General features: G+C 52.6%; 1 protein-coding gene across 3 annotated transcripts; it reads left to right on the top strand.

Moving 5' to 3' along the window:
* The first annotated feature begins 30,362 nt into the window (after positions 1-30,362).
* Positions 30,363-67,041, top strand: LOC115660754 (proline dehydrogenase 1, mitochondrial-like). Of its 3 annotated transcripts, XM_030582407.1 has the most exons (16): positions 34,516-34,599; positions 35,296-35,504; positions 47,145-47,179; positions 47,744-47,893; positions 48,208-48,272; positions 48,991-49,107; positions 50,218-50,297; positions 50,877-50,958; positions 59,223-59,315; positions 59,693-59,839; positions 60,154-60,329; positions 60,412-60,510; positions 62,303-62,391; positions 63,837-63,899; positions 64,509-64,513; positions 65,449-65,528. In XM_030582407.1, exons 2-14 carry the CDS (start codon positions 35,299-35,301, stop codon positions 63,857-63,859), a joined length of 1,362 nt encoding a protein of 453 aa, XP_030438267.1. In that variant the 5' UTR covers positions 34,516-34,599; positions 35,296-35,298; the 3' UTR covers positions 63,860-63,899; positions 64,509-64,513; positions 65,449-65,528. The 3 variants fall into 3 exon arrangements, with proteins under 3 accessions (XP_030438266.1, XP_030438268.1, XP_030438267.1); XM_030582406.1 differs by lacking the exons at positions 34,516-34,599; positions 63,837-63,899; positions 64,509-64,513 and adding an exon at positions 30,363-30,678 and having other exon boundaries at positions 65,449-67,041; XM_030582408.1 differs by lacking the exons at positions 63,837-63,899; positions 64,509-64,513 and having other exon boundaries at positions 34,469-34,599; positions 65,449-67,041.
* The last annotated feature ends 3,249 nt before the right edge of the window (positions 67,042-70,290 follow it).

Below are 70,290 nucleotides of genomic sequence, written 5' to 3'. Positions count from 1 at the left end.
CTAGTCACAGAGTGTTGGGGTTCATAGGGATTGGCTTGTTTTGGCCTTGTTTTGAAATGGGATTAGCTTGATTTTTGGCTTACTGTGAAAGTTGGGGGGCTTATTTACCGCATGAAAGTTGGCAACTGTGCTTCAGAGGGTATTAAATATATCAGTGGACGGTTAAAGCTCAGAAGCAGATTAACACTTGTTTTGTGTTTTACATGATCACAAATGTGCTTTATGATCAGCTGGGGCTTCACTCGATCGTTACCCAAGCAAAGCCTCACTGATTTAAACTAGAACATCGCCTAAATCACAGCAGAATAAGAACTGAGTGAGACTGGATGCAGCCAATGTGTGCTCAAACACCGACCACCTCCTCTGTGACACTGAAGTCTTTGGGGGTGAGGAAGGGGTGTGTCTTCACTGCAGAGTAAACATGGCTGATTGGTATCAAGGTCTGAGCTCCGGTTATCCTGGCCCAGATGTGGGCAGCCACCCAGCAAAGCCACAGTAGCGTTACTGTGTCCTCATTGGTGCTGCACTCCCCTGTGTATGAAACCAGGACTTCTAGGGGCATTGCCCATGGTTCTTAAGCTGCAGTAAACTGAGCGGCTGTACAATGCTTTCCCACGGAATTGTGTGAAGGCATTGAAGAACTACCAGCATTCAGGTGATTTGGCCTGCATCCTCCCTGCAAATTGGGCAGGTTACCGGCCCATATGAAAGCGGCTCCTGGGCTTTAGCCCAGACAGGCCAGATAGCCTCAACTGAAAGCCCTGCCACACTCAGGTGAGATGGTTTGGGAGGGGATTTAGGAGCAATGGTTTGGGGGGTGGGGGATTTAGGAGCAACACTGCCTTTTGTTGTCAAGCTGATTGTGCACGACTTTACACTGAATACACCAAAGTGTGTCTGTTCCCCTTCTAGCAACTGTTCCACGTAGAGGATAACAGCCTACTACTGTTAGCAGTAAATGAGTTAGCTCAGGTATCAGAAGTCCATGCTGAAATCTGAAGGTTCTAACCTTGCTGACATCCCACATAGGGGTCAAAATGTTTCCCATAATGGGATTTCTGCTGTTTAAAATTGCTCTCATGGAGCACCCTCTTGTCCGGGTCTGTGTCTGCACCTCTTTCAGTCTGTGCAGCTAGATGGCTACTTTTGGGCAATTTGTAGTGACAGCCCTCCGGCCAGGTCACACACAGTCTGTGCAAAACACAACTCAAGCAGATCCTTCCAGGATATTAGTCCAACAAAGTCTTTAAGTGCTTCTGGCCTAGATAGGGGCATGTACCCAGGGCTGCCTCCCTGGAGATTCTTCACCCACCCTGGTCTGTTATGGGCCTAGTTCTGCAGCTGGGCCTCTTAACTGTTCAGATCCTTTTCTGGCAGTGTATCACTGTCCAGTTGTAGGCCATTTCCCCAGTGGCTTATTGGGGGGTGGGGAGGGGAAAGACCCAGGCCAGCCCACTACTTCAGGTCGCAGCACAGGAACCCTAAGAATAGCAGTCACACACTACCATGTCCCTTTAACAAAACTGCTTTCAGTTCCCTAGGACAATTCCCCTCAGCCCCAGTCTTCACCAATGCTTCACCCTTACCTCAGGGATCTCCTGTATTCAGGCCCAGCAGCCAGTGACGAGCTCTTTCTGTCTCCCCCAGTCCTTGCCAGCACTGTGCTGTCCATGGTGTTGCAGTTCTCTTTGGTCAGCCAGGAGCACCAGCTTCCCTCCTTAGGTTTCAAGCAGCAACTAACTCAGTGCTGCACTGCAACTCCTTTTATATTAGCCTGCAATGCTTTGATTGGCTAGCCCCTTGCAACTTCCCCCGATTGACCACAGCCTCTCTAGGTTGTTTGGAGGACTACTCTACTGCTCCTTTCCTGGGATGAGCATAGCAAGATCCTGACACCCCATATAGTAAGGTAATATTTGAGCATTTGCATTGTAAGCCTCCATAACTATGTAACTCACCAGACGGGAAAGGAACATTAACTAGTGTGAAGTGCTGATCTCTAAATTTAGCCATTATGTCCTTCCCAACAGGGAAGGCCCATCAACACCGGATGGACCTGAGTGGAACATTAAAGAGGACAAAAGACTTCACTGTGTTAGACCCCCAAGTGGGGCCCCAGGGCCAGACTACGGGTGCTCCGGCCTCCATCCCCCAACGGAATTTTCCCCCACCCCTCAGAACTGCCACTAGTCACGTAGCCGCTTGGAAAGCAGAGCTTGCAACAGGAAAAGCAGCCTTGTGGTCGGCCAGCCTGGAGGGACAAAGTTCCCCTCACGACGGTTGCTTCCTGGGTAGGGATGTTGGGGCCCGACTGCCTCCCTTGTATGGGCATTTGCCACTCGCAACCCCCCAGTTGGCTTATCACTAATTATGACGACAAATTCGCTATTTATTGCCGGTCCCCTCCCGGGGACGGGCGGAGAGACCCCGAATTCCTGTCGAAACCGTATCCAGGCCTGATCAACCTGAAGACTCTCTCTCGGCTCACGCGTTTCCTGAAGCCTAACCGCTTGCCGGCCGTAATGAAACTTTTGTGGTTTGTATATGTAAGTATACTGTGCTGCTAGATAAGAGGCAAAGACTGATTCCAGCCGCCCCAAGACTCCTGCTAGGGGAAACCCGTTGACCAGGAGATCTTGAAAGCAAGGGGGATCAGTCAAGCCTCACAATTTATTTAGGGAAATTAGTTGCTGCATTTATGATTACTAATAGCACCAATATCACTTCTACTAACCCCTGGAACGACCTGAATAACTATTGGGACTTGGAAAAATACCAGGGCCAGCTTTTATTTGTAATTGCAGTATTTGTATTATTTGCTTTGGTAGTGTATTGTAAGCCCCAGCTGTAACTAATCGTGTTATCCCTTATCCTTATCCGTGATTCATTTAATAAACCCTTATTCTCTTAAACACTAAGAGTGATTGCTTGCGTGTTCTCCGTCACTGCCCTTGGGCACTTGACACCCCCCCCAGGGCATCCAGTGATCGAACCTCCGCCCTACCCCAACGCTCATTACCCGGTAGATAACGGGCACCTGGTGGCCATATCGGTGGAGCAAGGGGCAAGAGTAATCTGTGATCAACATGGCGTCACGAACAGGATGCCTTCAGGAGGGTCAGTGCCCGTGGTGTAGTGGGGACCGTGAACAATCTGAGCTCGAGCAATTTCAACACTTACAATTTCACCAAGTGGCCAGCAGACAGTCTGCGAGGCCCACCCTAGATTGGGTTTGTACTATAGAGTCAGGGTCAGGGTCGAAAAGCTATACTACCTCATTAACCCTGCCTGCCGTAGGATGCCTCCTCCACTGCCATCCCACCTTTAAGTGTCAGCCGGCCGATGGTTCCCTGCAACCCCAGTGCACGGGGGTTGCGGAAACTAGTCGGACTGAGACACCATCAGGCATCTGGAAGGAGTGTAGCCGTATCATCAAAAAATCCGGGGCCACCGTTTCTAAACTCATACCCCCGCCCCGGGTACAGCCAGGTGATCCTGCCCACAGGTTGCTAGCCCAGTTACTGCAGGAATTAGAGCAGACCAGGCGGACAAAGAAACTTAGACCAGACGAGTTTAAGTCGGAGGACGTGTCCACGGTCTTGTTCAGTGCACTTAACAAAGCGCTGGACCTCTGTGCGGTCCTTCATGGAAGCACTATGTTTGCTGCTAAACAAGCCGCTGCGAGCGGTACCGACAGTGCAGAAAGTGAGATAAGTGGCAAGGAGCAGGAGGACGGGAGTCAGGCTGGTAAAAGCCCACCCCCCTATGAAGCTCCCCCTTCGATCTACCCTGCTCTCCCCCCTGCTCTCCCCTCAGCCCCACCTGCGCCTGAGCGGGAGAGGCAGATGGAAGCAATGCCCGTTTCTATCACTAAAACTAAGGTGGATTATGGGGCAGGTCAGACAGTTTCGACTACCGAGTATCAAACTCGCACTAAGGCAGAGATGAAGGAATTTCTGGCAGACACGAGGCGCAGGGAGGGCGAGGCACCCCTAGTGTGGCTGGGTCGTCTGGCCCTTGATCACGGGGCAGAGATGGTGGACAGGGAGGAAGCCGCTGTTCTGGCAAAAACGTCCAATTGGGCGTCGGGGTTCCCGGGTCATCATCTCTTGGAAAATCAGGTATGGCCGATTACCACCCCGGCCGCGGCCGTCTTGGCCATGAAGGGCAGTTTTAGGGGGCTGTATGTGCCTCCCGGCAGCGTAAATACACCCCATGAGATCATCTGGGCTATTGCCGGAGCATCCATCGTAGTGTGGGATCCACGAGCGGTACCGTTAAATTTAGACGAGGGACGGGTTCAGTCAGCTGTCCCCTTTGTTTATGTCACAGACCCCAGTCAAATTCCGGTCCACCGGGACGCGGTGGACTCGGCCGTAGAGGGTGCCCCACCGATTGACACAGGGGGACTCCTGCTGTTGCAAGGTTGGATTGGGCAACCCCTTATCACCTTATATGAGGCCGTGTCTCGGCTCCGAATGCCACCAGCCCCGAAGAATCCCATTTCAGCCCTTCCAGCTGAGAGCCCCGTTAATAAGGGTCAACCTAAGCACCCTGAACGTACTAAAGCTGAAAGGGCACTTTTTGGGTTCCTATTACATAAGGGGATCCCCAAGGAGGCACTGCGGAAGATGTCTGATACCCAACAGCAAGATTTGGGAAAACAGTTAGGATGGAAGGATTGGGATGACTATTTGAGGACAAAAAACGAGTAGAGGCCGGGTGCGCCCCGGCCTCCACAGAGACTTGGGATGACCGACCATATCACACCCTGTTAGTAGCCGGTCCCAAACCCCCTTACACCCCTGTATCTTTTCTGTTGGACACCGGAGCTCAAATCTCCGTTATAAAATCCGATGTGCCCCACGTACCCACTAGTTCTACTATGTTTGTTCAGGGTCTTAACAGTATTGAAGAAAAGCCTGTAGTCAGCTTTACTTTAATTCATAAGGGGTATAAGCGAAAAGTAAAGGCTTTGTTGGGAGGGACAAATTTGTTGGGGGTTGGGGATATAAAACGACTGCGATTACAAAAACAGGTCTGTCAGGCCCTGCCTGTCACCCTGTCGCCCGATGCCTCCCCCCCTTATAGCCCCGAGCTTGTTAATAACAGTTCATGGAAATTTTCCCCTATTCCCACGAAGCCTGAAGGCATCCCCCTCATTAAGCAGCTGCTCGACCAGTTGTTAAAGGAGGGACGGATAGCACAGGCGACCGCGTCCAACTATCTATCTCCCGGCTGGGGTATCCCCAAGCCCGGCAACCCCTCTGAATTTCGATTGGTAATTGATTATAGGCAGGCAAATAGCCGAGTTCGACACCTCCCGTTTGCAGGCCCAGCCACCATCCCAGAAATACGGCAGCAGCTAAGCGATGCCGGTGGGAGGTGGGCCTGCACCCTAGATCTAAAGGATATGTTCTATCAAATCCCTTTGGAGGACAAACCCCAAATCTTAAATTTCGCTTTCCAGGGCGCGCAGTACCAGTGGAAGGTGTGCCCTCAGGGGTTCTGTAATTCCCCAGCCTTGGCAACGGCCGCTCTTGCGAAGACCTTAAAAGGGGTAGAAGCCACTGGGGGCACCACCATTTTAGCCTATGTGGACGACATAATTGTAATTGGGCCCAACGAACACATAGTTCAGCACGTAACTAACACCGTGGTAGCCGAACTAAAGGCCAATGGGTGGCGAATTAATGAGGCAAAAAGCCACCTCGTGCCCTCTCAAAGCTTTTCCTTCTTAGGCCAACATTATGACCCCTACGACTGTGGCCAACCCACCTCGGGGATTCTAGATCCTTGGGTAACAGACCCGCCCGAGAATAAAAAGCAACTGCAAAGACTCTTAGGCCTAATTAATTATCACAGACACTTCATCCCAGATAAACACCTTGTAGACCTGGAGGTGATCCAGGAACCCCTCTCGTCTAAACGGAAACGGGAAATATGGAGTCCTGAAGCCCAAAAAAGCCTGGAACGAATAGCCACTTGGTTTGCCTCTAACCCACGGCTGGCCCGATATAAAAGGGACTCACCTTTCACCATCACCCTTTTCTTTACACAACATCACTATGGGTACTCAGTATCACAGGACGGGCAACCGGTCTATAACTGGGCCCGACGGCTCAAGGGCCCTCAGTATCGATACGGGCCCATAGGACTCATGTTACTAGCCGCAGGTGAGGCACGCATTTGGGCCCCGCTATCTAGTAAGGGAACCCTGATTGGCCCTGAGGTACACCTCATTCCATGGCTCACACGGTTGCCCCCTCCCAGTTTTCATGGAACCAGCCTAACGTGGCAACAGCTGTGTTATGTGGGGGAGATCACGTGGCGGGAATGGACGCTTAAATCGCTGCCAAACGATGTCCGATTCCCAATAGCCTCGGAGCCCCTGTGTATAGAAACAAAATATGACCCCTGGATTGTATCTGATGGGGGCACTTCCCCGACCCCCCGGGCAGGTGTCCTCTGTGCTAAATGCGACCACTTCCAGGTTGACCTCCTTCCCCCGGGTTCATCGGCCCAGCATAGCGAAGTTCATGGGGTCCTTCTCGCTGCCCAGCACGTTACCCAGGCCCATTCCGTTTCTGCTCAGGTCGTGCTAGGCATAGACTCACAATTTTGTCTCAGCATCCTCACGGGAGAGGCTAACCCCACAGCATTTACGCCTCTGTGGGAGACTATTTTCGACCTCGTACGTAAGTTTCCATGGCCCTGGTTTATAACTCATTGCCCGTCACATCGTCCTGACTCTAACCCCCTCCACTCTGAATTGGATCACAGAATGAGGGAAATTCAGGCACCACCCCAAGTGTGCCTGGGGCAGCAGCCCCAGCTTAACACCGACCCATTCCTCCAATGGCTTCATGAGGATTGGGGGCATTTGCCTAGCGGCCGCCTATACAATCAGTTAGCCCTAGGTGCTCAGGGAAAGCCTGAGGTGCGGCGGCAGGACTGCGAAAGAGTCGTGCAGGCCTGCCTTAAGTGTGCACAAATCAAGTCCCAAAACCGCCCGCGCTACGAGCGGTGGGCGTACGCTGCAGAGTACTTCCCTCCTGGCGCGGTGTGGCAAATAGATTTAATGGGACCCCTACCCGGAGCCCGTCACCACCCTAAGGCTCTGGTAGTGGTAGATTTGGGCTCCCGTCAAACTCACTGTATTCCCCTGAATACCACCACGGCTGCGGCCGTGGCTGGGGCGCTGCAACAGGTAGCTGCAGCATGGGGTGTGCCCTCCGAGGTTCAAGCAGATGGAGGACCCCCGTTTACCAGCAAACGCTTCGAAGCATTAGTGCTGGGATGGGGGGCTTCCCTCCATATTCACTTGAAGTATCACCCCGAAAGTAACGGTGTTGTAGAGCGGAAAATCGGGGTTCTGAAAACCATGATACGTTCAGTTAATCCCAACGATGACTATAAGGGCTGGAGTGCGCTATTACCCCAGGTTCTTATCTCCCTCAATGCAAACTATTCTCGTTGGCCGGAAATCAGCCCCAGACCTAGAGGTCCCTGGACTCCCGTATATCACCCTGACCAACTAGTCTGGGTGGCTGAGCCACAGGCCTGAGGTCGCCGGGAACCCTACGCCGCACAAATTGTAAGTGCAGGTAAATATCCCAATACCTATACGGTTGTGGATGCCCAGGGCACCCATACCTTGGTCCACCACAACTGGATAAGCAAACGTTCTGAGTCAGGAGCGAACTAACGGGGGCCAATAAGGCCGCCTTCTGTTCTGTCTTACAGTTCGCCATAGCGGCAGGAAGCCAGAACGACGATCGGAGGGGCCCACCTCTGCTGAACCTGAGACAGTATCCTGTGGGCGAAAATGCCCATCAGCTTCTGTTTGCAGCCTATTGGATCCAGGAAGCCCTGGGAGGAAACATCGACTTATCTTCGCTGACCTCTGATAACTGCCTTGCATGTTCTAACAAGCTGTCTGTAAATAGGCCTTTGTTTGATTTATTACCGTTAGTGTTTAACTTTAGTAGTGTTAATGGTCCCCTTAATTGCTCTTCCCCCTCAGCTCAGTGGCTCCCTACCGCGCAGTGGACAGGTTGCACAAAAGACCTTTTTAACCCCATTTCCCCTCTTGTCTTCCCTATTTTTAATAGAACTAGCGCACGCTGCAGGGACCCCCTCCCCTTGTCACCCGCAAAGAGACCCATGGCGTCCCATTGTTGGGCATTTTACGGCAAGGAGGGACATAAAAACCGGTCAGACTCACCCTATTGGGTCGGCACGTATCCGAATTGTTCTCAAACCTTTGTCTATGGCAACGTGTCTTACGGTGACGTTGTTATGGATCGGGACACCCCCTTGCCAATTATCAATAAAACTGTCGTGGAAATAGATGTCTGGGCCCCACCCTTTAGCACCTTCTTTAACCCTCTTAGGCACACCTATTTTTATTCTAATTGGGTTTTAAACAGATTACGACCCGGTCATTTTTGGCTATGTGGCGAAGTTGCCTTTGCGGCACTCCCCCCCAACCCCAAAGGCATATGTACCATTGGCTCTATCCTGATAAAAGGGGGCGGTGTTTATGTTAAGACCTGGCAGCCCAGTTCAGCCGGGAGGGTTCGACGTTCTTGGGGATGGTGGGAGAGGGCGAAGGGGGCGTTGTCCTCTATGGTTTCTTCAGCGGTCTCGTTTAACCCCGTGGGGTACATGTTATTGCGTGAGCAAGTATTATTCCAATCACTGGCTATTGAAACGCTAGCCAATACTACTGCAAAAGGCTTTAGTTTAGTTAATCAGCGGCTAGGTGAATTAGCAGATTATTCTTTTCAGAATCGCTTAATGATACAATTTTTGTTACAATCACGGGATTTTTGTGAAACCCTTGTATCCATGTATCCACAGTTTAAAGATAAGTGCTGTATCTCTCTTTCTTCTATTTCTGGAAACTTAACTGAAGTAATTGATGATCTTAAGGCCTTAGGAACCGCTGTGCGTGAGTCCAGAGAGACCTTCCGCTTCTGGTCATGGCTGGAGTGGTTGGGCCTTGGAGCCTATAAGGCTTACTTTCAATCCCTTTTTGTGTCGCTTGTGGTGGGCCTCTGCCTCCTCTGCCTCAGGTGCGCTTTTGTTAAGGCCTGTGTTCGGCGGATGGTGGGAAGTGCCCTTATTGCCTCGGCTACTGAGAAACGTCCGCTCGTAGGGGCGGATGCTGACTCAGACACTGAGGTTTAGGTACGTGGGGCGTTGTCGGCCGGAGCATGGGGGCATGTTAGACCCCCAAGTGGGGCCCCAGGGCCAGACTACGGGTGCTCCGGCCTCCATCCCCCAACGGAATTTTCCCCCACCCCTCAGAACTGCCACTAGTCACGTAGCCGCTTGGAAAGCAGAACTTGCAACAGGAAAAGCAGCCTTGTGGTCGGCCAGCCTGGAGGGACAAAGTTCCCCTCACGACGGTTGCTTCCTGGGTAGGGATGTTGGGGCCCGACTGCCTCCCTTGTATGGGCATTTGCCACTCGCGACCCCCCAGTTGGCTTATCACTAATTATGACGACAAATTCGCTATTTATTGCCGGTCCCCTCCCGGGGACGGGCGGAGAGACCCCGAATTCCTGTCGAAACCGTATCCAGGCCTGATCAACCTGAAGACTCTCTCTCGGCTCACGCGTTTCCTGAAGCCTAACCGCTTGCCGGCCGTAATGAAACTTTTGTGGTTTGTATATGTAAGTATACTGTGCTGCTAGATAAGAGGCAAAGACTGATTCCAGCCGCCCCAAGACTCCTGCTAGGGGAAACCCGTTGACCAGGAGATCTTGAAAGCAAGGGGGATCAGTCAAGCCTCACAATTTATTTAGGGAAATTAGTTGCTGCATTTATGATTACTAATAGCACCAATATCACTTCTACTAACCCCTGGAACGACCTGAATAACTATTGGGACTTGGAAAAATACCAGGGCCAGCTTTTATTTGTAATTGCAGTATTTGTATTATTTGCTTTGGTAGTGTATTGTAAGCCCCAGCTGTAACTAATCGTGTTATCCCTTATCCTTATCCGTGATTCATTTAATAAACCCTTATTCTCTTAAACACTAAGAGTGATTGCTTGCGTGTTCTCCGTCACTGCCCTTGGGCACTTGACACCCCCCCCAGGGCATCCAGTGATCGAACCTCCGCCCTACCCCAACGCTCATTACCCGGTAGATAACGGGCACCTGGTGGCCATATCGGTGGAGCAAGGGGCGAGAGTAATCTGTGATCAACACACTGTTTGCTCTTCCCCCTACTATGAAGATGAGTCTTGCAACTGAATTCCTTCCATTAGCTGAGTTTGCAGCCCAAAGCACAAGGGGAGAATGGAATAAAAAGTCCTAACAAGCAGGAACTGTATCTTTATGCTGCTTGGATTCTGGGGGGAAAAGATTACTAAGCATAAGCAAAAGATCCCCAGTGCTTAGTTTGGGTTAGCCCTAAAAGATGTATAGAGCTTGATTATTATGGAAGCTTCTATTACCATTTCAAACTTAAGATTGTAACTCATTTCTGTATGTATCTTTACCTGCTTTAACCTTGTAAATAACTCCCTTATATCCTTTTCCTATTAATAAATCTATAGTTTATTATAGGATTGGCTACAAGTGTTGTTTTTTGTGTGAGCGCCAAAGTGCAATTAACGTGGGGGAAGTGACTAGTCTTTTGGACAGGAAGTAGCCTGAATTTTGCTATGACCAGCCCTCACACAGGCAGGCTTACCTGAGTGGCAAGTCAGATCAGAGTAACCAAGGAGGACTGTCTGTGACTCCATGTTAAGGCTGTTATATCGCCTAAGGAGTTTACACTTGATAATTGGTCAGTGAAATTTAAATATAGAATTCACAACAAATTTGGGTTTGTCACCTGGTTCTCAGTGATCTGCCTTGAGGTTGGTACTCACGCTCTTGAGTCACTGCAGGAGAGCTTGACACTGAGCACTCAGCTGAAGTCAATGGAAGCTGTGCTTTCAACATAGAAAGTGCTATAAAAATGCTAAATACGATGCAAAATCAGACCCTCAATCTGGGTAACCAAAGTTAGAAAACATTTGACTATTTTGGCCTTAATCTTTCATATGTCTCAGTTCTCCGTCGTAAAATGGGGATAATGGCATCCCCTCCCCTCACTGGGGTGTTGAGAAAATAAGTTAATTAATGTTAATGGCTATTAGCCAGGATGGGCAGGGATGGTGTCCCTAACCGCTGTTTGCCAGGAACTGGGAATGGGTGACAGGGGATGGATCACTCAATGATTCCCTGTTCTTTTCATTCCCTCTGAAGCATCTGGCCTTGGTCACCGTCGGAAGACAGGACACTGGGTTAGATGGACCCGGTATGGCCGTTCTTATGTTCTATGTTCTAATGTCTGTGAAGTACTCAGATACTACCATGAAATGCCCATGAGCAATTAGCAATTCTGTATTCAGTGCTGAGTTTGGATGATGTGCAGTCAACCAGGTCTAGGGCCACACGTTGCATGTGGAGGATAAAATGAAATATTGAATAGCTGCCCATTTAGTGAGCAATGTCCATCCTGTGCATTGAATGAGGCAGAGTCCTGTGGAAAAAATAGCATGTTCTCAGGTAACCAAAGATTGTGCCATAACGCAGATGCAGATGAGCTGAATTAAGGTTGCTCAGGCAACCTTAGCTCTGACATTGCCTAACTTTTGACTGTTTGTCTTTTCAACTTTAATGTTTCTTTACTGCGGGGTTTTTTGGATGCAATAATAATGCTACAGACTGCAGAAGAAAAATGAGAGCTCGGGGCTGCAGATAGAAGAGATCTGGAGACAGAGTACATGGAGCATGGGCAGAGGCAGATGGAGATATAAAACCGTGCCAGGCTCATCTGTCAGATGATTGATAGCTTGCACACTGCCCTTGGAAATGCTTGCTAGGAGCAAAGCCAGGCACAGCAGCCTCTCAGGCTGCCATAGGTTTCCAGCAGCCACAGTCACTTTTCATTCAAGCCACTGTTTCTTTATGGCATTTACCCACCCGAGGCAACATTTGTCCTACCCTCCGTCATCCTTTCCTTGTCTGAATGTGAGGTCAGTGTGGGAAAGAGAAGCTGAAGCAGGGTGATGTGACATGAGAACCTCATGCGTGCTCTGTTGTGAGTTCCAAGCCAGGGCACAGCTTCTGGGAGACCTCTGCCACCCCCCACCACCCCAGGCCTCACCCTTGTGTCTCACAATCCCATTCCTCCAGTGGTACTCAGCTGTCCATGGCCAAGGTCATGGAGGGTGCAGTGATCCCATAGGTAGCTTGGGCTGTTTTCACAGAGGGCTTTGACAACCAGATGAGCCTTGAACTTGGCTCCGTATTCACTTTGACGCCAGTGTAGGAAGCAGAGCATCACTGTGTTGTGTGCTCAGCAGCAACTGTTGCTAAGTAGGCAGGCTGCAGCGTTGTGAATGACTGGAGCCATTTTAAGGTTGGCAATTTCATCCTCAGCTGCACATATCTCACCAGTCAGGTCAGGAAGTCACGAATGCATCAATTACGGTGTTGTTTGCTATGTTTGTCCCAGGAGATTACATCTAAAGAAGAGCTCTGTGGAAACTCGAAAGCTTGTCTCTTTCGCCAATGAGAGTTGGTCCAATAAAAGATATTACATCGCCTCCATGGTCTCTGGATTACTGTGGCCAGGTCTGAGTCCAACAGGGTGGGGCTAAGTCTGCCACTCAAGTAAAGCCTTTCTCTAGCTGCAAACTCTTGGGTGTCCTGCATCAGTCAGGAGTATGGGACGACCCCCGAGCCAGTGGGCAGACAGGAGGCTCTGTGGGCAGAAGCCCTCGACACAGGGTGATATGGCTGTGATGGGAAGTCATTCTAAGTGCTCCCCCTCCCCACCAACATCCCCTCAGACTTACCTGGGATTTCTTTCAACTAGCAGCTTCCCAGGCAGGGGCTTCTGCGTCTCGGGCAGCCACCTGGGAGATAACACTTCATGACTGTGATGAGATGGAGACTCAGTATTGCCAGCCTTAAGAGATCAAAAATCATGAGATTTGGCCAAAAATATCATGAGATTTTTAAAGAAATCAAATCAGGCTTTTGTCGGGCTTTTGACTTGTTAACTCCCCTCTAGCCTTCGCCAGTGTGTGAGTGAGAATGTCAGGTTGAAAAGTCAACTTGTAATACACACAGATATGCCCGTGCTCTTCTTGGCTGCTCTGACGGAGACTCCATTCACTCAAGGTGGGGGAACTGCCTTCCGCTTCCTGGATCTGTTCTGACCCCAAGGCAACCATGTCTCTGCCTCCTTCTGCCCTGGGACTTCTCCCCCTGGCACTGGACAGCACCACCCCCTACAAAGGGCTTTTCTTCTTCCCTGGTCCCAACAACACCCCTTTCCCAGCTAGCCCCTCCTGCTGCCCCCGGACCCTCTCTCTGCTCCAGGGTCATACTTGAAGGCAGGGCTCAGTGGCAGGGCAGGTCTGTGCCCTCAGCCCTGCGTCCATAGCACACAGCTTTGCCCATGTGCCCAGCCCTGACAATCACGGGATTGGAGGACCTACCTGCATCATCGTGACAGCACATCCTGCAGGTGCCAACATCCTGTGACTCACTATCAGCTCATGAGAGCTGGCAACATGGCCACATGGCCTTCCCCTGGCTGCATGGAGGGGGCTCCCCTTCCCCACCATTGCCACCTGGCTGGGGGAGCTGCCAACCGTCCTGCTATTTCCTGCCCCATCAGTGTCCTCTGCACCCCACAGCCTACCTCCTGCACCCCACCGCTGCCTTCCTGCCCCTACATTCTACTGCCCCCTCGGCTTCCCCCCTGCTCCCACATCCCCTGCACCCATTCCACAGCAGCCCCTAAATCTTCCTCCTGCCCCTGCCAGTGCCTGGTCCCTGTCATTTTCTATCTCTGCTGCCCCTCCCAGTCCCTGTGTCCTGCCCAGCCCCTGACCCATAAACTGGCAGCCATGTTGTCTCTAGGCCTGGCTTCAATCTCACTGAAAACAGGGGGAGGTGGCAGTCAACTTTATTCAGGGCAGCCTCCCTTCCCCCTGCCAGCGGACTCTAGGGGAAAGGCAGCATCTTGTTCACTCAGCCCCATTGACAGGAACAGGAGCTGGCAGCCATTTTATAAGGGAGAATTTGTGAGTTGGCGCCTTCCATCATGTTTTCAGGAGATCAGAAATACCCCCCCCACACACACACACACACACATCATAAAGTTGCAACAGAACCGCAAGGGCTGGCCTCACTGCTGGCTGCACATACGTGGAGATCAAGGAGGACCAGTTCCTGCGGCATTTCACAGAAGAGGGCTCTGGGGATGGAAGAAGAATGGCCCATCACATCCCTTTGGTTTGGCCAGCTTGGCGTGACCCTGCTAACCCCAGCTTCTGCTTCTTCAGCTGGGCAAAACGGCTCATCTTTTCCACGAACGTGGGCACACATGAAAAGAGCGTGGTGTCATTTACAAGGATTTGGCAAAACGTCTGTTGGTCACAAAATATTGAGCTGATTTTTTTTCATTTGGAAATGATTCAGAGAGCCTTAGATTGTAAAGCCAGAAGGGCCCTTCTGTGCAACAGGCCAGTTTTCAAACTCCTTTCATTTTCGTAGGGACAATCCCACTTTCTCGTGCTGTTTCATTTTTCCTGCCCTTTTTTTCCCACTGGGGGGAAAAGAGTAAAAAAGTGAGACAAAGTGGGGAGAAAACAACAGATTTTCACTTCCCCCTTCCTTCCAGTGGAAAAAGGTGTGATAATTTTAAAAAGAGAAGGAGAAAAAGTACTTTCTCTGACTTTTTAATTTGTTTGCAATTGGGAAAATGTTGCAGGGTTCCTCGGTGTTACTTCCTCTCCAGTAAATAGAAAGAAGTGAAAGTGAGACTTGGACATGAGAAAGTGTTGCAGTCCCGCTGCCAGTCTTGGCCTGCCAAACCCTCCATCGACTCCCTTCAACCTGTAAGGTCAGGGGTCCAGCTGCTGTGAAAGGAGCTGGCTCTGAACCGGACATCAAGCTGCTCTGTAACAAGGGGCTTTACTGCATCTGCAGCAGGCTGAGGAATCGATGGGTTGCACGGGGAGTTGTCTTATCTTCCTGAGGCTCAGTAATTAAGAATATTTTTAGATGCATCAGACACTAACTACAGTGATCAATACGTAACAGCCGAGTTCTCAAGGGTAAAGCCGGCTTTCAGTGAATAGACCTCCACCTTGCAATCGCTAATTGACTAATGCTGCACCAACTTCTGGCTGCACCAGGCCTGGCCCAGTATTTATAACACACACAGAGTCAGACAGTGTTGCATGGTCACCTGGCAGGGCCCATCTGATACGCCATGTCAGAGCGTTACACGCTGACCGCACGGGTCCCCTCCCCGTTATTCCAGCAAGAAGCTCTACCAAGGCGTATGTTCCTCCTCAATGCACCTAGAGGCCTTTAAACACCCAAGCAGTGTCCAGAGAACACCACTGCCCATGCCCAGCTCATTGTTACTGAACTATAGAGGGCCCCTGGGAGCGAGCTTCTTCTCCCTTTGAAAACAGACAGCTTGGCCTCCTGGGCACAGCAAAGGTGGAAGAAAGGTAAGAGCTGGCCCAGCTTCTCGGAGATTGGGATTTGAGTATGCTGGCTTTTATGTTCACTTGTACCCTGTTTAGTTTTTTACAAGAGTCCTGGGTGCTGGATGTTGGAAGTAAGGGAAGAGATGGAAACAGCCATGCCTGGGTTGCTATAAAGGCTTTTCATCTGGGGAAAGGAACATTGTTACGGAGACCAGCAGGAGTGTCTGGGGCTTTCCTCTGCCCTCAGGTCTCACCACAGAGCCTTAGGTGGGAAGCTGTCCATGGGGGAGAAGTGCCCTCCAATCCAGCAGAAGAAAAGGATCACAGGGAAAGGGCGGTAGCTCTCCCTCCACCAGGCAGCTTGAGTTTTGCTATCTTGAGTCCTCCTTCCCGTGGCCATATCCTCACAAACAGTTTTTAAGAGGGTTGCCAGCACCTTCCCTTTTCTCCCTTTCTTACTCACTTACATAAAAATAATTGTTCCCAGCCCTTATGATCATTGAGATAACCTTGTGAAGGAAATTTGTTTAACTGATACCTGCCTGAATCTGCAAGAGCCTGAAACAATAGCTCTAAAGGGGAAATTGGCCCATTCATCTCCATCGGAACCTTGTGGATACTGCCATTCTGGGGCCATCGAATTTGCCATTTTTCTGTAGCCAGGCATCCAGCATTTGGTTTTCTGTCTCCCTGCCCTGCTGGGACCTATTTGTGGCTGCCTCTTGCTTTCCATCTCCCCCAGCAGAGTTCATTGGATTTTAGTGCCTGCTCCTGCTCTGTTAAATGGAGCCAAGCAGCAGGCCGGTCACAACCAGACTAGCTTTTTTACTCTATATTCCTTCTTCTTTGGATTCACTGTTTGCAGTTCCTCTACCAGATTCAGACCAAAACACATCCTGGAGTGCTTGTCAGTTCTGCAGTATATCAAAGAGGTTCCTCGTAACGGCAAAGGATTCTGGGTGTGTATGTGGCCATTTAAAAAAGGAGCACTGAGCTATTTGGAGACCAAATGTCTGTCTTGACAAAGGAATATTGAATTCTTCAAACCTGGGGGATTACAAAATAAGAAGACTGATTAACAGGGCTTTGGGGTACAGCCTTTCCTTACGTATCAAGGGTTCTGTGTTTGAATAGTAGGGGTGGCCTAACCGCAAAGAATAAATCTCTGCAACTGCTAAAAGTTAAATATTTTTAAATCTGCAGGACTGTTAACTTGCAGCCAAGAGTTTTAAGAGAATTGGACAAGAAGCTTTCTGAACCATTTATGTTAATATTGAACAACGCTCGGAATAGTGGGGAAGGCCCAGAGGAGTGTAAGAAAAGCTAGAGTTCTGCTAATATTTTAAAAGGGTATAAGGGATGATCCAGGTGCCTATAGCTGCATTGTTTGACATTGATCGCAAGGACAATCAAGGAAAGGCTGATGCTGGACGCAAGCAGTAAAAAAGAAGGATGGCAGACTAAGTATCAGCATGATTGGGTGTTGTTTTGAGTTTTTTTGGTATTGGGTTTTTTTGGTTTTTTTTTTTTTTTTGGTTTTTGTCCAAAAACTTGATATCGTTTTTTGATAAAATCACAAGTTTGCCTGATAAAGAGATGTTAGGATGACAGATTTGGACTTCTGAAAAGCATTTGACTAAGTCCCACATGATATTCTAATAAAAATATCACAATACAAATCAATGTAATTAATATTAAAAACTGGATTAGGACCCTACCTGACAAATCTCAAAAAGTAATTGTTTGCGGGGAATCATCTCTCAATGGGGGGTGTTCTAGTGGGGTTTCAAAGGGATCTGGTTTTGGCTTTACACTATTCAATATTTTTATCACTCATCTGGAAGAAAACTAACACTAGTAGGACTGTCAAACTATTAAAAAAATTATCACGATTAATCACGTGATTAAAAAAATTAATTGTGATTAATTGTGTGATTAATCGCACTGTTAAACAAAATAGAATGTCATTTATTTAAATATTTTGGATGTTTTCTAATATTGATTTGATTTCAATTACAGCACCGAATACAAAGTGCACAATGCTCACTTTATATTTATTGTTTTTACAAATATTTGCACTGTAAAAAAGAGAAATTGTATTTTTCAATTCATCTAATACAAGTACTGTAATGCAATCTCTTTGTCATGAAAGTTGAACTTTAAAATGTAGAATTAGGTACAAAAAATAACTGCACTCAAAAATTAAAAAATGTAAAACTTGAGAGCCTAGAAGTCCACTCAGTCCTATTTCTTGTTCAAGCAATCGCTCAGACAAACAAGTTTGTTTTCATTTGAAGGAGATAATGCTGCCTGCTTCTTGTTTACAATGTCACCTGAAAGTGAGAACAAATGTTCACATAGCACTGTTGCAGCCGATGTCGCAGGATATTTACATGCCAGATGCACTAAAGATTCATATGTCTCTTCATGCTTAATCCACCATTCCAGAGGACATGTGTCCAGGCTGATGACAGATTCTGCTTGATAACAATCCAAAGTGGTGCAGACCGACACATGTTCATTTTTATAATCTGAGTCAGATGTCACCTGCAGAAGGTTGGTTTTGTTTTTTGGTGGTTCGGGTTCTTTAGTTTCTGCATTGGAGTGTTGCTCTTTATAGACTTCTGAAAGCATGCTCCACACCTCATCACTCTCAGATTTTGGAAGTCACTTCAGATTCTTAAATCTTGGGTTAAGTGCTGTAGCTATCCTTAGAAATCTCACATTGGTACCTTCTGTGTTTGTCAAATATGCAGCAAACGTGTTCTTAAAACGAACAACATGTGCTGAGACATCATCCGAGACTGCTATAACATGATATATATGGCAGAATGCAAGTAAAACAGACCAGGAGACATACAATTCTCCCACAAGGAGTTCAGTCGCAAATTTTATTAACGCATTAATTTTTTAACGAGCGTCATTAACATGGAAGCGTGTCCTCTGGAATGGCAGCTGAAACATGAAGGGGCATACAAATGTTTAGCATATCTGGCATGTTTTCTTACATTGTTTTCTTTTTGAGTGCAGTTATGTAACAAAAAAATCTACATTTGTAAGTTACATTTTCATGATAAAGAGGTTGCACTTCAGTACTTGTATGAGGTGAACTGAAAAATCCTATTTCTTTTGTTTAGCATTTTTACCGTGCAAATATTTGTAATAAAAATAATATAAATGAGCAGTGCACACTTTCAATACATTTGAAAGTGTAGAAAAACATCCAAAATATTTAATAAATTTCAATTGATATTCAATTGTTTAACAGTGTGATTAAAACTGCGATTAATCATGATTATTTTTGAGTTAATCACGTAAGTTAACTGTGATTAATTGACAGCCCTAAAAATTCTGCTCGTAAAATATGCTAATGACACAAAAATTGGTAGCATGGTAATGATTCAGGCAGGTCAAATACAGAGCAGTTTGGAACACTCGGTAAATTGTTCTCACTTGAACACGTGTGTATTAGTACACCCAGACACAAGGTCACATATCTAGGAATGAAGGAGGCAGGTCACACTGGGGTGTGTGGGACAGGATGGGGGCTGACTGTATTCTGGAAAGCAGGGATTCAGAAAAGGATTAGGGGTGATGATGCAAACCTATATACATGAGATCCCAGTGCCATGATTTGGCTAAGAGGCTAACACAATCCATATACCTACTAGCAGGGGACTATCCAGGACCAGTAGGGAGGTGAGATTGCCTTGTATAAGGCCCTGGGAGGGCATTACTGGATACTGCGTCCAGGTCTTGCGTCCACACTTCAGAAAGGACATTGACAAATTGGGAATAGTTCAGAAATCAGTCTGGAGAACGGGCCTCAGAGGGAGAGATAAAGGAGCCCACAGAAGATTCCGGGTGATGATCTGTAAGCACCAACATGGGAAGAGGGGGTGGGAAGAGAGGAGGAGCTGGGCAAAAGGGAACAGGAAGGAAAGCGGAGCTGGGCAAAGGAGGAAAGGCAGAACTGGATGATGGGGAAACAGGAAGGAGGTGGGGCAGGAGATGAGGAATGGGAGTGGCAAGGAGCCTGGGTGGTAGCAAGGGGTGAGGAGCTGCCATTATTAGTCTCTATCCATGTGTGCTTCATGTGGGAAACTGTCCCCTTCAGAGACTCTGGCAAGAGTTACTTGGAAGCAGTTGCAGAGACTCATGTTAGGCAATGCTGATGAATCAGAGCTGAACACAGATGATCAGTCTATGTTTATGCAGGGAGGTGGGATTCCCAGCTCGCGCGGACAGACCCAGAAGCACCTACGAATAGCTGTGTATTCTGGGCGGCGTGGGAGGCTGCTTAGGCGAGGCACCTGAGCAGGGCAGGCTCTAGTTTTTTGCCGGTCCAAGCAAAAAAAATTTTGGCTGTCCCCCACCCCAGCCCTGAGTTCTCACCCCCCCACACCAGTGCCCTCTCTCACCTGCCCCCGCTGCTGCCCCAGCCCTGGGCTCCCCCCCACCAGTGCTGACTCTGCCCGCTCCAGTGCTGGCAGGGTCGGGATAGGCAGCGGGGCTCCCAGGCCGCGCCTCAGCCCAGGGTCCCTCCAGTCGGGGCTCCCACCTCCAGGACCAGACGGGACCCGGGAGGGCAGAGCCGGGGGACTGCCCCAGCAGAGGTCTGAGGAGCCGGGGCAGGGCATCCCCAGAGGGAGCGGATCCCCGGAGAGCGGAACGCAGGCCCTGCACAGCAGCGCCCCACCCTCTATGGCCCTGCAGCTGCTGCTGCTTCTGGCAGGCCTGCCACAGTCCCTGGCCAGCTCAGGCCGCTTCGCTCAGTCCTGGCTGCAGTGCTGAAGGGTGACCACCCTGTGACACCTGCAGGCGGCTCCGTGTGCCCTGTGGGGCAGCCCCCAGCCTGAGTGTCCCCCGCTCAGAGCCTGCCCAGCCCAGCCACAAGATGCGGGCACTGCTCCCCCACAGCGCGAACCACAGTGGCCCCAGGGTGCCCCCCGCACATGACGCGCTGCTGCTGCCAGGGCCGGCTATGTCTGCGTGAGCTGGCAATCCAACCTCCCAGCTCAAATGTAGATGTACCCTCAGTGGTACAGACTGTGAGCGATCACCGGCTGCAGAAACCAGCCTGTCTTAAGTTGCAGACTCTATCTACTGTGACTGGGCCAACTTCTCCCCCCACCTAGGAATTGTCCCCAACTCACACACACACACACCCCACTTCCCCTGTGGCTCGAATCATTTCCTCCCTCCGTCATTCCACTTGTCCCCTTGCCTTCAACAGCCTCTGCCCCTGCCCCCCATGGCTCAGACGGCCCTGCCCAGCTGCTGGGGGCGTTCAGGTGGCTTCCTGCAGTTTGCTTCCTCTGTCTCAGTCCCCCAGGTGCTCTGCGAGTTTCCCTGTGCTGGGGACTCTAAGCACCATACTTGAGACTTTTCCTCCTTTGATTTTTTTCCCTCTGTTTTCCTGGGAATTGTCTTCAGCATGAGGCATTGAAATCATTTGCGTGGGTCTGAAATAGAACTGATTCTCTTCCAGGCATTTTGAAATCCAGACTCTGTAAACAACCTACCAGCCCAGGGAACCAGCCTGGAAAAAGACTTTTTACATCTATTCCTCAGGTATCATCCCAGCCTTGCTCCTGTAGAAACCTTTACACTTGTTCTTCTCTAGTCTCTCACTGCTTCGGAATTCTTGCAGGTGCTCGCTGACCTTCCCTCTTCCCGCAGCCATGCACAGCCAGCACAGGCGTCCTGCTTTTTACCCAGGATGCCCCAGCTCAGAGCTCCGCCTGACAGATTCTAAGAATTGATGGAATGCCACAAGGGCCCCTCCAATAAAAACAACCTGGGAAAATCTGATGTTCACTTCCTCGCTCTGAAATATTTCCCAGATGCCCTTTAAGATGCAACCTCCTTTTTGCAGAGGTTTGACCTTTCTGGAGATGGGAATTCACCAAGGTATTTCCAGCTGGCTGCTCAGCAATATTAGACCTGCAGCAACTCACAGCAAGACTCAGAAAGAGTCTGACTCAGTTTTATTTCTTGCACTGAAAGTAAGTCACTGAATGTCTGTTTTAATCCATTAGAAAATACACGGGAATTCGGAGCAGTCCCACAACCAGATACTGGTCTTATCTACACTAGAGTAAATCAGGAGTTAGTCCTCTGAAGTCCATGGAATTAGAACAGCGTAAAGCAGCGGAAGATTAGAGAGATAGTCACAGTCTCCAGGGAGATTTCCACCCGAGAACATCAATAGCTGGCTGGTAGGCGTTCGCATTATCCATGGGAGTCTGTGATTGGCAGATTATGGACACACTTCAGCTTCTCTGATATCTGCAAATGAAAAAATCAACAGCAATGTCCAGTGAGAGGAAGGGTGGGTTAGCAGTTATGGAACTGGCCCAGGACTGCTTCTGTGACCTCAGACAAGTCATTTCATTTCTGTGTGGCTCAGTTGCCCACCGGTACGATGGGATAATAATCCTTCCTTTCTTCCATCCTCTGTAGGTCTCATCTAGAACTCTGGTGCTCTGAACTCGGGGAACACCTCTCAGCACTCCCACGATACAAAGATGAAACTGAAGAAATGCATTTCTCAAAACCAAACCCTTGCCAGCAGCTCTCTGATCTGCAGAGCTGCAGGGAGGGGGGGGGGCAAGTGGGACAATTTGCCTCAGGCCCTGGGCCCTCCACGAGACTATAGTATTCTATAGTATTGCAACTTTTTTTTTATGGAAGGGACCCCCGAAATTGCTTTGCCCCAGGCCCCCTGAATCCTCTGGGCGGCCCTGCTGCTATGTCGGCTCCTCTCACAGGTTCCCCCAGATCTCTGGCTCGGCCACTCCTTCCACAGCTTACAGCAAAGGAGCTTACCGGGCATCGATTCTCCTGCGGGTCTGGTTGTCATTCTGTACTCAGTACTATCATCAGCCCCTTGCTCCAGGGTGGGATCTGCTGGGTGGTGTTCCAGCAGCATTGATCTGCCTGCGTCTGCCAGAGTAGATGACACTGGGGTCTCCTCTGGGTATTTCTGGAGATCATCATGGCAGGAAACTGGAATGTTCCACAAAGAGAAGCTACTTTTCTGATGGACGGTCAGGTGATTATTTTTATTAACAGTCCTCGAACAGTCATTCCAACCCATTAGCATCTATGCGAGCCCTGGGGCCTCAGGCTCCTGGCACTGGGGGCTCTTGGCCACACTCCCCATTCCTAGCGGCACACCAAAGGGCACCCTGCATGCTGGGGGGAAGGGCAGCACTGCGACTGGTTGCAGTTCGCAGCTCGCTCATGTTGCAGGGTTATGGGACATTTAAATCAAAATAACGTGCCTGCTAACACCAGCTCCTTGTGCCTGGATAGGAAGGGCATATACAACTCTCCATGCCCAGCACCTTTGCGCATCTCCCGCTCAGCTCCACAGGTTCTAACCCACTCCTCTGCAATAGGGCAAGCTGTGGACTCGAAACCCCAACCACATTGCAAATGCAGATGACTGGCAACCACAACATCAACTCTAGCAGCAGCATTTGGGCAACAAACTTTCCTGTGTCCCCTCCAAGTGTCATTCAGTGGAAACCCAGGAGGCTGCTGGACTCTGGCTAGCCCACGGCAGCAGCCCTCTCAGTACTGATAGGGCCTGAGGGAGACTCTGCACCCTGATTCTCTCTAGCAGCGAGCAGAGCATGTTCAGGGTCTGTCACTAGCAGATTCAGCCAGCGGAGTGTGGGTTGATTTTAAATGCCATCGTTGTATGTGAACGAGGGTTTACTCAGCTTCCCATGCCCTTGGGCTGTTTTCCATTTGTTTATACCTAGCACATTTCTCCCTCCGGTGTATTTTGTCGCCATCTCTAGCATCTCCATTTTCACCACAGCATTAGCACCGGATTGCCAGTTTTCACAGGCTGCATAAGTGTCTTTTTGTCAGGGCAGCCTGGAATCAGCACACAGAAGAGATGCCAGGGGCAAGAGAAGTGTGCTGAGCCACCGCTAATGTCCAGGGAAAGCTGTCTGCTAGGAATTTGGAGGGATTAAGGGCTTCCATCCAGTTAGTCACATCAGCAGCACTGGCTGTAACTATATCCATAGATATGTCTCTCCTGATACCACAAGTCTTTGGACAGGAAATCTGGCAAGACTGCGTTTCTCATGTCATGTACTGAATGAGTGCCACTGACTGGCGGGAGGGTGCGGGGGGTAGCAGATTGCTGCTAGCGTTCTGATCCAGCGCTCTTCCCTGGGGAATGCCTGGCAAAGCTCTGGCTATGCAGGCCAGACAGAGTGCGGGCGATTGATTCTCAGGGAAAGCATGCAGCCAGCTGGACTTACACAGAGTCCCAGGGCAACAGATCATGTGCCAACATATTCAAGGGCTAGTACGGTACTTCCCAACCTGAGGGAAAGGCCCTCCCTGGGGGGCATGAGACTACTCCGGCGGGGAGAGGAGAGGAGCAGTGGGGTGAGGGACTGTGGAGCGTATCCATAAAGTGGGACCCTCCCATCCCTGCTACAGTGGTCATTCCTGTTCTGTGGCCTAGCCTAGGCCTCCCAGCGCTGCTGGAGAGAAGGTTAATGTGACGAGCATGGGATGCTGAAAGGCTCTTGGAAGAGGGGCAATGGCCTTACCATGCAGGACCGGGGCTGAGCAGCTGGTCTCGGAGTGTCTAAATCTGATGGAAGCAGGGAGTTTGTTAGATTGTCCTGCCTCCAGCTGCTTTAACAGCTGCACAACAGCAAGGGAAACAACACGTGTCCTGCGTGAAACACCCCAATGCTTCTAGGAGTGAATGAGAAAGGCCCCCTGGCAGTACAACCTCCAGCTGGGTAGAGCGCTTCTCTACCCCAGGGCCTGTTGGCAATGCGCTGAGACCCCCACCTCTGGCTAAAGTCTGGCTTCAGCAACTCACCCACCTGCCTTGGCCTGCTGCTGTCCGGTGCATGGTGCAGAATGCACGGACTGGGAGAGCATTCCAGGAGCTGGCTACTCGGCCTCCTCACATGGGACACAGAGCACCATGATGGCCACTGAATGCAGAACCATGGCGTGCCCCCAGGCACTGGTTGGCCCCCAGCTGTCAGGCTGCTGTGCATGGAGACAGCAGACCCACGCTTGCCTTCCAGCTGCCCCTGCAGCCACATGGGGATGCGCTCTCTGAGGGTCCCTTGGTGCTTCTGTGCTTTGCCCTGAGCACTCATGGTGCCGGGACATGATGCCAACTGGGACTGTCCAGGAGGCTTCATAACTCTGCAGAGGACGGGGGAGGGTGGGGGCTATTGTTTGCCGTTATGGTTTGTTATTGGTCTGCAGAGCAGCCCTCTGGCCTAGGCCTCGGGAGCAAGTGGGAAAAGCTGCCCCAAGTCCCAGCCCAGCAACTTCTGGCTCCCCCCGAGCCAGTCCGGGTGCTCACATGCCCTCTCCTTCAATCCCCGACCCGTCCTCCTCCTCCAGCTCTCTCTGCCTGGATCAGGGCAGATGCCTGGCTGGCTGTGTGCTTTCTGGATCTGAGGGCCATGGACAAGCCCGTATGCACAGCCTGCACCAAGACCTTGCTCTGTGTGGTCCGGCAGAAATATGCAGGCTGAGAATCCCACTGGGGGTTCAGTGGAAAGGTCGCAGGCAGCAGAGCACTCACCCTCAGGCCGTCCCCCAGTGTGAAGCCCTCACCACCCGCGGCCCATTGCTGAGGCACCCGTGGCTGGCTCAGATAGGGAATCCATTAGCATACGCTGCACCAGAGCCATTTGCAGGGAAATCACCTGGAAGGCTTGCTTGACATTTTTACTAAAATGCAGAAGGCAAAATTTTCACCTCATAAATTTCCCTCTCAGGTGCTGTGAGTCTTTGCCATAACTTGTTGCCATCTGTTGTTTTTGCTGTGTCAAAAAGCCCCTCTGCTGAGCACTAGCCTATGAAATATGCATGAAGTGCCTTCCTTCCTTTCCAAACTGTCATCTCCTCCAGCACTAAATCCGCTTCCCACCTATTTATCTTGCATTCATTTTTGTTTCCTTAAATTTTATGAATTCTCAGGCCATCAATAATAGATTCTTCCCTGGTGTGGCATGATCAGCAAGGTGTGGCTGAGCAGCCCAGGAAGATGGGGAGAGATTCATGCTCAGTTGTATCCCCAGAGGAGCGAGGGCCCTTGTCCTCCAGGATTCTATCCTGTGCCAGATACCTGCAGCATCTGGAAAAGCAAGTGCCATTGTATCCACGGGGTAAGTGGAGATGAAAGAGCGGGGATGGTGCTTATCTGTAGCTCCATGGCTGGCTCTGTTCAAAGAGACAGGAAATGAAGGGCTTCCAGACATGTGATTTCAAGCCCAAGGAGACATCGCCACACTGCCTCTGATTGAGCCAGCATGCTGCAATGGAGAGTAGCCACTGTGGTGCGAGTGGCAGGAAGGACTAGCTGCCTGAGTATGAACCCCGGGTTTCAGATGGGTCTGTACTCGGTGCTGCTGGCAACCACACTGCTGTGGCTACGCTGCTATTTTCAATGTGCTAGCTACTATGGGTCTATCTCATGGAAATCATGCCCCTGGCTAGACGCGTTGATGTGCCCTTAGAGCTTGGCTAAGCAGAAGGCCCTGCTCATTTTGGTGGTGGCGAGGGGGATGGTCCTTCACTGAGCAGGGGTGGAGGGAACAGCAGCTGACAGAGGAGTCAGCGCTTGTCAACAAAGAGAGATGGGAGAGAAGAGTAATGTCCAGGGGTGCGCGGTGGAGCCTCTCCCCACCCCCAGCTCTGTTCTGGTCCCATCACCAGCTGCATCCCTGGCTCCCCTCAGTGTGGCTCCCCACTCCTGCCCCCACCTCCAACCTTGGCCCCTGGTCCCAACCCCGCTCCCAGCCCCTGACCCAACCCCAGCACTAGCCCCAGCCTAAGCGCCCTTACCCCTGTCCATGCCCCGCGTATCCACAACCCACTCCTGGCCTCCTTTAGAGGGGGGCAGGAGGGTGAGGACAGGGGAAAGGGGGGTGACCCTTAAAAGTTTAAGGACCACTGACTTAGTGGTCTCACACCCTGAGCCTTGTGCAAGGGCCGCTGTTTTGAAAGGCTCTGGATTGGAACCTAGTGGAATAGGTTGGGCCCAAGTTCTTCTGTCTCCCCACTCTCGTCAGCAGGGGACACTACCCCAAACTATTGCTGCCAGGCAAAGTGGCCTTTGGGCTCTTGCCAGTGGGCAACACTACCCTGAACTGAAATTGCCAGAAGCTAGGAATAGTCGACAGGGGATGGATCACTTGATGATTAATTGTTCTATTCATTCCTTCTGGGACACCTGGCATTGGCACTGTCAGCAGATGGTATACTGGGCTAGATGGCCATTCTTATGTTCTTATGTAAAGTGACCCTTAGACTCTCACAGTTAAGCATTTCACCCTCGAGTATCACCATTAGGCAGTACTGCCAGCCCAGAACACACAGCCAACTGCCGACACGCTCACTGCCAAAACTGTACACATTATTTCTAGTCTCGGTTTGTCTAGCTTCAGCTTCCAGCCACTGGGTCACGTTAAACCTTGCTCTGCTAGACTGAAGAGCCCATTATTAAATATTTGTTCCCCGTTTAGGTACTTCTAGACTGTGATCAAGTCAGCCCTTCACCTTCTCTTATTTAGGCTAAATAGACTGATCTTCTTGAGTCTTTCACTCTAAGAGGCACGTTTTCCCAAGACATGTTAAGGACATCAGATTCCTCCCACTGGGATATGTGGGGATGTGAGCGCTCGAAGGGCACTCATTGCAATATGGAGGGAAGCAGAAGAGTTTGGTCATGCTGGTGATGTTTTTCGTCTGTCCAGTTATAGGCGTAAGCCAGGTCTGAATGAGCTCTACCATGACAGCTAATGATGAGCTGAGGTGAAAGGCTTCAGGACCAGCCTATGTTTACACGAACACACACTCTCTGCCTAGGTATCCAGCTGACAGAACTGTGTTGCCTAAGTGATCAATTTTGGCTGTTGTTACAGATCACTTTAATAGAATGCAGGGGAATGAAATGTTGTTACCCTGATTGTACAAGTGAAGGGCAGCAGAACTGTGCTTGGCCTGTCCTGATTGAATAGGTCACCCTCAGCTGAACTGCACTTGCTAAGCTAGGGGTTCAGCTGCCAGAGCCCAGTGCAGTGGTGGTGGTGGTGGTGGGGTGAGAGGGGAGGTTGAGAGGAAGACCACAGAACAGAACAGAACAGAACAGAACAGAACGATGAGATGAGATGAGATGAGATGTTTTTGCTTGGTGGGACTGACACACTGCATATGTTAAGTCCATGACATTAGCCTCATTGCAGTCATGGATGTTAGGGTCTGACACGGCACTAATCACAATATAGAAGGAAGTACTAGAGTTCTGCTTGTTTCTTCCAGGTACAAAACGAAACCATGTGTTTCCTAGAATGCACAGGAATGTGAGGACTGGGGGTAGGGTTAGGGCTAGTGTTAGGTGTGGAGCAATGTTAGGGTCAGATTCTGACTTTTTTTTTAAATCTATCGGAGGGGTAGCATGCATCCGATGAAGTGGGTATTCACCCACGAAAGCTCATGCTCCAATACATTTGTTAGTCTGTAAGGTGCCACAGAACTCTTTGCCACTTTTTTAATCCAGTTTATTTTAAAACATCAAATAAAATGTTGGGTTTGAGGTTTTTATTTTTAACCTCGGCTTTCTGGATTTATCACAAACCACAATGTTTTTAATCTTTTGTACCCTCAAGTTCAACCCACTATGCAGGACTTGGTGTGTTTAACCCCTTGCAGTAATGATGTTCAAAGGAGTTATTTCCATAAAGCAATTAAAAGCCTGCTCTGTAGCTCGCTTCTAGGGACACATCGTGGGAATGCATTGAAAGGGTGTTTACAGAGGGAAACGCTGGGTTATGTCTACACTGAAAGAATTATTCCATTAACCTAGCTGTATCTCCAGTGATGCTCAGGGTATGAAATTTTTCACAGTCCTGAGCAATGTAGCTAAGTGGATCTAATTTTCAAGGGTAGACCAGGCTCCAGTTTTCTACAATATGAATTTAACAAAATATTTCCATGAAACCTCAACAATTAGGTATAACTATTAATTCTTAAATTATTTGTGAAAATGATGGCTATATTTCTGCTTTGTTTTGAAGGAAAAATTGCTTATTTTAAAAATTGCTCATTTATTGCAAGCTCCCTCTGGTGACCAAACTTGGACATTCCAGGCAAAAAATATATTTAAAATTGGAAGACTTTGAATTTTTTTTTTAAATAAACTAAGTGTAAAAACTTCACAACTCCATACAAAAATTCGGGGAGGGGGGAGGTAGTAGTTAAAAATACTGCAAACCATTTCTATCACAACCACAGTCTAATCAAAATGTGCTTTCAAACAAATACTTGCAGGTAGTTTCTGCTACTGCTTCATCGGTTCTGCCTAAGAGAAGGGTCCTTCTAAGGCCATGTCGATACGTCCAGTGCTGCAGCGGCACATCTGTATCCGTACAGCTGAGGCACTGTGCACGTCTGGTGATGGGAGAGAGCTCTTCCATTGGCATAATAAAACCACCTCCGTGAGCAGCATAAGCTATGTCGGGGGGAGAAGCTCTCCTGCCCACATAACACTGTGCACATGTGCTGGTGTAACTTATGTTGCTCAGAGGCGTGGAATATTCACACCCCTGAGCAAGGTAAGTTTTGCCAATGTAGGCTGCAGCGTAGACATGATCTCATACACATACGTGATTAACATAACTAGCCACTAGATGTCACTGGGGCTCCCAGAATCTCTCTGCGTTTGCAGTTTTCCACAACACATTTCTCTGGGGAGCCAGGAGCATGGTTCAAAGCCAGTCCAGGGTTCCTGTGGAAACGAGCCCAGTAGGTTTGAAAATAATCATATAGAATCATAACTCTAGAGCAACTTCCATTCCAGGATCTCAGAGTGGCTTACATACACTGGAGAACTAACACCACCTCGTCCGCCAGTGAGCACCGGCCCATAGAAAGTGTCACCCCACAGGGGACCCCAGGAGAGTTTTTCGGGGCTCTTGGAGCGGGGTCCTTCACTCGCTCCAGGGGCCCCGGAAAACTTTCGCGGGGCCCGGGCCCCTGGAGCTTCTTCTGCTCCCGGTCTTCGCCGGCGGGGGGGTCCTTCCGCTCCGGGACCCGCTGCCGAAATGCCCAGAAGACCCGCAGTGGGGGCTCCCTGCTGCCGAATTACCGCCGAAGACCCAGCTGCACTTCGGCACTGGGTCCTACTTCCATGGTAATTCGGCAGCTGGGAACCCCTGCCGCGGGTTTTCGGGACACTTCCGTGGCGGATCCCGGAGCGAAAGGACCCCCCACCACCGACTTACCATCGAATCAGGGGCCCCCTGCCGCTGAAGACCCCAGGCCCCCAGAATCCTCTGGGAGGCCCTGGTGACACAGCAAAGCCAGGACTTGATCACAGCTCTGGCTCCCAGTCCACTGCTTTAACCAATAGGCCACTCTCCTTGTGAATGCAGGGGAGCTCAGATAACTGAAAGGACATTCACTGGTACTAGCGTTGCCTAGAGTCTCCAGGAATTAAAGATTAATATTTAATGTCATGTGATGAAACCTCCAGGAATATGTTCAACCAAAACTGGCAACCCTAACTGGTATCTTTCTGTCTAAGATGGTCTCTGTGCTGAGCAGCAGCCTGGTCGCTAGGAGCAGGAGTGGGCTGTTCATGGGGGTCCGTGAAATAGACGGTGCAATGCTGCCCTCTTGTCCCCCAGGGCCTGTAGCCCCCTCCCCTCCTCCTCCCTTCCTCTTGCCTGTGCTGTGTGGATAAGGTGAGTGTCCAGCCCAGCACAGAGGGAGATGGTGATAAAGCTCCTGTTTGATGACTCAGCATTAAGCAGTTAGGGGCACCCTCTGTTTGCTGGGCCTTTGTTGTTGCCTTGTCAGTGTCCGATCCTATTTCCTCTAAGATGAAACAAGACAAGCATGTCCAGAGGGAGGAAGCCCAGAGGGAAAGCGGCTTGTGCTCCTGGTGCTGGCTGTCGCTGGCAGCTGAGCTGAACCAGCACCTGCTCTGACCAGCCACCTCAAGCCCTGCAAGCTGTACTCACTGCCCGGCTGGCTGCAGCACTGCCATGGCTGTCTCTCTGCTCACAGCGCTGGTACAAGGTGGAGCCGTCCTGGGGAGGAAGCCAGACTCCCCTCAGAGGCAAAAGGAGAAATAAGGTGGGAGAGAAAAATGAGCCATGAGAGTGGGGGGACAGCAGGGACCTGGACTCTCAGGCCAGGGGCTGCACGAGGCTCCGCTGGAGCTGCTAGAGGTGGGCAGGGCATCGGTTCCCTCTCTGGCCTGATGTGGTTAGAACAGGGGCAGGCAAACTTTTTGGCCTGAGGGCCACATCAGGTTTTAGCAATTGTATGGAGGGCTGGTTAGGGCCAGGGGAGGGAGGCATGGCCCAGACCCCCCCAAATCCGCTCCCCCCCCCCGGGATTCCTGCCCCATCCAACCCCCTTGTTCCCTGATGGCCCACAGAAACCCTTCCCTTGATTGCCCCCAGCTGCCCCATCCAAACCCCCTCCTTCCTAACTGCCCCCCCGGGACCCCTGCCCCATTCAACTGCCCATTCCCTGCCCTCTGACCACCTCGACCACTATCCACACCCCCACTCCATGACCACCACCTCAAACTCCCCTGCCCTCTATCCAACCCCTCCCCACTCCCTGCCCCCTTACCACGCTGCCTGGAGCACTGGTGGCACTACAGCCCCGCCACCCAGAGCACCAGGACAGGAAACAGTGCTGCTCGGCTGGAGCCAGCCACGCCACCGCACAGCACAGAGCACCAGGTCAGGCAGCCGCCCCGCCAGGCTGGAGCCAGCCCTGCCACCGTGCAGCACAGAGCACCGGGTCAGGCAGCCGTCCCGCCAGGCTGGAGCCGGCCAAGCCACCGTGCAGCACAGAGACCAGGTTAGGCAGCCGCCACGCCCGGCTGGAGCAGGCCAAGCCACCGCGCAGCACAGAGCACCGGGTCAGGCCGGGCTCTGCAGCTGCGCTGCCCCAGGAGCTCGCAGCCCCATCACCCAGAGCATTGTGCCAGCTGCAGAGTGAGCTGAAGCTGCGGCGGAGGGGGCACAGCAGGGGAGGGGCCAGGGGCGAGCCTCCCAGGCCAGGAGCTGAGGAGCCAGGCAGGAGGGTCCCACAGGCCGGATGTGGCCCGTGGGCCTTAGTTTGCCCACCCCTGGGTTAGAAGATCTCTCAGGGCCAGGGCAATCAAGGCCTGATGTTGGCATGGCGAGTCCGCTGGGAAGCTGGGGGTGGCAGCAGCCAGGACAGTAAAGCTTCTTTCTTCCCACCCTCCTCCCCGGTCCTCGCCCCAGCACCTCCCACCCACCACTCCTCCTGCCCCACCCAGCACCTCCCCCTGCTCCTCCCCCCAGCACTCCCATCCCCACTTCTTCCACTCTTCCCAGCACATCCCCCACTCCTCCCACTCCTCCCAGCACCTCCCCCGCTCCTTCCCCCCAGCACCTCCCACCCCTCACAGCACCTCCCCTCGCTCCTCCCAGCCCTCACAGCACCTTCCACCCCCCCATCCTCCCCCAAGCACCTCCCACCCCCCCATCTTCTCCCCAGCACCTCCCCCTGCTCCTCCTCCCAGCACCTTCCACCCCCCCCCCGTCCTCCCCCAAGCACCTCCCGCCCCACCCCATCTTCCCCCCAGCACCTCCCCTCGCTCCTCCCACCCCTCCCAGCACCTCCCACTCCCTTGCTCCTCCCCCAGCACCTCCCATCCCTCCTAGCACCTCCCCTCGCTCCTCCCACCCCTTCCAGCCCCTCTCACCCCACCCAGCACCTCCCCACTCCCATTCCTCCTTGCACCTCCCAGCATCTCCCCACACCCTTCTCACCCCTTCCAGCACCTCCCCACCCCGCATTCCTCCCTGCCCCTTCCACACCTTCCCACTCCTACCCCCAGCACCTCCCACTCCTCTCACCAGCACTTCCCACCCCCACTTCTCATCGCCTCTTCTAGCACCTTCCCTCCCCCTACTCTGCCCCCAACATCTCCCCACCCCCCACACTTCCCCATATCTCCACTCCTCTCCTCGCAGCACTTCCCCATGCCCCCACTCCTCCCTGCCCCTACTCCTCCCTGCCCCATCTAGCACTCATGCTCAGGACCACTAGCACTGAAAATGTATTAAACAGGTCCAAAAATTCAAATGCCAGCCAATGAGAAGCCAGCTCTACTCAGAGTCCACGGCCAGCCCCAACCTCTGACACCAGCTTAGAAAGGCCGCCCGGACCTTGCTTTGGCCCATGGTCACCCGTCACCAGTCACCTGTCCTGCATCCTGGATTACTGGGGATTTCCTCCTCGCCCTCCTCGTGGGTAACAACACTGAGGTGTGTTACTGCGTCTGGCCAGGCAGGATGATTGGAACAGGGGCTGCTGGTGCAACTGGAGCAACCTCCATCCTAGCCCTGTTTCCATATACTTTAGGGGCTGGAGCTATCAGCTGTGGTTGTGCCCAAGGTGCATCGTGTGTTGTTGTGTGTGGTGTTGTGTATTATTCTTTGATTGGTTCTGAGTTGTGGCAAGGCTGGGAAAAGGCTCTTAAAAAATTCTAATTTTGATGGGGCGACAGCAAAACACCCTCACTTCAGTGCCCAACGCTCAGGCCTCCCTGAGCCGTTTGCTCTCCTGTACAGAAGACTGAGTTTGATTAAGGAAGGCAATGCCGTACTGGGCACATGCAGAGCATGGTGGGCTGCAACGGCTGCACCTTTCCTGACAGCTGAAGGGGGGACCAGGCAAGATTCTAGCTCACTGAGTTGTTCCTACAATGTGTGGCCATTGGATCCTGGATTCACTGCAAACCCCTGGGGCATCGACTTTCATGCCCCATAATGCACTGAGGCCTTCACAGCCTGGGGAGATGGAAATGTGACCAGGGAGCTGCTCTCTGGTTTCTCTGACATCATCAGCCTGCCGCCCCGCTCTGCTTATCTCCCTCCCAGGCTTGTGGCACCAAACAGCTGATTGGTGCCGCCAGCCTGGGAGGTGGGAGAAGTGGAACGGCGATGGCATGCTAGGGGAGGAGGCGGAGCAGAGGTGAGCGGGAGGGGGCGGAGAGTTGCCACAGGGCTCGGGAGCGGGGTGGGGGCGCAAGGTGGAACTTTCACGTAGGGCGTGAAAAATCCTTGCATCCGCCCTGCTAGGGGCAGGTTAAGAGGGGTTGTTGGGCACAGTCCCTAGGGGCAGGATAGGGTGGATTTGTGCTACCACCCTTAGGGGGCAGGTTGGAGGGCTTGGGGCACAGTTCTGAGGGGCAGGATGGGAGGGGGTTTGGGTCACAGTCCCTGTGGGAAGGTTAGGACTGACATAGGGACTAGGGTGACCAGATAGCAAGTATGAAAATGGCGGGGAAGGGTAATGGATGGGCACTAGGTGCCTCTATTACACAAAACCCCTTAGGGACATAGGACTAAAGGGGAGGGATCATGGAGTCCAGCCCCCACCTGCGCTGTGGGGCCTAACTCTGGCAGTGGGGCCCACTCTGCTTTCTCAGCGCACCAACAGGCGCAGGGGCGAGGCAGTGAGGGTGGGACAACGCACGAAGGGGATGGGGCATTGCGGTTAGGAGGCGGAGCTAAGCACTACGGAGGCGGGGCGTTCCGGGTAGGAGGCGGAGCTAAACACCAAGGAGGCGGGGCGTTCCAAGAAGGGGCGGGGCCTTCCAATAAGTGGGCGGGGCGCTCAGGGCGGGGCTCCCGCTCTTTAAACCGGCTCCGGCCGGCGGGCGCTGCAGGGTCTCACGCCATGGCGAGCGCAGCCCGGTCCCTGGCGTTCCGCGCCGCCTCCAGCCTGCGCTCTCCCCGCTGCCTGCGCTCCACGGCCGCCGCCGCCCGCCAGGAGCAGCCGGGGGAAGCGGCCCGGCCGCCGCCGCCTTCTCCCCCGGAGCGGGGCTCGGCGCGCGGCGGGACCGGCCCGCGGGGGACGCGCCGGGTGCAGCCGCCGCCGCCCGCGGTGCAGTTCGGGGACCCGCGGGAGGCGTTTCGCAGCAAGAGCAGCGCGGAGCTGGTGCGGGCGCTGGTGGTGCTGCGGCTCTGCGCGCTGGAGCCGTTGGTGGCGCGGAGCCGGCAGGTGAGTGGAGCCCCGGGCCCGTGCGCGGGGGGGTTCGGAGCGGGCTCGCCGGGGCTCGGCTGCTGCCCGCGGGGAGCTTTGGGCGCAGCCGGGGCCCGGGTCCCTCGGGCGCGTGTCTCCCGGGGTGGGAGTTGGGGGGAGGCGCTTTGCAGCAGGACAAAACGACGGGGACCCCCCTCCCCGGGTCAGCCGGGGACCCCTCGATCCTGCGTGTAAGTGATGCCTTCTGCCTCCCCGCCCCCCGGCGCAGGCCCCGGGGTTTCTCTGGAGCGAGAGTCTGGGGTCAGGTGCCCATAGGATCTTGTCTTCAGTATTAATTTAACGTGTCTCAGCGGATGGTCCAGTGCCTGGATTACGGGCTGGAGACCTGGTTTTGGGATCTCGGGCAAGATCCTGGGCCCGCCCTCGTCTCCCTCCTCTGTACAAATGGGGATCATGGCTTGGACCCTCTGACGGGCAGAGCAGGGTGGTGTCCCTACAGCTAAGGCCAGAGCGCTGGTGTGTCCAACACTGGCTGGACCCTGAGGTCAGGCTAATCCATGGTCCTGCGGCTATTGGTGTGTCTGGGTCTTGGCTTTCCCCAGCACTATTTCTTCAACTGAAAGCTAATGCAGAGCTGTTACCCCAGGTATGGTGAGGCAAGGAGGTGCCCGCACCGAAGAAAGCCGTGTCTTACGTGGGCTTTGTGTCTTGTAGCTGATGAACCTCAGCAGGAAGCTACTGGGGCAGCATCTGTTTGAGAAGCTGATGAAGATGACTTTCTATGGGCAGTTTGTGGCTGGCGAGGACCAAGAGGCCATCAAACCCCTGATCCAACGAAACCGTGCGTTTGGGGTGGGCTCGGTGCTGGACTACAGTGTGGAGGAGGATCTGACACCAGAGGAGGCGGAACGTAAGGAAATGGAGTAAGCATTTGAGCACTTCTAACTGCTAGACTGCAGGCAGTTAGAAGCAAAGCTTTGGGCAATCTGTGTTGATGGTTATAAATACACACCAGACCTCCCAAAGCCTGAGATCAGAAATGGGACCACCTTTGGGGAGCTCTTCTGGCTCATGAGGGGAGAAAGAAAATAGAGCTTGACTCTTCAAAGTGCCTGATGTAGAAAGGTATCCCAGGGAGTGCTGAGGGAAGGCAGAGTTAGTGTGTGGGGTGAGATGAACTAAGCAGCAGGCTGTACTCCAGTAGTGGGTGTTACCTAAGGGGGAACCATCCGGTGAGGATTTTCCCTTTTTAACTTGCCTCTGTTATCCCAGGGCTGCTGCTGGCACAGCAGAAGGAACTATCTGATAGTGTGAGTTAAGCTCCTTTTTTCAGGCCTTGTTGCCCAGGCAGCCTCGTTATGAAAGGGAATGGCTGGAGGTTGCTATGCCCATGCTGAGCTTTCCCAGGGAAGAAGCACACCCCAGAACAAATGTAATGGCTAAGTCTTGATTTGGCTGCTTCTGTTCTGTCTTCTGGTCCCTTTGCTTTGTTTTCCTTTCCTGGCCTTGCTTCAGGCCCATGACAGCTTCGTCATCACTGTTCCTTTGTTCTCCCTCAAACTTTCCTTCAGGTTAAGATTTGAGCTGGTGACCTGGGACACCGGTTCAGGCTGTTACACGTTCACTACAGCCATTTCAAATCGTTTGCTCATTCACACTGTAGTTTGCCCTGCATGGACATGCTGACCTTGCCTTGCTGTTCTGGTCATGTTCTCCTCAGACTAGCCCATGTGTGAAAAGAGAACATACAGTTCAGATTTCTAGCTTCCCAGGTCGTTGACACCACTCTGCTTTGGCACCAAAAAGCCAGCCAGCCACCCCTTCCTCCAAAGGATTGTGTAGTTGAGGTGCCACTGAGCATTTTCCTTCTGAGACATCATCCCACCTGCATGCCCTTTCCCAGAGACTGAGAGGTGGGGGTGAAGAATTTACATGTTCCTTCCTCTATGTGGAGAAAAGGGCCTCTTTTCTGAGGACCCAATTTGAGATGCCTTTAAAGGGTCTGATTTTTAAAAAGTGCTGAACACCCACCCTCTGAAAATTGGGTCCCTAGGCTGTCTCAGGTTGGATCCCCAAAATCACTAGTCATTTGGAAATTCAGGCCCAGTGCATGTTATGCCCAGTCCAGAACCTGTGACCCAATGCTCTGATCTGTGCATCTGCTGTGGGATCAGAGTTGCATTTGGCAAAGCCGGATTGTGTCTGGCCTGTGGTGCTGCATGGAACCTGTGCCAACATGGCATGTGTCCTGAACCAGAGTGCACAGGGTCTATGTCCTCCCCTCATGCAGGTGGCCTCAGTGCTGCTGAATCCTCAAGCCTGGCCTGGGACAGTTTGCTGTGACCTTGGTAGTGGGCGAGGACTAGATTACTGTGGAGCAGGTGGTGCCGTTGAAGGGAAATTGTCCTCTCTGCCTCCGCCTCCAAGTGCCTTGGACAGAATGTACCCTTTCAAACTTGCCAAGGGCTTGCCCTTCTTCCTGGGAATGCAGTTGGCCAATAGGGCCCATCCCCTTCAATTTGATTGGCCGTCACAGAGGCAGAGCCTTTAGGTAAGCATTAGAGTTGCCAAGTTCTGTGCTGCTTCCCAGAAGGCTCAGCTTGAGTACTCCCTGCAGGCAGTTCTAGCCTGCCTGCCTCCTCCTTGGAGTTGCTGCAGGAATCCCTCTCCATCCTCTCAGAGGTGTACTCGAGTTCTGCTCCAAAAGGACAATTTCTTGCAAGATTTGTGTCCCTAGATTCCTCCCATGGTAGGTGCTGGGTCTCAGACTGTTCAGAACAGTGTTTATGCAGGGCAGGGAAGGCCTGAGATTCCTATTTTCTCTACAGGGGTGAGCCGCAGACCTGCTTTGCTGGACAGTCTTTGGGGACAGGAAGCTGTTGAGGCACCCACAGAAATCCTTGTGGAAGCTGCCCAAAGACCCAAAAGCCGCTAAGAGTGCACTATACTCACTCACACACCCACCCCCTTCATCTTCAGGAACACTATTTACCCTGATAAATGGATGCAGCTGGGCCACAGTTCAGTCTCCTGTTGAGCTTCTTGTAGGTGTTTGCTACAGGTGCTGCTCTGATACCTCCCCATGGGATGGGTGGGAGGGCACTTTGGGGACACCATGTCCACTGCCTGGTGGATTCCAAACAACTTCCATAGAGCCTGGTCCTGGGCAGCTTCACGCATCTGGCCTGCTGGGAACGCATGCATTCGCTCCCTCCCTTCCACTCCACATTACTCAGGAAAACTGGTTCCTCTCTCTTCAGGGTCCTGTGTATGTGGCTGAAGTGGGGAAGAGGAGGGGAGGCTGAGCCTTGATTCGAGGAGAAGGATTTCAATCCACTACATGTCTGCTGCCCCCAGTCTGTTCTGGCTCCATATGGAGAGTGGGGGGTTGGCATGTACTGGCTGTGAGATGGTGGACATTGCTCAGTTCACCAGCAGTGTTAGAAGTAGCCCTACCTGGAATTCGCAGACTTGGTACAAAAGTGGCTGTGAAGGCTGTGAACGTCTAACAAGCTCTTTGTGCATTTCTCCAGTTAGACACATATCCGGTCTTGGCTCCGCCCTGTGCAGAGCTGTGATGTGTCCTGGCAACAGATTGTGCTAAGGAGATGCAATAAGTAACTGCACAGTGTCACTAACACAGGCCTGTAGAAGTAGCCATATTCACCTGCTAGTGTCCTTGCATGTGGTGTCTGAGTTAATGGCAGAGGGATGGATTTGACTCATCCTTGTAGCAGTTCTCTTGCTGTTTCCAGCAGGCTGCTTTGCAAACAGCTTGTCTTCAGAGTCTTACACAAGGGTGCAGGTGTTGCTGTCACTGGAATCAAATAGTCTCCCCATACTGCACTCTGCTCTTGGATTGTTGCCTGCTCCTTTGTGGTGAATTGTCATGTCTCTGATCCAGGTATCAGTGCAGTAGCTGCTTCATGGAGTATTTTTCACATCCTTGAGCAACACATTGTACTGTTCGACATAAGCTCTCTGCTGTCAGCATTGAGCGGCTACCCGAGCAATATTAGAGCGATAGATTTGTACTGCTGCAAACTCGCAAATGTAGGCATGGCCTAAGTAACTGTACAGCAATGTTCATTAACTTCCTGGCATCTGTTTCTTCTCAGTAAAAGTTGTTAGTGGTGGTGCTTTAATCAGATTTAATGTTTCCCTTGAGACTTACCAACTAACTCTCTGAGATCAAACTTGACCTCAGTAGAAGCTACTCCAGACAAATGGTGTTACACCAAGGCCATCCTGAAGGTTCGTCTACACGACAGGTTACATCTGTATAACTTGTGTTGCTCGGGTATGAATATGCTCTCCTCCCCCTCCCGCCCCCCCGCAAGCAGCATAAGTTACATCTGCCTAAGTGCCAGCGTGGACTGCGCTAAGTCATCGGGTGAGGTCTCGCAGAGGTGGATTTGTTCTGTCAATGGTGTTACTGGCCCACTCTAGGGCACCCGCCTTTACCTAGTTCCCAGGGATCAAGGTGTGCTCTTCTGTGGGTTTGCAGGACCTTTTTATCAGTGAAAGAGTCTTGCACAGAAATATCCTTAACCTCCCTCTGTTCACAATCACAGAGCAGAATACACGTGCTAAGAATACAATGCTGTCCTCACCAGTTCTGATCATGCAGGCAGACTTTACCTGTTGGCCAGGCAAGATCAGTCTCACCTGAATTCTTATTGCAGTGTAACTTTAGCGCCCTTGTGGCCAAGATGGAGTCTGTTCTGCAGGCAGCTCTGGCCAAGAGAAGGCATGTGCAGGAATGCAGCAGGAGAAATCCCTTCCACCCCAGGGGCGCCTATTCCAAACCCCTCCGAGTGAACACCCACAGGAAAAGTACAATGGATATAACAAAGGGAGGTATTTATTTACAGAGGGATGAGAGGAGAAATACAACAAGGAGAAATATAGGGGGAGCGGTAAAACAGGGATGCATCCAAACCAAGGCCCCACAGGCCCAGTGGTAGCACAGTCTGGAAGGGCAGACACTGAACAACATGTCTGCACACAGAGTTCAGGAGGCCTGAGCAAAGTTCCAGTCCAGTGGTGAGTCTTGGGTGCTCCTGGTCGTCTTCGGTGTCAGTGAACTTTCCGCCAACAAACCCCTCCGGTGCCCTCTTCTGTCGCTCTCTGCAAAGCCAGACAGAGCGACCACCTCCCCACTTAACTAGCTACAACCTCCCTCGTTCCCAATGCAGAGTCACAAGCCCCAGTACTTGCAGCCCTGGGCAGCTGTGATCCTGGGTCCAGCTCCAGCCTATCCTTGGGCAATTCCTCCCTGCCCCAGTGCTCCTCCTGGCTCCTGGGCTGTCCCCAATTGGCTGCCCTGCCCTTCCCAGGCTCCAGGCAGGTTCTCTACTGCTTCCTTTGCCAGGGCCTGCAGGCAGCCTCCTCTCTCCCCTGGAGCTCCATCCCCATCCCCTGGAGTTTCCCTCCTTTTTTTCTCACTTTCCCCCTCCCCTCCTCCAGGAAAAAGATTTAAAGGGGCCATGCTCTCCAAACCCCAAAGGGGTTACACTGCATGTCAGGGTCGTGCATCGGATTCTAGCAGCTCTGCTCTGGGCTGTCTCTTGGAGGCAAGTTCTTCTTCCAGGTTTTTCCTTTTCCTTTTTTTGCCCCAACAGTCTCCTTCTTGGAACCCAGTTTATATAGTGAAACTGGAGTCCTGCTTAGCTATGCCTTAACCCAGGGGTGGCCAACCTGAGCCTGAGGAGGAGCCAGAATTTACCAATGTCCATTGCCAAAGAGCCATAGTAATATGTCAGCAGCCCCCCCACCACCCACGCGCGCACACACTCTCTCCCAGTGGCTCCTGCCCACTGGCAGCCCTGCCGATCAGCACCTCCCCCTCCCTCCCTGCACCTCCTGATCAGCTGTTTTGTGGTGTGCAAGAGGCTCTGGAGGGGGGAGGAGCTAGGGCATGGCAGGCTGGGGGGAGGGGGTGGAGTGGGGGCAAAGCCAGGGGTTGAGCAGTGAGCACCCCCCCGGCACAGGTGCCTATACAAGGAGCCGCATATTAACGTCTGAAGAACCACATGTGGCTCCGGAGCCGCAGGTTGGCCACCCCGCCTTAGCCGGTCATTTTACTAAAATGTTAGGCAGTTTTGTCCAATCCTAACATATTGCAAAACAATTCTTTGCCTAGTCATACCCCACCACCTTAGTTGATTTAAATCTTGCAAAATTAGTTATGCAACAAAGAACCAGACAAAAAGAGAAGCAGGGACCATAGACAAGACAAAATAATGAAATAGAGACTTCACAACCACAGCTGTTGAAGTGATTCCTTGCTAGACAGAATACTATCAAGCAAGTTTTCTTTAGGCATCCTAAGATCTGTTTGGTGGAGGGTACTGTTAGTACAGGATTGCCTTCTTAAAAGCCTGATATTACATTGTTTTAAAGTAATTTAGATGAAATGTGAGGCGGTGACTTTGCTTCTTGGCTCATGGCTGCTGCTCTCCTAATATGGCTGAAGAAAAGGCCTCAGACCTTACAGTGGGAGAGCTCTCGCCCATCGACATAGGGCGTCTTCACCAGATGCATTGCGGCATCAGTGTAGCTGTGCCAATGTAGGGTTTCTAGTGTCGACTAGAGGGTACTCGTGTAAGTCATTGAGTACCACTCTAAGCTCCAGTTTTCAGGCATTCAGAACTTTTTGGAACTTAATTTTTGGGTAAAATGTGTCCAGCCTTGACATTGTAAGAATGTCTTTTTGTAAGCTGGGAGGAGAAGTTCAGCTGCTTGAGAACAAGGATCTGTGGGTGAGAGAACGGGAGTATTTTACCAGTCCTTGAGACTACGCCAGCCCAGGCACACAGCAGAGCTGGCTGGGGCAGAAAGCTGAACATGAGATGGTTCTCGCTGCCAAGGACACCTCAAGCGTTCTGATGAAATTTTAGTTTTGATTTGGTAAAGCCATGACTTTTGACAGTCACCAGCTGGACGTACCAAGTGCACTTAGCACATGGCTTATGCTAAGCTGGTAATGGTTGTGCTCTCTTACGTGTGCCTAAGTTGGCTGTGCAGTGAAGAGTGTGATGATAGAGAGAACCCTGCTCTGCACAGGAGCCCCACAGCTAAGGAAATTGATCTGTGTTTCGCAGTTGTCGGCTGGCAATCTCCATTCACTTAGCATGCAACTGGGTGCCCTTGCTGCCGGGGTGCTCAGTCCTAGCGCGAGGCAAATGTCGTGGAAATACTTCTCATAAATTCCATGCTACATTTTTTCTCAGTTCACTGTGCCCGTTTTTGCATCCTCTGTTTTGGAAAACGGGAAGTTGAGGCTCCAGCCGTTCCCATGTTTGTGACATCCACTTGGGCCATCACCCCTGTGCAGAGTTCTGCCCAGAACACTACGGCACAGGAGTGAGTCTGTGTTGAAGCACCAATGACATGCTTTCTCCCCAGATGAGTAACTTCAGTTTCTGCCTCACCATGAGGCTTTCACCAAAGCAGACTGGTCAGAATTAACCCACGAGCCAAATCAAAGACTGCGTGTGGACAGTGGTTTGTAACCTGGGCTGTTTATCTAGGGTCTGTGGCGCCCAGGGGAGCTGGGTCAGCCCTTTGAGTCCTGACTGTTCTTGGGGCTATGTAAGAAACAAGAGCCCGGTTCACTATTATCTTGTGTGCTTAGTGCAGTGGGCCTGGTTGGTAGCAGCTCACACCCACTGCGCAAGGTGCCGGGCAATGGTTAGTCAAGCCCAGAGACAGCAGGAAGTGTCCAGCGAGTCTGGGGATCCAGTTACTTCTGGGGTGCCTGTTACACAGGAGGTGCACCTCCCACAGGCATGGCCTCAACATACTAATAGACTCATCTCCTTCCCCCTCCCCTCCCCCAGAGAGCCACACAGCGATACCGATGGTTGCCTGTTATCCAGCTAGCTAGGAAGCTCCAACTGCTCCTCTTGATGGAAACCTAGTAACCCTGAGTGTCACTCCGAGACTGGATGATTGTAACTAGGAACATCAGTCCAGGCCACTTTAACTGTAGCCTGCATGGTTCATGGCAGCCCCAAGGCACGTGGCACCAGAATGCCACCCCTGCCCACTCCGGGTTCAGGTCCTAATCTCTAAAGCCCCTGCTGGGCTGCAGCCAGGCCTCCAGAACACCTGGTTCTCTCTGACTCCAGAGACCACTGCTCTCATCATGGCACAGACTCCAAAGCCAGCATGATGCTCTTGGCCCTGGATCGGAGGCACTTCCAGGTTGGTCCCAGGCTGTGGGGTACTGTGCCCAGGGAGATCCAAATACATGTTAGCTCTGCCTCCTTCAGACCTGGGCTGTAGGAATTCACAAGTGGGGAAGGAATTGAACCACTGCAGCTGAGCCCTGGGAGATGAGGGGTGCTGGTATTAGGTGTGTAATTCCTCCAAACCCTGCTGGACCTCCGTGCTAGTCTTGTCTTGAGTGTGCATGGAGCTGGCTGTTCTGGTGCAGGGTGTGTTGGTGTCGCAGTAGGCTGCTTTGCACTCTATTAAACGGGATGTTTTTAGTTTCCTGACAAGGTTTATTCCCTTGTTGCTCCATCCTATAAGATGTTGTGGGCAAATATTTAAGCAAGTCTGGGTTATCTACTGTGATGGCTTTGCTGGCCAGGATTAACATTCCAAAAAGCAGGCTGTTCCTGGGAGCTTGTCTGTTTGTTCAGCTGGGAAAAGGATTTTCTTCTTTTTGGCTTTATGAAAAGGCAAAACCCATTCTATCAATGCACCATTCTGACTAATACTTCACACACCTGGGCCAGGAACCAAAAAGCCACACTGTATTATAATGTTAAAGGAATGTTGACCAGGTGGGCATGTCGACACACGTGAGCGCTCTCCTATGTTAACAAACCAACAATGGACTTCTTGCTGCTGGTCCGGTTTGCGTTTCACTGAGTCTGGCACTGGGACACCAGGCTGGGCCTGTTTCACTTCCTGCTACTCAGCCTCTAGCTGCACAGTTGCGCTTGGAGATCCCAAGGGCTGGGCTACACAGTGTACAGGTCTGTCGCAACTTACGCACATTTAACATGCACGATTTCAACTTTACGTGTACAGTCTGGGGGCGTGGCCTCAAGATTTAAAGGTCCTGGGGCACCAGCTGTGGCTGGGAGTCCCAGGGCCTTTAAATCACCCAGGGGGCTCCCAGCTGCAGAGGTGGCTGGTAGCCCCTGTGATGAACTAAAGGGCCCAAGGCCACCGTGGAGCTCCGGGCCCTTTAAATGCCAGCTCCAGCTGCCAAAGCTGCAGGCGGGACTTAAAGGGCTCCTCCGGGCTCCCCACTGCAGCAGGAAGTCCAGTGAAGCCTTTTAAACCCTGTCCACAGCTCCGGCAGCTGGGCCGGGGGGGGTGGGGGGGGCATTTAAAGGGCTTCTCTGGGCTCTCCAGCCCGGCTGCCAAAGCTGCGGGCGGGCTTTACAGGGCTCCGCCGGGCTTCCTGATGCGGCGGGTAGCCCGGTGGTGCTCTTTACATGCCCCTCCGGCCCAGCCACCGGATCTGCAGGTGAGATTTAAAGGGTTTGGGAATATAATTTTGCATATACATGGTTTTTGCTTTACGCGATAACAACCGTGGAACGGAACCCCCACGTAAGGTAAGACTTGCCTGTACAAATTTGAAAGCACATACAGTTAAGCCGGTGCAGCCCCTTAGTGTGGGCACAGCGAAGCCTGCATAAAAGGTGCTTATTCTGCTAAATTTACGGCACTGAGCATCTTGTATGGAGATCACTGCACCAGTACTGAGGGGTTGCATGGCTTTAACTGTATCTGTCTCTGAATTGGTACACAACCTGTGTAGGCTGGCCCTACCAGCCTAGTGTTTGCATGTTGAAAAGTCCTTGTTTCTAGTGAAATTAAGAAATCATCTTCACAGCTGCCACCCCTGGCATGTCCCTTCCCCAGCCGTACTCATAGGAGAATTCTGCCTTGCTGTATTACATGTCCCTTGCTCCCAGCCCTGTGGCTGCTCTTTCCAGGCAGTACCTCTGTCTGCTAATGCTGCCTCTTGACTCTTCTCTTTCAGCTTTCCCTTGGGGGGGTGGGGCTGGTATTTGCAGCTCTCCTGGCTTGTTTGAATTGCCAGTGCTTCCTCTACTCACTGCCACAATCAGATTAATGCCCCCCCCCCTTGAACTGGTCCATGGGTGCGTAATGCAGAGGCAGGTGGGGTATTGCCTATACTGCTCTTGCACTCAGCAGTGCCATTGGCCATAGCAGAGAGAATGCAGAACGCTGAGTTCAGCAAGGGGGCCCCATGCTGCTGCGTTCGCTGCAATTGGGCAGCTTTATAGCTTGTTCATATGGAATTTCATTCCGCTTCTAAACCAACCAGAACCCATGGCTGACCCCAGGGCCCCACCGGTCCTTCCCTCAGCTTCATGCTAGACCTAGCCACTTCTTTACGTGCTGATCTGCGCTGCCTCTGGCTAAGAGGAGAGACTCAAATTGACCAGAGGGAGTTTTGCATGAGGGCAGTCCCTATCAAAATCTCACCAAAGGGTGCCTTCCAGCCTTGCTGACGACTTGTGAAAGAACATTTGCTGCATATGACGGGACTTGCACTTTTTTAGAAAAACCTCGTAAACTAAATACAAAAAACTACATTAAAATTAGGGCTGTCAAGAGATTAAAAAAATGAATTATGATAAATTGCACTGTTAATAATAGAATACCATTTTTATTTAAATATTTTTGAATGTTTTCTATGTTTTCAAATATATTGGTTTCAGTTATAAGAGAATACAAAGTGTACACTGCTTGTTTTATGTTTGTTACAAAGATTTGCATTATAAAAACAAAAGTAATATATTTCAATTCACCTAATGCAAGTATGGTAGTGCAATCTTTGTCATGAAAGTTGAACTTACAAATGTAGAATTATGTACAGAAAATAACTGCATTCAAAAATAAAACAATATAAAACTTCAGAACTTACAAGTCCACTCAGTCCTACTTCTTGTTCAATGGCTTAGACAAACAAGTTTGTTTACGTTCATGGGAGATAATGCTGCCCCATGTTTATCATGTCACTTGAAAGTGAGAACAGGTGTTCACATGGCATTGTAGCTGGTGTCGCAAGATACTTGCATGGCAGATGTGCTAAAGATTCATATCCTTTTATGCTTCCACCACCATTTCAGAGGATGTGCGTCCATGCTGATGATGGGTTCTGCTCAACAATGATTGAAAGCAGAGTGGACTGACACATGTTCATTTTCATAACCTGAGTCAGATGCCACCAGCAGAAGGGGTTTTTTTGGTGGTTGGGGTTCTGTAGTTTCCATGTTGGAGTGTTGCTCTTTTAAGACTTCTGAAAGTATACTCCACACCTCGTCCCTCTCAGATTTTGGAGGGCACTTCAGATTCTTAAGCCTTGGGTCAAGTGCTATAGCTATCCTCAAACTCACATTGGTACCGTCTGTGTTCTTAAATCAAACGTGATGGGTCATGATCCACGGAGACTGCTATAACATGACATGTGGCAGAATGCAGGTAAAGCAGAACAGGAGAAATAAAATTCTCCCCCAAGGAGTTCAGGCACAGATTTAATTAATGCATTACTTTTTTAACAAGCATCATCAGCATGGAAGCATATCTTCTGGAATGGTGGCTGAAGCATGAAGGGGTATATGAATGTTTAGCATATGTGGCACACAAATACCTTGCAACGCCGGCTACAAAAGTGCCATGCGAATGCCTGTTCTCACTTTCAGGTGACGTTGTACATAAGAAGCAGGCAGCATTATCTCCTGTAAATGTAGACAAACTTGTTTGTCTGAGCAATTGGCATTGAAAATAATCCAGAAGAAAAGCGGAGGCAGGAGGAAGAACGAGCCCAAAGTCAGTGCCTGGGAAAACAACAATAATTTGCTCTGACACAGGCCTGGAGAAGGTGGGGAGATGGATGCAATGAAGGGGCTGAGGCTCAGCTCTCCGTAGAGGGTGTGAGCTGGCACAGTGTAAAGCTTTGGGATAAGCAGCCCAGGGTGGTTCAGGCTGGTGCTGTTTGGTATAAAGACCCTGTGGAAGGGAGATGAGGGCTTCTATCAGTGTGACACTTGTCACAAAAGTTGGGGCATTTGCCCCAGCGTCCAGCTGAACTAGAGTGTGGACGTTCTGGTTCCCCTGCAGTTTCGTGAGGGGAATTTGCTCTCCTCACCTATGGCAGTTTCTCCACCCCTGAGCTGGCTGCCCCATGGGGTAGGGTAGGAATCTCAGCTAACATTTTCCAAGGCACTGAAGGTCCCACTGATTTTCATATGGTGGGAGGAGGTAGTTGCACATGACTGACTCTGATTGGCATAGGCCCGAAGGAGGCTTTGGAAAATATCCCCTTCCCCACCAGCTAAGTGCTCTGGGCCCAGAGGCCAAGAGAAGCACGTCTGTGAATGGCCATTGCCGGAGTGAAGAACAGGAAGGATGAGGGGCTCGTGGGGACCTGGCCCTTTGGCTATGGGGAGCTGACCCCTGTGAAGCCAAGCAAGCTGGTTGGGAGGGGCGGTGCACTGTAGTCCCAGGGGGGCTCCTGAGCTGCCCTGATGCCTGTCTCACCATCTGTTTCCTTCCTCTAGCTCCTGTACCTCTGCATCTGAGAAGGAGACAGGGGGTGAGTGACACAACTGCTCCTAACACATCCTAGTTGGACACAGATCCATTGAGACTCTAGCCCAGACCATCCCCTCCCCAGCATGCTCCAAAGCTCTGGCCCTCACGCCCTTATTGTGCAGAATGGCCACTCGAGTCCCAGGCCTATGTGTGGAAAGTACCTTGATCTGCTCATAAACTGTGAAAACCCAGACACAGACTGTGTTTAAACTGCTCTGGGGGGACCTCGGGGGGTCACATTGCTACGAAGCAGAGATCCCTAAGATTGGGCAGCTTCTGGGTTCTCACATAGGTGTTAAGGCTGGAACATCTAACCTGCTCTTGTGCATAGCACGGGCCAGGGAATCCCACCCCATGAGTCCTGGAGGTAGAGCAGATCTTCTAGAAGGACCTCAACCCAATGAAAATCTAGCCCTGGGACTTTCTCCTAGGGTGGGAGAAATCCCCACAGAGGCTTGGGCAGGGCTTGGTAAGAGTAAGGGGACTTGTTCCAGGGACGTGTGGGCTCTTGGCCATCTCCTCCCCTCTGCCGTGTCTGCAGCACGCTCCCTCTATGTGTCCTCAGGTGCCACCCAGAGAGAGAAGCAGTACCTTGCGCATCGGGGGTTTGGGGACCGCCGGGACAGGGTCATCAGTGCCCGCACCTACTTCTACGCAGATGAAACCAAGTGTGACCAGCATATGGAGGCGTTCCTGCGCTGTATCGAGGCCTCGGGTAGGCGCTCTGCATATGCCACCCCCAAAGTGCCCCTGTGTCGGCTGTGCCTGACTGTCCCTCTGGGAGCACCTGGCCCTGTGCTCCTCCCCCAACAGGCTGCATTGCCATCCGTGGGCCATGGCTCTCCGGGTGCCCTTCTGCTGCAATGCAGAGGCCAGGTGCTGCTGCGGTCTCTGGAGAGTACCCAGCATGGGCAGAGGGCAGATATGCCAGCTCCACATGGGCTTTCTGGATTGCCCTAGGCTGCTTTCCTTTACCTGCCCTGGAGTTTGGATGCTGCAGCCATCTCAGCTCTCTCTACCTTCGTTTAGGTGGCAGCTCCGAGGACAGCTTTTCGGCCATTAAGCTGACGGCTTTAGGGAGGCCTCAGTTCCTGGTGAGTGACTCTTGGTGCCAGGGCCCCTGCGTTATAGCAGAGGGAGAGGTGCTCAGGCTGAGACAGGCTCTGGGAGTTACTTGGAGACTGTTCCAGGTGGCAGGAGCTGCAGAAGAGATGGCTGTGGTGTGTGAGAGGATGGAGGCCCCTAACACCAGATGAGGGATTTTTGGGACCAGATCTGCCTCCTTGTGCTCATCGCAGGCAGCACCCCACTGCCTGGGCTCCATGCAGCAAGCTGAGTGCCAGGCAGGATGGTCCCTCCTATCGGGTGCATGCCAGGCACATGCTTACAGACTGTCTGTCAGTGATGCTCAGTTGACTCCCTGGAGAGACCAGTATCCTGCTCAGGGCAGCAGCTTGGGCCTCAGTCCATCCCTGGAGAGTCAGAGCTCCCCTGATGTCTGGCCCAGGCCTCACCCGATGTAGAAGGGCTTGAGCTTGCCTCTTGCTTTGAGGATGAAGATCTGGCTAAATGCTAGGTTATCTCCTGCCTAGTGTCAGTTTTAGGGGCCTTGATCTTTACTAGGAGGGTAGTGAGAGGTACCAGCACTATCTGGTTGAGCACCCAGCAGGGCCAGTCCTGCTTACTTGGTGTGGCAAAGTGCCCAGCACCCCTAGGATACAATCACAGGGTGGGGGAGCTCTGAGCCACCCTGGCTGGGGAGAGGAGCAGGGAGCTCACCCTGCGGTCTGCTTCTCCTCCTCCCTCCACCAGATGCAGTTCTCGGAGGTGCTGATGAAGTGGAGGAAGTTCTTTCACCAGATGGCTGCAGAGCAGGGCAAGGCCGGGCTGGCTGTGATGGAGACCAGGCTGGAGGTGAAAAAGCTGCAGGTGAGCTAGGGGCAGCACTCCCAAAGGAGCTGTCCTCCCCAACTCTGCCCCATGGGCATCTGTGCTGCTCATGTTCTGGGTGCATCACCCTCCTGGTGGATTGTGCCCCCACCTTTGTCGGGGGCTTGTGATACACTTCGGAGCCTTGGATCAAAGCACTGGGGAGAACTCTGAGTTCGTGCAGAGAATTCTGGCTGGTGGGTGTTGCCCCCATGCTCAGGGTCTAGCTAGATGCCATTTCTGGGGTTGAAGGAATTTTCCTGGAGGTCAGATTGGCAGAGACCCTGGGGGTTTTTTGCCTTCCCCTGCAGCATGGGGCACAGGTCACTTGCCGGCTTGAACTTGTGTAAATGCTGGATTTTTTTTTGATTTTTTTTTTTTTTGTAACTTGAAGTCTTTAGACCATGATGTGAGCACTTCAGTCACTCAACCAGCGGTGAGGGGCCTATTACAGGAGAGGGTGGGGGAGGTTCTGTGGCCTGCGACGTGCAGGACTTCAGACTAGGTGTTCAGGATGGTTCCTTCTGGCCTTAAAGTGAGAGTCTGGGAGGAACATTGTTCTGGTTCCATGCCTAGTGACCAAAAGAGCGTGATGCAGCAGCCAGTAAAATGCATGCCCTGTTCCTCCCTAGCCAAGTGAGCTCATTTCTGTGCATTTCCCCCAGTCCTTCCCCTGGGCTGGGATTATGCTGGAATCTCCATCCCCCTTCATAGGTCCCAGTGCACCATAAGACTCCTGAGATCCATTGTTGCCCCTTCCAGGCAGAGCAATGGTAGGAGCCCCTCTTGTGCTGGTACCAGTGAGGTCTGTCCCAGTTGCTGGTGCACGTGCATGCATAGCTCCTGCACTAGCCCTCTCTCCCGAGAGCTGCTTAGCACCAGGGGAGAACCCTCTGGGAAGTGCTGAGTGGCTGCTCAGTGACTTTGACCCACGGGGGCTATGTAGTGTGTGGGAACTGGCACAATCCCACCCCAGCCATCGTCTTGGAGCAGAGTCATGACTCAGGGTAGAGTCCGGGCCTGCAGCGCAAAGGCAGCAGGACTGCTGCTCACTGCAGCGTTTGGGGACAGCAGGCGGCAGCAGGGTAACACGCTCCTTTCTCATTGCAGGAGACCCTGGCGAACCTTGGGATTGCGACCAAAGCAGAGAGCCAGCACTGGTTCACCGGCGAGGACCTTGGCGTGTCTGGGTGAGCTCCCTCCTGGGCTGCAGCCAGCCTGACCCTCTGGCCTTCCCAGAATGTGCTGCAGAATGGGGAGAGATGGGGGTGCCACAGAAAGGAGCACATGGAGGGGTCCCAAAGGCTTCCATTTCAGCCAGTGTGTGCTTTGCTAGAGGGACTGGGGTAGGAGGCAGAGAGGGGAGCTTCCCAAATCCTAGAGCAATGGCTTGGGGCAGGGGTCCTGGGAGAGGCTGCCTTTCTTGGAGGCCGGGGAGCTGCACTGGGAAGGGATAAGAAGCGGTGGTGGCCATGTTTGTTGTGGGCATTTTGAGGGGCGTGTTGCTTCTCGGAGTGACTTGGGTGGAAGGGTTGCCATGTGGATCCTGCTGCTCTGCCAGGCTCCTGGTAACCAAGGACCTACGCCCAGGGAGCTCTGCTGAAATCCCCCCAAGCTGGGTCACGACGGGCAGCAGTGGGCTCTGGGTCACTAATCCATCCTGACTAGTGTGGGAGCTGCCGGTGCACCCCTTGGGGAAGCCTGCTGAGGTTGGGGCCAGTTTGCAGCTCGCTTGGAGCCGGCGCTAACACGAGTCTTTGTCGCTGCAGCACTGTGGACTTGCTGGACTGGAACAGCCTGATTGACAGCCGAACGAAGCTCTCCAAACTACTTCTCATACCAAACATGAAGGTGGGTGAGTGGCACTATTTTGGCCCAGGGAGAGGCCCCAAGGGAACCCTCCTGAGCAGTAGAGCTCCACCCAGGTAATGGCATGGGACGCTGCCGCTGGAGAGCTCCATGGTGCTGTGCTGGACTGGGAAGGGGGCACCATGCATCAGGCCTTCCGATGCTTGAGCCAGTCAGTTCTTCTTCAAGTGCTTGCTCATATCCATTCCAGTTAGGTGTGCGCGCGCCGCGTGCGCGTTCATCGGAGACCTTTTACCCTAGCAACACTCGGTGGGCCGGCAGGTCCCCCCCTGGAGTGGCGCTGGCATGGCGCCTGATATATACCCCTGCTGGCCCGCCCGCTCCTCAGTTCCTTCTTGCCAGCTACTCCAACAGTGGGGAAGGAGGGCAGGTTTGGAATGGATATGAGCAACACATCTCGAAGAACGACAGTTACAAAGGTGAGTAACCGTCTTTTCTTCTTCGAGTGCTTGCCCGTGTTGGTCGTTGGAACTGTGGAGCACAGCTAGCTGTTCTCCACCTCCCTAGCGTTTCACTCCTGTGTAGTATCGTGTATGTAGTTTTTTATTGTAGTTCTAGGGTATGAGTACCTCTAAGTACACCCCGCCTCCTGCTCTTTGGTGGTACAATCAGTCAACGAACGGGAGCGTCATGGCCAGCAAGCTCCTGCACCAAAATCCAGAGAAGCCAGGCGCATGGACTTGCTGGGCCGCAAGATTTACTCTGCGAGAGGCCTTCAGCTCCATGTGGCGAACCAGCAGGCCCTCTCGAGCCAATACAGCTACAACACCTGGGAGGCCGTCGGCAAGTTCACTGAATTAGTTCCCCAGGACTCATGCCAGGAATTTTCAGCTCTCCTGGAAGTGGGATCTCCAGGACCACACTGCAAGCGTCCTTAGATGCCGCAGATTCGACAGCCAGAATGCTGGCATCTGGTGTAGCCATGCATCGCATATCATGGCTATAGGTTTCCTGACTACCGCCTGAGTTGCAGTATATAATCCAAGACCTGCCATTCGACGGGCAGGGTCTTTTCTCAGAGAAAACAGATCCCAGACTACAGAGTCTGAAGGATAACCAGGTTACCATGCGTTCACTGGGAATGCACACACCCCAGACTCAGAGACGGCCATTCTGCCCACAACCTCAGCGCCCTTACCCCCTGCCTCAACCCAGACAGGATTTTACCCAGAGAGGAGGCTGCCTGAACCGCAGATGTCAGTTGGGTCCTCAAGGGGGTAACAATTCTGGGTCCACCAAACCACCGCAGGGACCCAAAGCAAACTTTTGAGAGTGCGCCCGAGAGCAGTATACCAATCCCCTCCCTGGATCCTCTTCATTTTCTCAACCGCCTCCACCCCTTCCTGCCGGCTTGGTCCCAACTGACCTCGGACTGTTGGGTCCTACGCACGGTGGAGTTTGGATACCTTCTTCAGTTTATTTCTCCACCCCCCTCCCATCCTCCCTCCTTGTCCCTCTTCAGGGACCCCTCTCACGAGCAACTTATCATCCAGGAGGTTCGCAAGCTCCTATTCACCGGAGCTATAGAGGAGGTGCCGGAGGAGTTAAGGGGCAAGGGGTTTTATTCCCGGTATTTCTTAATCCCCAAGTCAAAAGGGGGCCTTCGGCCCATCCTGGACCTGCAAGGACTGAACAAATTCATCAAAAAGTTCAAGTTCCGCATGGTATCCTTAGGAACCATCATTCCTTCCCTGGATCCCGGAGATTGGTACGCCGCTCTCGACATGAAGGACGCATACTTCCACATTGCAATTTTTCCTCTGCACAGGAGGTATCTGCGCTTTGTGGTAAATCGGGATCACTACCAATTTACTGTCCTCCCCTTTGGTCTCTCCTCGGCCCCTCGGGTATTCACCAAATGTATGGCAGTCGTCGCTGCTTCCCTGCGCCGTCGTCGTATTCACGTCTTCCCTTACCTCGACGACTGGCTTATCCGAGGCACTTCGGAGGCGCAGGTGATCGGCCACGTCGCCATCATCAGGGAGCTGTTTGTGAGTCTAGGCTTGACCATCAACCCAGACAAGTCCACTCTGGTGTCTACACAGAGGATAGAGTTCATCAGGGCAATGCTGGACTCCAACCTTGCGACAGCCAGTTTACCCCTGCACCTGTTCCAAGCCATAGTTTCCCTGGTCAAAAGTCTACAAGCCTTTCGGACCACTTCTGCTCGAACTTGCCTCACTCTCCTGGGGCACATGGCGGCATGCACCTTCGTCACGAGGCATGCAAGACTGCGAATGCGCCCGCTGCAGACCTGGCTCGCATCGGTCTATCGGCCAGGCAGGGACGCCATAGACACAATCATAACGATTCCACCGAATGTTCTAGGCTCCCTTGGCTGGTGGACGACGTCCTCCCAAGTGCGTGCGGGCCGACCGTTTCACCCCCCTCCCCCAGCACTCCGTGTCCCTGACAACGGATGTGTCCTCGCTGGGCGGGGGTGCCCACCTGGGGACCCTGCGCACACAGAGTCTCTGGTCGCCAAGGGAACTGACGCTCCACATCAATGTGCGCGAGCTGCTGGCAGTCCGATTGGCATGCCAAGCGTTTCAACACCATTTACACGGCCATTGTGTTGCGGTGTTCACAGACAACGCAACGGCCATGTATTACATCAACAAGCAGGGCGGGACTCGGTCCTCCCCGCTGTGTCAGGAAGCAATACGCCTGTGGGACTTCTGTATAGCCCACTCTATACATCTAGTGGCCTCTTTTCTCCCGGGAGTACGGAACACCCTCGCGGATCACCTGAGCAGATCCTTTCTGTCCCACGAATGGTCCATACGTCCGGACGTCCTTTATTCGATTTTTCCAGAGGTGAGGATTTCCCTGCATAGACCTGTTTGCCTCCAGATTGAACAGGAAATGCCAGGTGTTCTGCTCTCTACAGGGTCACTCCCCAGGCTCCCTGTCAGACGCATTCCTGATCCCATGGACGGGACGTCTTTGTTACGCCTTTCCACCCTTTCCTCTCGTCCACAGAGTCCTGATCAAGCTCCGGAGAGACAGAGCCCGCCTCATCCTGATTGCTCCAGCTTGGCCGCGGCAGCCCTGGTACACCATGCTGCTCGACCTGTCCCTGGCGGACCCAATTCCCCTGCCTCTTTGGCCGGATCTGATCACGCAAGATTTAGGCAGGATGCACCATCCAGACCTACAGTCCCTCCATCTGACTGCATGGCTCCTGGCTGGTTAAGCCAGTCGGAGTTGCGCTGTTCCGCAGCAGTACAGCAAGTGTTGCTGGGCAGCAGGAAGCCTTCCACGCGTTCAACCTACCTCACGAAATGGAAGCGCTTCTGCCACTGGTGCAACCAGCACGGCCATTCTCCACATTCCGTATTAGTCCCCACTATTCTGGACTACGTATGGTCTCTCAAGCAGCAGGGATTGGCGATCTCCTCTCTACGAGTACATCTCGCAGCTATATCCACCTTCCATCCAGGCGAGGCTGGCAAGTCAGTTTTTTCCCACCGTATGGTGTTAAGATTCATCAAGGGCTTGGAGCGACTATACCCTCAGGTCAAACGGCCTACCCCTACCTGGGACCTAAACCTTGTCTTAACCAGGCTCATGGTGCCCCCCCTTCGAACCTTTAGCCACATGCTCGCTGCTGTACCTGTCCTGGAAAGTGGCCTTCCTAGCCGCTATCACCTCGGCTAGACGAGTCTTGGAGCTTCGGGCACTGACTGTGGACCCTCCATATACTATATTCCATCAGGACAAGGTACAGCTGTGACCACACCCGGCGTTCCTCCCTAAGGTCGTCTCCGCCTTTCATGTTAACCAGGACATCTTCCTGCCAGTCTTTTGCCCAAAGCCGCATTCCTTGAGGTGGGAGCAACAGCTCCATTCTTTAGATGTCCGAAGGGCTCTCGCCTTCTACATTGAGAGGACCAAACCCTTCCGCCGTTCACCTCAATTGTTTGTGGCAGTGGCGGAACGCATGAAGGGCATGGCAATCTCCTCCCAGCATATTGCATCCTAGGTGACATCCTGCATTCGGGCATATTACAACTTGGCCCATGTTCCGACGGGTCCTCTTACCGCCCATTCTACCCGGGCTCAAGCTTCATCTGCCACATTTTTGGCCCATGTCCCCATACAGGAAATCTGCCGTGCGGCCACCTGGTCTTCCGTACACACCTTTGCATCACACTATGTACTGGTCCAGCAGGCTAGAGACGATGCCGCCTTCGGTGCAGCGGTTTTACATTCCGCAACGTCTCGCTCCGACCCCATCGCCTAGGTAAGGCTTGGGAATCACCTAATTGGAATGGATATGAGCAAGCACTCGAAGAAGAAAAGACGGGTTACTCACCTTTGTAACTGTTGTTTTTCGAGATGTGTTGCTCATATCCATTCCACACCCGTCCTCCTTCCCCACTGTCGGAGAAGCCAGCAAGAAGGAACTGAGGAGCGGGCGGGCCAGCAGGGGTATATATCAGGCACCATACCAGCGCCACTCCAGGGGGTGACCTGCCGGCCCACCGAGTGTTGCTAGGGTAAAAAGTCTCTGATGAACGTGCACGCGGCGCGCGCACACCTAATTGGAATGGATATGAGCAACACATCTCGAAGAACAACAGTTACAAAGGTGAGTAACCGTCTTTTCTAAAACTCCCAAGTATCTGGGATCAGCCAGTCACATGGGAGGCGCTTCCTGTCAGGCACTTCATCCTGATACTTGTCTGATAACTTGATTGCATCCCATTGCTTCTACTTATGCGATGCACCATAAATTCTCTCCCCTTGGGGTCTTCACCTGTCAGCCCCGGGTTACCCTCTTTCTCCATCATCACAAAGGAGTTGGGAGGGCCAAGAGTTTGTCCTTGTTGTATCCCTCCATGCACTGGGCTGCAAGGACCTACATTCCTGACCTCCCCTTGGTGGTCTGTGACACTAGCACTAGCTGGGGAAATGCTCAGAGGGCCTGAGCTCGGGTCTTGGCAGGTAGGAAAAGTCAGACCTCTTGTTAATGTCATTGCAAGTTTGAGGTGTGCTGGCTGAATGTGGAAAAGGAGCCACGAGGTGGGACACACTGAACTTGATAGAACTGAGCCATGCAGAAAATAATCCAAGAGGGAATTGTTGCCTGATCTATTGATTAGGTCAACTTGTTTTCCCCTGTTACCACGCTAGAATTTGGTAGGTTCTTGACCCAGGATCAGGTCTGGTGACACAGGAGGCAGGATTGCAACACTCGCACTTCAGCCATCGCACTGTTTCTAGTTTTAATACAGTTCAGAGCCACAAACACTCTAACCCTGTGAGGCAGCTAGAGGTAATACAGATGGAGCTGAGCATCCATAGACTCTCTTGCCATCCTTTGAAAAACCACCTCTGGTGTTAGTTATCTTCCTCATCTTCCCCCTCACCGCCCTCAGGAGCCACACCTCTCAAGCCACACAAGCTGGGATACAACTTGTGTTACACCGACACCACTAGGCCTAGTGCATATTTAGGAGGAGCTTCAGCTCCTTTTCCTTTACAGTTCCTCCCCCTTACTAATTGGGTGCCCTTCTCTCATAGTCTTTTAGCTCAACCTTTATCGTAGATGTCAGATAATTCCCATGACATTCTTGGGGTCAGACATCTGCTGATGTCCCTGACTAAAAATATCCCAAGATGGTATCAACTAGCATGTCATGGTTACAGCAGTTTAGTCCCTACAGCACTCTGCCTTGTGCTATCTTATGATCTAGGGTTACTCTCGGTTAGCTACTCCTGTTAAGGCTTTTTAGGCCTTGGGCCTTGATTAATTTAGCTAAGCTACTGTCTTACAGTTGTTGAGGTTTGTAAGCTCATTGCATTACTGCCTTAACTTATACCTATGCCTCACCTAGCAAGTACCTTCACCTATAGGCTACAGCGGAGCCATTGGAGGTGAGAGGAGATGACCACAACCCTGTTTCATGGTGAAGTACTGAATTAAGGTTGTCTATAAATGAAAGGGCCAAAGACCTAGGACATAGAGGTGGGGCACCCACAGTCAGGAGCCATCTGGGAGGCACTCTGCTTGCTTGTTACGGGCACTCGGAGGAGTGCTACTGAGGTGTTTGTGGCTAAGCCAAGACTTGCATTTTGGGCCCGGGCAGAAGTGAAGAGAACCCTACAGGAGCAGACATGGACGTAGATGTCTTCTGCATTGAAGCAATGCTCAGGTGGCAATCGGGAGCTGGTAGTGGTAGGGAGGGGTGACTAGGTGAGGCACCTGTCAATACTCAGTGCCAGTGTGGGTGATGGTAGAACGTTGCTAGCTGCCACATGGGTAGAAGTAAATCCGGTGGCAGGGCTCTTGTCTCCAGTGGGCAGTAACAGGATGAAATGGCCTTGGTTGATGCTAGGCTGGGCTCTGAGGACAGAACTTGAACTGGATGGAGGAGATGGTTGGTCAGATGTACACGGTGGTGTGTGCAGGTGCACTCCCAGACTAAGCAGGGCCCTGCATGGGCTGGGGGGAGGGGTGGCTAGAATCCATCTGCCCTGGATGGAGAGAGGACTCTGGGGCCTCAGAGAGGACCCTAAGGGTCAGTCCTGGGGCCAGTTTTGTTCAATATCTTTATTAATAATCTGGAGGATGGCACGGATTGCACCTCAGCAAGTTTTCAGATAAAACTAAACTGAGAGGAGTGGTAGATACACTGGAGGGTAGGGGTAGGATACAGAGGCACCTAGACAAATTAGACAATTGGGCCAAAAGAAATCTGAGGTTCAACAAGAACAAGTGCAGAGTCCTGCACTTAGGATGGAAGGATCTCATCCACTGCTACAGACTGGGGACCGAATGGCTAGGCAGCATTCTACAGAAAAGGACCTAGGGGTTACAGTAGACAAACTGGATATGAGTTGACAGTGTGCCCTTGTTGCCAAGAAAGGCTAACAGCATTTTGGGCTGTATAAGTAGGGGCATTACCAGCAGATCGAGGGACGTGATCATTCCCCTCTATTCAGCATTGTTGAGTCCTCATCTGGAGTACTGTCCAGTTTTGCACCCCACACTATAAGGATGTGGAAAGATTGGAAAGAGTCCAGCAGCAGGCAACAAAAATGATTAGGGGGCTGGAGCATATGACTTATGAGGAGAGGCTGAGGGAACTGGGATTGTTTAGTCTGCAGAGGAGAAGAATGAGGTGGGATTTGATAGCTGCTTTCAACTACCTGAAAGGGGGTTCCAAAGAGGATAGGTCCTAGACCGTTCTCAGTGGTAGCAGATGACAGAACAAGGAGTAATGGTCTCAAGATGCAGTGGGAGAGGTTTAGGTTGGATATTAGGAAAAACTTTTTCACTAGGAGGGTGGTGAAGCACTGGAATGGGTTACCTAGGGAGGTGGTGGAATCTCTTTCCTTAGATTTTTAAGGCCAGGCTTGACAAAGCCCTAGCTGGGATGATTTAGTTGGGGATTGGTCCTGCTTTGAGCAGGGGGTTGGACTAGATGACCTCCTGAGGTTCTATGATTGCTGCCTCTTGGGGTCCAGCTCCAGCAGCTCAGAGCTGTAGCAGCGCTGCAGTCACATTCCCGCTAGAGCAAGGGAGCTGGGGCTTGTGGGTGTCAGCAGCCAAACTGTGCTCTAATCTGCTCTTCCCAGATGAGGAAGTGGGGTGGGGAGACAAGCCTGAGCATCCGCCTCAGCCTCATCTCTGCACAGCCCAGTGCTGCTGGGCTGGCCTGAGCAGAGAAATGGGTTGGACAGTCAGGCTTCTCAGCCAGGCCTGCCAGTGGAGTTGTTCCCCTGGCAAGGAACCAGGGCAGATTCGGGGCTAGGGGTGCAAGAGTTCTCCTCTCTCCAACAGCTTCTTTTGGGGCTCCTTCCTGCTTCCCCAGCCCTTGCAAGTTAGCAGCTGCCATGACCCCAGGCCCCTCACCCTCTACACTCTTTCTGTAATATCTGGGGAGCAGCAGCTCTGGCTCCCAGTCAAAGGTGGCAGGTGCACAGGGTTGGTGAATGGGGCTGGGTGGCTGCCCGTTAGTCTGGAGCATGCTGGTACTCCTAGGAACCTGCTCCCAGCTGGGCCCCCTCCCGCTGCACTTTGATGCAGACAGTTCAGCACACAATGCTTGTCCCATGTGCCTGGAGAGGGAGTGGTTAGCTGCATGGGCTCTTGGGATTAGCACTTGTCCTGATGCCTTGTGCCATGTCCTGCTCTGCACCCTGGGTGAGGGAGGGAAGGCTTATGGTTTGTAATGTCCAGGCTGTGGCCACGAGGGTGGGATAGTACTGAGGCTGTCCAGTGCTTCTCCTTTCAGACTGGCCAGTTGGAGCCTCTGCTCTCGCACTTCACCGAAGAGGAGGACCTGCAGATGAAGCGAATGCTGCAGAGGATGGATGTCCTGGCCACGGTTAGGAGCTGCCCAGGCAGTACCATCATGGGGGTCTTGGTGGGAAGTTTTTCGAGCTGGGGACGGGTAGAGTGGGCCCTGTCCCTGGCCCCGCGGCAAGTGAGATGGACCTGCTCACTCATACCGCAGCATGGCCTCGGTGCCAGAAGAGTTTTTGGGCCGCTCTCTGTGGCTGTTTGCTGCTGGGCTAGGGTCACAGGGCTCTTCTAGCAGGTGTTCCCTGGAGGCACTGGCCTGCAGGTGAGCGTGCTGCCATCTGCAGGACCTGTGCAGTACTACACACAGCGGTGGGCTCAGAGTTGGCCCTGCAGACTTCACCTGAGCAGAACCTTTTCACTGCTTGTGGCTTGACCTGAGGAGTGTCCTTCCCCTTGCAGAGAGCCCTGGAGCTGGGAGTGAGGCTGATGGTGGACGCTGAGCAGACCTACTTCCAGCCAGCCATCAGCCGGCTCACCCTGGAGATGCAGCGCAAGTTCAACATGGAGAAGGCTGTCATATTTAACACCTTCCAGTGCTACTTGAAGGTGAAGGTCTGGCCAGCATGAGCTGTGGGCAGGGGAGCTGGGGCCCAGCGGTGTGCAGGGTGCAGCCTGCATGCCGGAAGGGCTCCAGATGCAGTGGTGATGGCAGCATTCCAAGCAGTGGTGGCAGGCAGTGGGGTGGAGATGGGTCACGCTGCAGGAGGAGAGGGTGCTTCAACAGCAGCTCAGTTTCAGGGCAGAATTCCAGGAGCAGGCTTGGAGCCTTGCTCCTCTTCCCCCATCCTGAACAGCATGTGTCAGTGCAGTGAGCGACTGCTCCTGGCTGCGGATGGCACTGCTCCATCTTTCCGCTGCAGGAGGCGTATGACAATGTCACGATGGACGTGGAGCTCTCTCGCCGTGAGGGCTGGCACTTCGGGGCCAAGCTGGTCAGAGGCGCGTACATGGAGCAGGAGCATGCCCGAGCTGCTCAAATCGGCTACGAGGATCCCCTCAACCCTACATACGAAGAGACCAACGAGATGTACCAGAGGTAGGGGTGCCAGAGCTGGGACGCTGGCGTAAGGAGGTGGTGCCCTGGGCACTTCCCTGTGCCCATATGTGATTTGTTGCAGGTGCCTGGACTACGTTCTCGAGGAGATAAAGTACAGCCAGAAAGTCAAAGTGATGGTGGCATCGCACAACGAGGACACGGTGAAGTTCACCATTCGCAGGTTGGTGGCAGCATGGCAGGAGCTGTGGGTGCCAGGCCTTGAATAGGGTGGGAGGTGGGGCTGCAGCAGAGCAGCTACGTGGGAGCCTAGGATGAGGATAGCAGGGGCCGCTGTTGCAAGAAGGCATTGAGCAGTGGCGGCAGAAATGTGTGGGTGACATTTGCACAGCATCTGACAGCACTAGGAACAGGCTGGCCAGAGCTAAGGAAATGTGAGTGGCTAGGCAGCAGTTCTGCAGAAAAGGACCTAGGGGTTACAGTGAACGAGAAGTTGGGTATGAGTTGACTGTGTGACCTTGTTGCCAAGAAGGCTAATGGCATTTTGAGCTGTATAAGTAGGTGCATTGCCAGCAGATCGAGGGATGTGATCATTTCCCTCTATTCAGCATTGGTAAGGCCTCATCTGGAGTACTGTATCCGGTTTTGGGCCCCACGCTACAAAAACGATGTGGAAAAATTGGAAAGTCCAGCAGAGGGCAACAAAAATGATTAGGGGGCTGGAGCACCTGACTTATGAGGAGAGGCTGAGGGAACTGGGATTGTTTAGTCTGCAGAAGAGAAGAATGAGGGGGGATTTGATTGCTGCTTTCAACTACCTGAAAGGGGGTTCCAAAGAGGATAGGTCCTAGACCGTTCTCAGTGGTAGCAGATGACAGAACAAGGAGTAATGGTCTCAAGATGCAGTGGGAGAGGTTTAGGTTGGATATTAGGAAAAACTTTTTCACTAGGAGGGTGGTGAAGCACTGGAATGGGTTCCCTAGGGAGGTGGTGGAATCTTCATCCTTAGAGGTTTTTAAGGCCAGGCTTGAGACAGCCCTGGCTGGGATGATTTAGTTGGGGATTGGTCCTGCTTTGAGCAGGGGGTTGGACTAGATGACCTCCTGAGGTCTCTTCCAACCCTGATATTCTATGATTCTAAAGGGGCTGGAAGGAAGAGAGCCTGTGCATGGAATGGAATTGAATTCATGTACCTCCTTGTGCAGTTAGGAGACATCGAATTGGGTCCTGGAATGTCTGGCAAATATGTCAGACCCTGGCAGAAACAGCTTTCAAGAAGGGACTTTCCTTGCTTGCTCTGCAGTGACCTTTCTGGCCTGCGGATGTAAATCTGTTAGCTCAGACCAGTGCTGAATGCCAGACTCCTGGATTTTTGTATCAGTGGGAGTATGAAGGCTAGTGACCGCAGATGTTGCACAGTAGCCGGATGAAGATGTGCTGGAGCTGTAAACTGTTCCAGGCAGCATTGGTCCTGCTAGTGAAGGCAGGGGGCTGGACTCAATGACCTTTCAAGGTCCCTTCCAGTTCTAGGAGATTGGTATATCTCCAATTATTACCTTTTATTATTACCTTTAGGGGATGGGCAGTAGTTACCCAACTCTGCCATGCTTTTCTTGCAGTCTGCTGCTTTTTTTACCCTATGGGAAGTTGTTAATCCAGGCCTGTGGGCAATAGACCTCTGGAAAAGGAGCAGGATTCCCTGACCAGAGGCTGCTTCACTGTTCCTCCAGTTCACTCTGTCCTCCTAGTGTAGCATTTCCTGTTGTTGTATGGAGATATACCTATGTCCTAGAACTAGAAGGGACCTTGAAAGGTCGTAGAGTCCAGTCCCCTCCCTTCACAGCAAGACCAGGTACCATCCTTGACAGATTTAGGGCTCTGGGGCAAAAATGGACCCCTCAAGGATTGAACTCTCAACCCTGGGTTTAGCAGGCTCAAACCACTCAGCTATCCCTCGCCCTCCCCCCTTCCTGCTGGGCATCTCCTGGTGTGACTGTGTGGTGCTTCCATTGCAGAATGGCAGAGCTTGGCATTCATCCCTCTGAGAACAAAGTGTATTTCGGGCAGCTGTTGGGCATGTGTGACCAGATCACCTTCCCTCTGGGTAAGTGTCTGTGCCCGAGGAGGGAAGGGGTGGGGTTTGCTGTGCTGTTTGCTGTCAGTGAGTAGAGCTAGCTGACTGTCTTTTTCAAAAGGCCTTGAACAAGATCTCTCATGCATGATTACTAAAGGGATGAGTCATGAGGTAGGAGGCTAGGTGTTATCATGGATCAGAAATTGGCTGAGAGGAAAAAACAGGAGGAATTAAGTTGCTTTTATCATGGCCAGAAGTGAAGAGCAGGTGCCAGAGGCATGTGGTTTAATGATCTGGGAAAGGGGCGAAGCAGCGAAGTGATGCAATTTGCAGAGGCCCTAACTTAGGTTAGTCAAGTCAAGCATGGGTGCAGCAGCACTTCTGAGGGGCCTGGCTAGGCCAGACAAGAGAGCAGCTCAGTGCTGAGCAATGCAGGAACGGACACAATAGCTTGTGCACTTTGCCATGTTGTAACAAACTGTGAACTCAGGACAGGCCAGTGTGTGTGCCCAGCTCACTGAAGATCTGCTCAATGCACAGCTGTGGTCAACTCCAACAAGATGTTTAGGTGCATAAGAAACAGGATGGAGAATATAGTCATAAGTCATTATACAAATCCATGGTTGGCGCATCTGCTCCTGCGTTCTATTTCTTTCATCGATCTCAAAGGATATTGCACCATTAGAAGGGCACAGAGCCATGTGACAATGACCAGAGGCAGGAAAAGCTTTGGATGAAGAGATGGAAGAGACGGGCACTGGTCTCCTATGAAAGGAGATGCATACATAAAGGACACTATAGAAGTGTATAAAATGACTGATCTAGAGAAGGGAGATTGTGTGCTTGTCCTCTGGATGTTCCTTGCTCTGGTGCTAAGACAACGACATTGGAAGGTGACGAACTCAAAGACTAGGGGGGAAAAAACATTTCATTCTAGCTGTAACGAGACTGTGGAACTCACTGCCACAGCGTATTAAGGCAGAGAACTTAGCCACATTCAAAGGCTGTTGGACACTTCTGTGGGTAACAAAAAGCCAGAGGAGTTGAATTAAATTTCAAAAGCTCAAGAAAAGACATCAACTCCTCTGCTTCCAGGCTAGAGCTCACGGATTCCCCTGGGGCAGGTGCCTATCCCATCACTACTTATTGTGAGGTGTCTCGCACCTTGCCCTGAAGCAGGATACTGGCCTAGTGGGCCATAGTGCTGGGCCATAATGCTGACCTAGTCTGGCAATACCTGTGTTCACACTGGCCTGGCTTCAGGAGCTCTGATGCACCTTCATAGTGGAACCGCTGGCTGCTCTGAATCACTAAAGCTTGTGGGACAATTGGAAGAACTGAGTCAAGTGGTTTCTTCCACCCTTGGCCTGTGTAAGTAGCCATGGCATCAAATCCCATCCTCCTGCAGCAGTCTCCCCGCATGCTGTGCTGACACATGCATGTTAGCGCTTGCCAGCATTCCTCTATCTCTACAGGGAAGAGGAGGAAACGTGCATGATGCTGTGGCTACTGTGGAACTAAATCTGCATGGGAATGTCGTGTGAGTGGAGTTGGGTGTGGTGTGGTTTGCCTGTGGCACTGCAGAGCTGCCCAGCGCTGCTCCACCCTTGCGTTAGCCGTGCATAGGACAGTGCTCTTTGCACTGCCTGGGCTGGCACGGATGAGGAGTGCCAAGGCACTCGGTAACAGTTCACGTGCCTGTCACTAATGCAGTGGCAGTGCTGGGCTGTTGCTCTTCATCCCACTGGAGTCACAGCAGTTTCCTTGGCAAGCTGAGGGGGGCTTGGCCCCTCCAGTCTCCTTCAGCCAAGTCACTGGCCTGCTGGCGCTGGCTGGAAAAGACCAAGTATATGTCAGAACTTGGGTATTATCTGCCTCTCAGGACTACTGAATGATTGAGACATGTTCTCTATGGCTCGTCTTCCTCTGCTCTGCTTCAGGGGAGAGTCACTTAGGTTCAGACTGGAGTCTGAACCTTTCTCTCGAGTCCCTTTGGTACCTTCAGAGCACTTCCAGAATTGTCCCTCCTCCCTGCATCCAGTCTTGCAGTCTCTGCATGAAGCATGAAAGGGTTCAACATGCTGCAGTCAGACTGTAGTGAACGTGGTGGGGTGTAACAAAGGAATGAGAAGAAATGGTGTTAGCAGATCATGTAGGGTGGCTCTTTCCTGTTGGGCTCCCTCGAGGCCAAGGTGCAAATTCCTTTGCTTGGGACATTGAAACAAGAGTCCTCTCTGCAGTGCATAACATCCAGAGGCCATGGAGGTGGTCTAGCTCAGGGGTGGGCAAAGGTGTTTTTTTTTTTTTTTTTTTTTGGTCCCAATAGCCACATTGGGGTTGGAAAACTGTAGGGAAGGCTGTGCCTCCCCAAACAGCCTGGTCCCTGCCCCCATCTGACCCCTCCCACTTCCTGCGCCCTGCTCCTTGTCCCCTAACTGCCCCCTCCTGGGACCCCCTGCCCCTATCCAACCCCTTGCTCCTAGTCCCCTGACTTCCCCAGTACTATCCACACCCCTGCCCCAGACAGGCCCCCCAGGACCCTATGCCTATCCAACCTCCCAGTCCCCTTACCGCCCCCCACACAGAACCTCCACCCCATCCAACCGCCCTGCCCCGCGCACCCTGTCCCCTGACTGGCCCCAGGGACCCCGTGCCACTTATCCTACCCCCTGGCCCACTTACCATGCCTCTCAGAGCAGCATGTCTGGCAGCTGCACCACCTGGCTGGAGCTAGACACACTGCCGCTCTGCTCGGCAGGAGCACGCAAACACCCCACCCAGAGCACGGCCCGTGCGGCTGGGGTGGGGGGGAAGAAGGGGTAGGGGGCCGGGGCCAGGCTAGCCTCCCCAGGCAGGAACTCAGGGGCCAGGCAGGCCAGTCCTGTGGGCCAGATGGGACCAGCAGACTGTAGTTTGCCCACCTCTGGTCTAGCTGCACTAGGAGCAGTTCCAAAGTCTTGCTCTGAGAGGCCAGATCCTGAGCTGGTGTGAACTGGTGTCTCAGCAGTCGATGGAGTGGGGTTGATTTGCACTAGCACAGATTCATGCCCACTGTATCCTGTAAGTTACCTTGATTTCTGTCCTCAGGGCAAGCAGGTTATCCCGTCTACAAATACGTTCCCTACGGCCCTGTGAACGAAGTGCTGCCGTACCTGTCCAGAAGGGCCCTGGAAAACAGGGGCTTCATGAAGAGAGCCAAACGCGAGAGGGAGCTCCTCTGGAATGAGTTCAAGAGAAGACTGATCACTGGCAGCCTCTTCTGTAATCCAAGCCACTAAGCTGCCCTACCTTGGGCTGGGATATAGAAGTAGAACCGCTGCCATGCTGCAGCAAATGTCCCAGAGAGGCAGACCTAGCGGCTTTTTAATAGAACTGCTGCTGTTTTTCTCCAACTACCCCTTTCTACCAATCTCCGTCCTCCCCACAGTGGCCTTCTCCCGTGGCAAAGACATTCTCTAGTGCATTAATATCTGACCTGCACCAGTGACCCTCCAGTATGGGGCGGGCCCATGTGGGATGGTTCAGGAGCAGCAGTTTCCTTAAGGACATCCTTACACCCGTGCAGTTAAATGTTGCCCTAGAACACCATTGCCTCTCCAGGATTTAATACAACTGCAGAAGGGCCCCCAGTTAAAGGCAGGGCTTTGCGGGAGAGCAGCGATGGGTGTAAACAGTGGGACTCTCAATGTCACTGCAGGCCAAAACCACCCACTTGTGACTCCATCCATCTTCCTGGTGCTGGCAAGATCCTGTTGCTGGCTTCTAGGAGGATGGATGGCATGTCCCAGGGATCAAAGGGTAAGTCATCAGAAAGCAGTTGTAGCTTGGTGCTAACCCAGGGTGAGGTGAGGATGGTGAGTGCTGGCTGTTCACAATGTAGGGGGAGGTTCCATCCAAGCAGCTCTGTGGCCTGCATGTTGCTAGGGGTTACATACCTCTTGAATTGTGGCCTGACCAGGGGGAGTGTCCCTGGTTTACAGATAGGGAAACTGATTAAATGACTGGTCTGAGGTCACACAGGAAGGAAGTCTAGTAGAGCCAGGACTGGTTCTCAGGCTAGTGCCTTCATCACCCACCCCCCTTCACTCCCCAGGCTGGGCCAGCCTAGCTGTCTAAAGTGGGCTGGGGATTAAGCTGAGGGTGGACTTTGCTCTGTGAGGGGTATGATTGTTTGATGAGCTTGAGCTGGATTTCCCTCTGCTGGCTGGACCAGCTGCCTTCAAGGGGTGGAACTCTAATCCATGACACTTGCAAAGTCTCCCCCCTGCCCTCACCAGCCAAAGCCTGTAGACCTTGCCCTTGATGCTGGTCACTCGAGCCCAGGGCCTGCCTAGCTGCTGGAATGTGTATGTAGGGTGAGGGTGATGCCTCTCCCACCTGCCGCTCAACCTGGCTGTGAACAGAGTCTGGGGGGCAGTGTGGCTGGGCTCTGGGCACAGACTGCACCATGCCAGCACTTCCCTTGTCCTGCAGCTGAAGGAGGAAGGGCGGGATGCTGACTGCAGCACAAGGGGAAGCAGCTGTGCTTGGGAATGAGGTAATTTGGTGGGAGGTGGTATGTGCTGCTGTTAGAACTGGGGTTTTTATAGGTGGCCCAGCTGTCTGTGCTGCTGGGTTGTCTTGGAGCCCCAAGTTTGAAAAAAGAACTGAGATTGTATTAAACCTACCCCTGTTCCTAGACCTCTGTCACTGCTGTTTGTTCGGTTGGTGAGCCTTGGCTGCAGGGGAGAAGGACCTGCCCTCAGGGCTATATTAGAGCAGTCCTGGGTGGAGCTAGCACGGTCCATTAGTGGAGGATTGGTGAGTACCTCTTAGCAATCTGCTCTGAGCCTTTGCCTCGGGCCCCCAAGGGAGTAGCCCAGAGGGCAGGCACTAAAATGCAGGTTGCTTTTGGAGGGCGGGAGGAAATTGGGGGTCCAGGGTCCTATGCAACTGAAAGGTGGGTGGAGGAAAGGGCACTAAGCATTTAAACAGCTGCCCTGCAGCCTCTGGAAGAACTAGCACAGACCGTCCTTTAAAATGACACTGTACCTACTGGGCGCTTTGCTACTGCTGGCACCTGCTCCCAGGGCATAAAACGGATCCCACAAATGCAGAAGGGGCGTCCTGCCTTCCCTGCTGTGGGCCTGGGGGGGGTCTAAGGCGTGCCTGGGAACAAGGAGAGGTATCTGCGTCCTGCTTGCAGTTCAGCTAGTTGATTCACAAGGGGGAGAAGTGCTGCCAAGCAGGGTATGAAACAAAGCAATGTGGAAATGGTTTCCTGGCTCATGAAGCTTCCCCTGCACAAGAGGGAGGTGGCTAAAGCAGCTTTCTTTCATTAAAAGCCCCAGAATGTGCATAGCTACCTTTGGCAAGGCATAAGGGAAGAGAGAAAGCAGCCCTGGCTCTTAATCCTCATTGATTCTCCTGCTACAGGATTTGAGTAGCACCCCTGCCTGAAAGGTGTTCAGAGGATTAGCCCTGCTGCAACCCCTAGGAATGCTACCCTCATTTGTTCCCCCTCAGAGGTTGCCAGAGGCTCTGAGGCAGTGGGTATTGTAGAGTGGGGAGGGGGACAGGGGGGGATCTGCCTCCCCAAAGAGCCAGGCACGGCTATACACCTAGGCCCCTTCCTGCTCTGCAGCTCCTGTGTGATGGCCCCAGCTCAGGCTCGGGTCATGCCTCCTGGGGCTGGGGAGGCTGTAGCCGCACTGCCCACCCTCCCCCGGGCTGTGGGTACTCACCTAGGGTGAGAGCCTGTGGCCATAGGATGAGGCTGGGGGCTAGCCTTCCCCCCACACACACCCAGCTGGGGTCATTCTCTCCCTGCCCATAAGACTCCTTGCTGCTCACACATCTCCTGCTCCTCCTCCCCTCGGCACACAAGTCTTCAAGCAAAGTCCTTGGGCAAGGGCTTGTTTCCCCTGGTGATCACAAAACCACCCCTTCCTGCAAGTGGTTCTCACCCTGAAGCCGAGGGCCCCACTTACATCCCTACGATGGTGTTCCCCACTGTCAAGGCCTCACCTATAATTGCTGTCTAGTGTGACTGACTCAGGCTATCATCAGTGTTGTAGCCATGTCAGTCTCAGGACATCAGAGAGATGGGGCTGGGGGGGTTAATACCTTTCATTGGACCAACTTTTGTTGGTGAGAGAGACAAGAGTGAAAGGTTGTGTCTCAGGGCGTTAGTGAGAGTCTCATGATCTGTGATGAATTCAGTTAAACCCCAGCTTCTGAACTCCTATGAATCTAGGAGAATCTCAGCCAGCCTTTAAAATAAGGGTCAGTTCTTCTTCGAGTGATTGCTCATATCCATTCCAGTTAGGTGTGCGCGCCGCATGTGCATGTTCATCGGAAACTTTTTTACCCTAGCAACTCCAGTGGGCCGGCAGGTCGCCCCCTAGAGTGGCGTCACCATGGCGCCTGATATATACCCCTGCCGGCCCCCCCACTCCTCAGTTCCTTCTTACCGCCGTATTGGTCGTTGGAACTGTGGAGCGCGGCATAGCTGTCCTCCACGTCCCTAGCTCTCCTTGTTCTACTGTTTATAGTTGTAGTTAGTTGTTAAGTGTAGTTAGTTAAGTAGTAATATAGTAAATAGTGTAAATAATATTTGTAAATATTTATTAGCCGGTTTGGGCCGTAGCCCTTCCCAGCACCGGGCCCATGCCTGGTTCGCCGGGCTTCAAGCAATGTGCGGCCTGTAAGAAGCCGATGCCGACCAGCGACCCCCACGACGCGTGCCTAAAGTGCCTGGGGGAATCGCACATATCGGACAAGTGCCGCATTTGTCAGGCTTTTAAGCCTAGAACAAAGAAGGAGAGAGACCAGAGACTTAGGACTCTCCTCATGGAAGTGGCACTCGACCCAGCAGCTTCACAGCCCGTCACCTCGACGCCGGCACCGGAAAGACTCCCCGGCATCGACCTTCCCCGGCACCGGGTACAGAAGCAAGGCCCTCGAAGTCTGCAACTCCATCCAGGCAGACTCGAGTGGAGCACCCAGCACCTACCTCTGCCGCAGCACTACCGACAGGGATCCCGTCGACTCCGGGCCCGGAGGGTCCGTCGAGTCCAGTCCCGCCGAGCTCCCCCATAAGATCTGGGGTTGAGCTATTGGTCCCGTCGACGCCGGAGACCTTCGCCTCGGCACAGGACCTCATTGCCCTGGCTGAGCCAACTCAGCCTCCACCCCCGATACCTCCGGTGCGGGTGATGTCCAGAGGCAAACCAATGAGGAGAGCGCCGTCTCGGGACTCACGCTCGCTGTCGAGGTCCCGGCACCGTGGTCGCTCAAGATCCCGCCACCGCTCGCAGTCACGGCACCGCTCCCCTTGGCGGTACCGGTCGTACTCGCAGCACCGATCGGCCTCCAGACGGTCCCGGTCTGGTTCCAGCCACCGATACCGGGACTCTAGGAGCCATTCCCGCTGTCGATCAGCACCCCGGTCAACCTCCCGGCACCGAGCTGGTGGTAGGTCCCGGTCGACCTCCCGGCACCGCGTCGGTGGCAGGTCCCGGTCCCGATCCCGGCACCGAGTCAGCGGCCGGTACCAGTCCTGATCCCGGCACCGAGTCCAAGACAGACCCCGGTCCCGATCCCGGCACCGGTATGACTCCCGCTACCGGTCCCCGGCACCGAGAACATCTTCGGCGCCAGGACGCGGAGACTCTTACCAGCCACGGTCGGCCCCTCCATGGCCTTCCAGACAGCCGTCGGTGTCGTCGCAGGCTGACAGTGTATATGCGCTGGGCACTGACAGACAAGCGACCCTTTTCCACGACTCTCCGCAACAGGACCAGGGACCGCAGCAGTGGGGGTTCTGGACACCCTGGGCGTATCACCAAGCCCAGGGCCCCCAACAGCTTCCTCCTAGGCCTACGACGACAGAGCACAGGGCGCCGGAGGCGTCATTGTCTCGCCCCCCCCCCCGGACGGGGAGGATGG

The sequence above is a fragment of the Gopherus evgoodei genome, chromosome 13 (assembly GCF_007399415.2).
Source record: "Gopherus evgoodei ecotype Sinaloan lineage chromosome 13, rGopEvg1_v1.p, whole genome shotgun sequence".
In the NCBI taxonomy this organism is placed as follows: Eukaryota; Metazoa; Chordata; order Testudines; family Testudinidae; genus Gopherus; species Gopherus evgoodei.
Note: the sequence above shows the minus strand (reverse complement) of the source record. Positions and strands in the feature narration are given on the sequence as shown.

What these genes read in the sequence shown, in the direction of transcription:
- LOC115660754 (XM_030582406.1), top strand. Translation starts at nt 35,299, where the DNA reads ATGAACCTCAGCAGGAAGCTACTGGGGCAGCATCTGTTTGAGAAGCTG. An exon ending in GCGGAACGTAAGGAAATGGA is followed by an intron (nt 35,505 to 47,144) that starts GTAAGCATTTGA and finishes TCCTTCCTCTAG; the next exon opens with CTCCTGTACCTCTGCATCTG. An exon ending in GTGAAGTTCACCATTCGCAG is followed by an intron (nt 60,511 to 62,302) that starts GTTGGTGGCAGC and finishes CTTCCATTGCAG; the next exon opens with AATGGCAGAGCTTGGCATTC.